The 72,089-nt window shown below is 39.0% G+C and overlaps 2 protein-coding genes across 2 annotated transcripts; one reads left to right on the plus strand and one right to left on the minus strand.

The window, feature by feature from the left end:
• Positions 1–4,626: 4,626 nt before the first annotated feature.
• Positions 4,627–46,182, plus strand: GALNT5 (polypeptide N-acetylgalactosaminyltransferase 5). The gene is made up of 10 exons (XM_036092216.2): positions 4,627–6,068; positions 19,596–19,762; positions 21,343–21,462; positions 30,335–30,470; positions 31,062–31,181; positions 33,539–33,656; positions 34,630–34,953; positions 40,011–40,091; positions 42,889–43,050; positions 45,987–46,182. Exons 1-10 carry the CDS (start codon positions 4,627–4,629, stop codon positions 46,125–46,127), a joined length of 2,811 nt encoding a protein of 936 aa, XP_035948109.1. The 3' UTR covers positions 46,128–46,182.
• A 6,794-nt stretch (positions 46,183–52,976) lies between these two features.
• On the minus strand, positions 52,977–60,691 carry ERMN (ermin). Its single transcript, XM_036092215.2, has 3 exons — positions 60,183–60,691; positions 59,434–59,526; positions 52,977–56,326 (listed from the first exon to the last, which is right to left on the minus strand). Exons 1-3 carry the CDS (start codon positions 60,421–60,423, stop codon positions 55,809–55,811), a joined length of 852 nt encoding a protein of 283 aa, XP_035948108.1. The 5' UTR covers positions 60,424–60,691; the 3' UTR covers positions 52,977–55,808.
• Positions 60,692–72,089: the final 11,398 nt, after the last annotated feature.

The raw sequence follows: 72,089 nt of genomic DNA on the forward strand, positions 1-72,089 counted from the left end.
ATTAGGACTAAGCAGTTGAGGAAAATCATAAAAGAAAATAGATATTAATTAATCAGAATATACTTATATAATCAAAAAACAGTCAAATACCCTGAGAGAGTAACTTTATTGCAAATCCAGAGAACTAGAACCAGTACTTCTAAGATTCTATATTTCCACTGAGGAAGTTCGAGGCTAGAAATAAAAACATGTTTATTAATCTCCTACAATTAACAATGAGGATGATTCAGAGGTATTTGCCATGGAAGTAGCATAAAGGTTCAGATCCCACTCTAATACACAATGCTGTGCTGTTGAACAGTCTACGATCTACTAGGTTGGCAGGCACTCAGTAAATTTTCAATAAACAGTTGTTATTAATATGATTATTTTGACAGCAACCAAGTAAAGGAGAGCCCCCCCCACTGATATACCCATTTTACAGAAGAAAAATCTAAAACTGTTTTTATTTTTTTACTACAGGGTGGAGTCAGAATGAAAATTAGAATAGCACCTCCAAAGCCTCCCAAGGATTACTTCATAATTCAAGATTTTCAGATTGATACCCACTCCAACTAACTATGTATAAATTCTTAAGAAATTGGAGCAGCTAAAGCTACCATTTGGGATGACAGCCAGAAGTATCTTAAATAGTCAGCCCACTTATATATTTATTTTTATGTTGGTAACATGGAAATTAATACAATTAAATTAAAAAACAGCACCATTTACATATATGAAAGGTCATCTGTTGGATAATGTGTGTATTGACTTTCATTAAGTGTAGAATTTCTTAATTTCTTTGTTTTCTATTTCTTTTTTTTTATCTATTTCTTTTTGTCCACACTTTGTCATTGGTATGAACATCATGTGTCCAAACAAGAGAGGAAAAAGAGGAGTTATGTATAGCTGCTGAGAGCCACGAGAAATTATTGCCGGGTTCCTGAAGATCCATAACGTTGGGTCGGTAATGTAGCTTATAACCAACTTCTGTCATTCCTACAGATTCTTATAGACTCACCAGGGGAAAAAATGGGGAAGTGGCTGGAAGAGGCCTTTAGAGGAGCTCTTTCATGTGTGATCATATCCATGATCATGTCTATTAATGGTCAAGTCAGTACTTTAGACCAAGTCTGCCAATCCACTCTTTTTGTTGCAAAGGACTAGGTCAACATTTTTTTTCTCTCTTATGTACTCTTCATGTCTTACTCTGTATTCTATATAAGCTAGAAGTCAATACTAAGCCAGAGTTTATAAGTAACTTTACCTAAGGTAGATAAGCCAAGACTCTCCTTTAATTTTCTTAACAATCTTCCCTCCTGTTGCAATTGCTTTATGTTTTGATTTGTAAGGAAAGACCAGAGAGGGAGAGAGAGAGAGAAAGAAATCATTGTTCTTAGATCAAATAAATATAAAAGACTCGGGGTATTTTTTCAAGCAGTGTTTTAAAGCTGTCAAGATTAGTAAGGATGTAATAAGGGCTGACTTTTCTAACAGGAGTTTGAGTAATTCCAGCTGCCATTTGGGGTGGAGATGTGGTTGGACAAGACTTAAATCTTGGATAGTAAAATATTTCAAAGCATCCTACTTTCATATTTGAAGCAATATTGTAATGTAAACCACATATCCATGATATGAAAAACAATCTCTTACTTTATTTTGGAACTTGGATCCTAAATAGTTTGCTATGTTTTATGTCGAAGGTATTCTATTCAGTGGAGTTTTAAAGTCATTAGGGGGCAGAAACAAAGTTACTACTTCAATGTTTTGGGCATATAGTGAGTTCATTGAGTGAGCCCAAAATAAAGGAATTAGGAACAGCAAGCCAGAAATAAAATACTCAAATATCCTTCTTGCCCTTTTGCCAAAAGAATGTTAGTCATCAGTCTTCTTATTTGATTTTCGAGAAGAGCCAGTATGCTGTCTCCCACATGCACCCCACACTCCTATCACACAAGATACCAGCAACCGTATGAGAAGCAGTGACTCTATCGTTCAGTATAACAAGAACTTTAAATTGTTTTCTCTAATCTTTACATTCACCTGCAAGGCAGAATTTATTTTCTTTTTTTAATCGCAGAGTAAACACACAACATTAACTAATGTACAAGATTGGACGGCTAGAGAAGCAGGACGTGTGGCGTGCAAGTACTACAGTGTCACCTAGTCATTTATTCCAGATCCAAATCCTCCTTTCCTACTGCCAGTTGTTTCACCTCTCTAAGCTTTGGTTCTTTGATAACAAAGTGATAGTTCTCACTGTATCTTCCCTATTGGGTTGTGTGGAGATTGAGTGAGATACTCAATGGAAAGAGTTTAGTAACCTGTTTGGGACATATCGGGTACATCCACACACACACACTCATGCCCACTAATGGCAAAGCCTGTGTTTCCAATCATGCTTGTTCTCAGACATTTGTGCTTCCCCTCATGTACTATACTTTCTCTTCACTTCTATGATTTTGCTAATTTAGCTGCCTTTCACCATCCAACTAATATTTCTTTTCTCAGACCACAATATGGGCAGAAATAATTATGTTCTCATTCACCCCTCAAGTCTAAGGATAGTTTCTTCAAAAATTATTCATGCATACCAAAACTAAGCTAGGTCCCTGTAGAATCCAGTAGATTATTCTCTCGTATTACTACATATCATGTCCTGTAAATCCGTCTACCTGTCTGTATCCACCAATAGAGTGTGAGATGTCCAAGACAAGAACTACGACCTTTTACTCCATATCCTCAACAAACACAGGACCTGAGTCATAAAACATAGCAAATATTGGAAAGGTGGATGAATCACAACAGGCAGGAAATGACTGAACTACCAAAGCTGTCGTCCATGTGGACAGTCCAAACTGGAGTAGGCAGGCACTGAATAAAAAGGAGAATTGGGGATTCAAGAAACATGTTACGATAGCTGCATTTATCAGGCTTTTCTCCGTTGGGGCAAGGTGCAGATTTAAAGGCCAAATGCTACAGAAGGTAATGCATAAGTATAGAGAATTCAGAATTTGTCCTTCTTCCCTTCCCAAGTCTTCAGGAGCCTATATTTACCAGAGAGCAGAGACGCTATGCCCCCGCCCTCCCCCACACTGGAGCAATAAGTGGCATTGCCGTCTACAGACCGCTCAAAGTTCCCAAGAGAACAGTGCTCCCCAGAAGTGCTTCTCAAACTTCATGGACAATGTTTATAATACGTGATGTTAAAATGCGGATTTTGATTCAGTTCTACTCTATCTGGGAGGGAATTTCACAAAAATTATGAGAGTGTTCAAAAACAAACAAAAAATATGGGGTACCTGAGTGGCTCAGTAGGTTAAGCGTCTGCCTTTGGCTCAGGTCATGATCCTCAGGTCCTGGGATGGAGCCCTGAGTGGGGCTCCCTGCTCAGTGGGGAGTCTGCCTCTCCCTTTCCCTCGGCCACTCCCCTTGCTGTGCTCTCTCTCCCAGTCAAATAAATAAATAAAACCTTTAAAAAAAAATGAGAGGCATTTTATTCTAGACCAGTGTTTCTCAGCTTTGGCTGTACATTATAAAGACCCGGGAAGCTTCTTAAAAGCACAACACCAGACCAACTGCTGTCGCTGTCCCCACTCCCCATCAGTCAATCAAAATTGGGGGCGGGGGGGCACTTCTTTAGAGTGATTCTAACATGAAGCCTGCGTGGGGATCACTGCTCTGCCAGTCTCCCAGTGCCACCCCAAGTCTGGTCCAACCCCCAGGACACTCTGCAAAGTGTTTGTTACTGCTCTGTGGCAAGACAAGTACCGAAACTGAGAGTTAGTGTTTAGAAGATTTTACAGCAATGTGACAAATTAAGTTTATGTCTAGTCAATCTAATAATAAAAATAGATGGAGTCGTTTTAAAAAACCATTGACTTCTAAAGAAACATTTTGACTCCCACTCAAGGAAAACTGCTGAATAATTAAACATCCACCTCTGGTATTGAGATCACGCTTGACCCCTTCTTTAAGCTGTTGCCTCTCAAAGCCAAAACATGAAGGTCAGGGATTGTTTGCTGGGCCAGATCGTTCAGAGACCTGGGCACAACAGGGTTAATGAGCAGGCATGGGGTAGGTGGGGTTACAAACCAGGAACACATGGCCTCCAAGTTTTCTTTCCTTTTAATTGCCCAGAAAACACACACACTCTCACCTAACACGGAAGGTGAGAGCTGAATGAAGTTTTCTGGGTAATGGCTTGAAATGTTTTCCTTATGAGAAGTGGTGTTGAGTTACAGCGTGCAGACGGAGCACTGGGAGGAGAGAAGTGGCAGCCCCAGCCCGGCCCCCACCTTTTCTTGGGCTTATAGGAAGGTGGACGTGGGCTGGGGGGAGACAAGTGATATGTTGAACTGTCCGGTGGCTGGAATCGACTGCTCCCGGAGTGACCTACGGGCAGTGTTTAGCACGGTTTAGCCAGGGGCCAGCTGAGCAGGCACAGAGGCTCTGCTGTGAAATGCCACGCAGGCGGAGACTGACAAGCAGTCGGAGCTGAGCTTTCCCCCTCGGACCGCTCTTGCCGCTGGGTTCAGGGGAGGGGGTGCTTCCTGGCAACCCTGCTGCTGCTACTTCAGCTCCCTCCTTCCACTCAAGGTAAGCAGGCTCGAGGGGAGGGTAGGCTGCAAGCGAAGCCTCTGCACCATGAACAAGATTCGAAAGTTTTTCCGAGGAAGCGGGCGAGTCCTGGCATTTATATTTGTAGCTTCTGTCATCTGGCTGCTCTTTGACATGGCAGCTCTCCGCCTGTCATTCAGTGAGATCAACACTCGGGTCCTCAAGGAAGACATCGTCAGGAGGGAGCGGATAGGATTCCGAGTTCAGCCAGACCAAACGAAGATCCTTTACAGCAGCATAAAAGAAATGAAGCCCCCACTGAGGGGACATGGGAAGGGCATATGGGGCAAAGAGAGCTTTAGAAAAACTGAGAAGAGTATGCTCAAGGTTGAGGATGACTTGGACCAAACCCAGAGAGAAAGAAAAATGCAGAACGCCCCGGGAAGGGGCAAGGTTGCCCCTTTGTGGCATCCTGAGTATCTACAGACCCTTCCGGTGACTTTGACCAAGCAAAACACAGAGAGGCAGGACCTCAGACCTGAAGCCCACTCTCGCCACATGGCAAAGCGAATGAGAACTCAGGGGGCTCAGAGAACCCCATTCATAGCTGCAAGAGAAACTCAATTGGCCGAAATCTCTGTACACGCGGGACCCGACCATATAAACCAGGAGGCCCCGAAGAGTCCTAGTCTTGGCAGTGATGCATCAAAACAAGCAGCCGAAAGAAATCCAAATGTGACCGTCAGTCCTGATACTGACAGATCAGAGCAGCAATCACAGGCAGTAGCAAATGAGAGGACGCACCCTGCCAGCCCACTGTTGCCAAAATCTAGGGAAGCCATAGCCTTAAATAAAACTGAGACTCAGAGCAAAGAACTAGATTCAAATAAACACGGAGCCAATGAGAGCCTTCCCTTTTCCAAGTTTATTGCCAATTCAAATCGCTCAAAGAAGCAATCTATTAACGAAGCGCCGTTGGGAGGCTTGCCAAGGGATGATGGAGCCAAAGTGGCTGGTGGGAAGAAATTCAGTTTCTCTGAAAGCCACGTTGTGATTATAACCAAGGAGGAGGAGCTAAAGACAGACACCAAACAGGCCCCCAATCCTAAAAACAAAACTGTGCTCCCTATTGTATTGGGTGAAAGCCGAGGGAAACACATTGCCAGGAATAGAAGTGAGGCATCTTTCCTTGCACAGAGAGCAACAGTCTCTCAAACCCATCAAGCCTTAGCTGAGGGGCTAGAGCCAGCAAGAATCGACTTGACTGCCAAGGCCCAACCTGCAGAACTCAACCGAAATCACGTAAAAGCCTTGGTACCTGAAGAACGTGGAATGCAACATGTGTTAAAAATTGACGTGACACTTTCTCCAAGGGACCCCAAAGCTCCAGGCCAATTTGGACGGCCCGTAGTCGTTCCCCATGGAAAGGAGAAGGAGGCAGAAAGAAGATGGAAAGAAGGAAACTTCAATGTCTACCTCAGCGATTTGATCCCAGTGGACAGAGCCATTGAAGACACAAGACCTGCTGGGTAAGATGCATTTCTCTTCTCTTTCCTCCATCTGAAGTATTTTGGCCCTTCTGTAGAGATTTATTTCTAGATAATTTTGCATGATTTTTGGTCACCTAGAGAATTAAAGCAACATTAATCATGAGACATAGTCCAAATAGTCTACCATCCACATGGAGAAAAATTCTGATATAGCATACCCACTGTGATCTCTCTCCACACTTAACTTCTCTGAGACTTTGGCTCTCACCCCTATCAGCTCATGTTCCATTCCTTTCCTCTACTGAAAACTTATTAAAACTATTAGATGAACTTAATTCCTAATAAGGCGTATATGAATGGTAGAGCTTAAAATGTAATTCCATTAAAACTGTGACAATGACATGAATTCACAATTTCAGAACTTTACATTATTAGCAAGTTTGTCAGGGATATATTTGGGAAATGAGCACAAAGAAGGTGCCTCTAGGCCTCCCTGGAATTATATCTTAACCAGTAGAATTCTGCCTAATCATGACTAATGATCACCATAATAGCAACTGAAGAAATGACTTTACTCGCTAAAATTTAATGTCCTTTGTAGGTGGGATGGTAGACATTCAGGAGTTCAGTTATAGAGGGAAAATAACATTGGGAAAAGTCGGTCAGTTAATAACATGCAACACCTGCAGGATGCATAAGAGCCTATAAACAACCACTTATAGGTTTAGAATTTCACCATTTACAAAGAGCCTGCATACACACCACATGAACTTCATAAGAGCCCCAGAAAGAGCTGGCAGATATGATGGGTTCAAATTCTTGGATGAGGGCCCTCAGAAATTATATCACTTTTCCCAAGCACTAAAGCTGCCCAGTGAGCCTTCATGAACCAGTTCTTCAATGAATTAAAGTCCTATAACTACATCACCAGGAGGTGGATCAGATCACAAGTATCTCATCTGATTCAAATGCAGTTTGGTTCCTGGTTCTTTTTGGCCCCCTCATAAGTGAGGGTACTTTGTAGCCATATGTTCACATCCATTAATTGATAATACAGTTCCACGTATGACTTGATAGTCAATTCCTGAGCCAAACAATGTTTGCCTAGAAGTTGGAATTAGGGAATGTCAAGATTCAGACTTAGCGGCTGTGGTAGGTAAGCCAACGGCCTTGTTTGGCCTCAGGGGAAAACCCTTGCTTGTGATCTAGGTGGCCGGTGTTCCTAGGAGGAAGGCAGATACAGATGTGCCTGTCGTATTTGTAAGAAGAGCCTCTTCATGGTGACGTCAGCTAAGGGAAGCCATCTTCAGCTCTCTCGGCCATTGGCAGGTGGCTGTCAGTCAAACACCAACACCTGCTTAGACTAAGCACCGTGCCACTCGTGTCCCTCACTCACCCTGGTAAAACACAGAACCTGGAGGAGAACACAAATAGGCCCAAAATAAAGATGATAAAACTGAGGCTGTGGTCATAGAGCAGTAAATGTAAAGCAATTATTAAAATCCATGCTCAAAATTATGCTGTGCTCTTTATCTCTGGCCAATTAACCCCCAAAAGGATCCTAAAAATTATGTGGGACCAGCTATGATCCAAAATCACGTATCACACATATATTTATGTACGCACACATAAATGGAACACGAAATGCCAGAGAACGAAGCAGTAGGTCAAGTAGCTTCATTTTTACACCCCTTCAGTGGCCTGGCAGACTGCTTCGGAGCCCGGGGAAGAGTCGGCCACTGCACCGAAGCTCGCGGGCTGCAGTTCCAAACCAGAGAAAGGGCAATTGCGTGAGAGCCGGCAGCAAGTAATAATGATGTTACCGGCCACGTGAGTTACTGAAGGCTCAACAGTGCCCAGCGCCTATCAGTTTCTGAAAATTGGTGTGTGGAAGATGAAGGTGGCAGAAAAGTCACAGGCAGGCTCTGTCTTCTGAAGGAGGCGGTCCCAACAGAGGAGACATTGACACGTGTGCTTGAGAGGATGAGTCAGACAGCATGTGGCCAGGCCCCCTCCCTCTTATCACACAACCCACCTTGGCTAAACATAGGCGCTCTCGGCAAGCAGCCTCCCTCATGCTCTATGCCAACAGGATGGAGGTGACTCTATAGCCACCAGGGATCCAATGTACAGGGCCCGCTGAAGTATTTCAGCCCGTGTGTGCCGCTCTTCCTTGAAAGAGGGTAAATTATTTTTCTTCTCTTTTACCCGAACACTCTGACTATAAATATGTGCAAATTATGTATTCATATGGATAAAGGTTGGGAGAAAATACAAATGAAAAACATTTGATTCATCAGGTTGGCACGATCTGAAGTCTTCTTACTTTGAGTTTATTTTTAGCCTTGCTCACAAAGTATCTGAAATGGCTTACAAGAATGCACACAATAAGATTTTTGAATATACTAAATTTTAGAAGTCAGCGTAAGGGGAAAATTGTCATAGAATATAATAAGAAAACATGTGAGAGGGAGAGACAGAGAGAGCTATAAGAACACAGGAGGACAGGAGGGCTTGCCTTAAAATTAGCCACAGCAGCAGCCCACTGAAGCCCTTAAATTTTAAGAGTTCTGGGGAATATCTCCCTCACTGCTCTTTACATTTCCCAAAAATGCACCACTATGGGATGATTAACACAGTAACTGGCATATCATAACTGCCTATTGAATATACATTGAGCCAAAAAAAGGATGAAAACCATAGATTTGCTAGTACGTTCATTTAAATTCAATTCCCCTGAGTAAAGATATTAACCAGTACCAGTTAAGTTAATATCTTCTTAAGGATGATTTAACTGATATGCCAGGATGAGGTTGGCCCTGAGAAGGAGAGGAGACAAGCAGGATGTCCAGGATAATTTCACCTGCTCTAGTTCCAAAATCAAACTCTATTTTCCAAGCTGCTCTTCCCTCCTTCTCTCCTGAGTCCCGGAGAACCATTTCTAAGCTGTTGAGATGTAGTCATGGCCTCTTCCAAAAGCACGAGGACTCCTCTCTGTCATCAGCATTATTCTGGCTCTCCTTTGCAGTGCCACCCTAGTCTCTGTCCCTTGCAGGATAACTGGAACTTTCTGCATATGACATTCTCTCTACTCTGGGCCTTCGCGTTAAGAAAGTATCTCATTACCTTTCCCTGCTTTTCACGTTCCGTATCATCCACTGATGTTCCTCTTAACTGGTGTCTTCCTACCGGCCCCACCATCCTCAACTGGTCTGACATTACTCAAAATCCAACTGCAGCTTATCTCCTCCTAGACCATGATTTGACTATGACCTCTAAAGTCCAACGACCTTTAATGTGCTCACAGTCACTGAAACACTCCCTGTCGTGTGCTCTTCCTTCACTCGAGCCTTGACAATCTGTTTTGCCTCCTCAGTGAAAGTATAAGCTTCTCCAGGAAACTCTGTCTTTTCCTTCATTTTTTGCCCCCTTGGCCCTGAGCAATATGGTTTTAAAAGATATGTTTCTCAGAAATGCTTTTTGAAAATTGATGTTACTTTAAAACAATAAATGAGAGGTAGCTATTCAAATATGGCATGCAATAAGTCTTTTTATAAATTAATAATGACTTCCTACTTTTTCACTTTGAATATACAGAGTATGTTAGTATCTGGTTTAAGGTAAATACATCCTGTTCTAACACTATAATCTATTCATTGATTCATTGTTCTTTAGTTCACAGTTTTATTGTTTGGTTTTTCATTTTAATGTTTTGACTTTCAAGGGAGGAAAAATCTCCTTATTTTATTTATAACAATGTTTGATGTCCATAAGTAAAATGCAGTTTCATTTTTGCCTAGAATTTTTGCCTATAAAATATGCTTTAAATAAAAATTTTTGATAGTCATTTTAAAGTTCCATATTTAGGGGCACCTGGGTGGCTCCGTCGTTAAGCGTCTGCCTTCGGCTCAGGTCATGATCCCGGGGTCCTGGGATCGAGCCCCGCATCGGGCTCCCTGCTCGGCCGGAAGCCTGCTTCTCCCGCTTCCTCTCCCTCTGCTTGTGTTCCCTCTCTCTTTGTCTCTCTCTCTCTCTGTCAAATAAATAAATAAAATCTTTAAAAAAATAAAAATAAAAAACAAAGTTCCATATTTAATTTTCTTCTTTATAAAAAGCTAATCCTTAACAGTTCTTGCTCTCAATTATTGAAGTTTGTTTCAGTCAGCAATAATCAAACTAAATAATCAGCTAAAACACAAACTAAATAATCAGCTAAAACACAGTCCTATCTGTGGAAAAGGCAGGGCCATTCTACGGAAAGAAGTCTGTCTTCTGGCCTGCCGCTATCTAGTTAAGATGACACTCCAAAAATGAACTTATTTTAAGAGTGCACTTCCGGAATCTGTTTTAGAGAAAAATGACTCAAAAAATTTTTTGCTGCCAGCATTTAGTTTTTAAAGTACAATAAGAATTATAGCATGCTGTTCTACCACTACTGCATCGTCATGGGGCTACTCTGTTGCTTCATTTAACACTTTGCTTTTCCTACAGAACTCTGGCCAGCCCCTCTATAAAGCAATTAAAACCGATCTTTACTCTCTTTAGCCCAGAGCTGGGACTGTCAACCAATACTTTGATTCCTTCCTACACAGCTACAGGGACTTTTCTTCCAGCACATATGAAAAGCAAAGGATAGCGCCATGCATTTGCCACAAACCAGTCTAAATTACTGAGGGGGGAGAAAAACCTTTCTGGAACCTTCATTTCCACCCTTTCCTCCCCTCTCAATCCTACTGAGGTCAAAAACTATAACTAATAAATTACTAGAGGAGGAGGAGTCAGGAGAGAAAACATAAACTGACCGCATGTCTGTCTGAAGTTCAGGCTCCTAAGAATTTATCGGGCTGGGAGAAAAGAGAAACTTGAAAGTTAAATGAAGTTCAAATTCTTTGTTTTTACACAGGATGGATATTTTAATTGATGAAATGAGACTGCTTTTGTGACTAACAGTGAAAAGGGAGTATTATCTAAAACTGACTGCAGAAGTTCCCTGGGAAACTAAACAGGAGCAGGAAAGAAACATCTGCCAAGATGATTTAAAAGGGTTATTTCTGGTGCTTCTGAATTGTGCGTGTGCATGTGTGTGTGTGTGTGTGTATACATGTACATTAGTGCACATTTGTGTGTTTGTGTGTTAGAGCACAGCGTGCTCTTTCACTGAAAAGTCATGTCGGAGAGCAGGGAATAAAGAGCAAAATTTGTTTAAACAGTACAGGCTAGACCATAGCATAACAAAGGTTAAACATAGCCAAAAGATGACACAGGGCCTTTCAATACTTTCATTTATCACACTCACCCCATCACTTGAGAGTAATAAGGAGAAAGATGATCAGAGGACATAAAACACATTTCTGCTACTAATGCGAAGAGAGGAAAACAGTGAAACTGATTAATGTAAAACTGAGAAATGTTAAAGCAGATCAGTGACTTTTTCTCCTAAATACTGCCAAAGACCTAGAAATGTCTCTGGGAGAGAGGAGTCAATAAATGTTAAGAATTTGAACCTATTTACACTTCTCTTTTGCTCATCTAATCCATGTGCCGAATTTAACCACCAGCCTAATTTTATCAAACTTGCTGCAGTGTTGCCCTGGGTACTCTTGTCTCAGAAAATAACTACGTGTTGGGCTGTTCTGGGCGACCCATTCCCAGCAGAACCTCTCAAGAATGAAACATTGTTTGCTCAAGGGTCAGAAGATTGGGGAAAAATAACAGTGTTTAGAAGCTCTTTTTTGTTGTTTGCTTTCAAAATGAAAGGAGCTTTTTAGAGTCCCCTCTATGTTTAAAAAAAGTCTACATTATTCCAAACTAAATTATCTCCTAAATTGGCTCCGCTTCTAAAATGTTGTTATGTGGACATGTGTGAGAAGGAGCAGTATGGAGAGACAGTATTTACAAGGGCCTTCCCAACTTGCTTCCTCTCATCTGATCCTGAAAACCATTCCTCAAGGCAGGGACAGTCACCGTCCCAGCTCTACCTGTGGAGAAACCGGACCCTGAAGAGACAGCTGAGGTTTCAGACGGCAGCAGATAATTCACTGGTAGCAGTCCACTTCCTTCCACACGTTATCTGCTCACCGCCTATCAGGAGCGGGGCTCCCTGTACCAGGCAGCTGGGACCGTTCATGCTTCACGCACACCATCCCACTTGATCCTGACAATAGTCGTGCCAGACTGATAAAGTGTCACATCCCCTTAACAGATGAGGAAAAAAAAAAACACAGTGAAAGGTATTCTGGCCAAAGGTCCAACAGCTCACAAGTGACAGCATTGGGACCCAAACTTTAGCCTTCCGATTCTCTCTCACTCAGTAATGATTCTACCACACTGGGCTGGCTCTCTCCCCGAACCAGCTCCTCAGAGTGACCATCACCCTCACCTCTCTTGGGCTTGCCCAGGCTGTCTGAATAAGGGGATTCTTGCTTGCTGGGCCTCACCAAAAAAGTGCTTATTTATGCTCTAGGCAACGGTGCCTTTGTGTGTGCACGTGTATGTGTAGATTTTATAAGTATGTGTGGGCGCACTTTAATTCTAACCAATCCTCACAGCAATGCTACAAAAGACGTACTATCACTCAGATGACTTACAGATGAGAAAATGAGGCCGAGGTTTGAGAAGAACAAATGATCTATCTGCTGTCCCTGCAAGCCAATAGTCGAGTTGCGACTCAAAGGAAAGTTTCCTGACATACAATCCTAGTCCTCTTTCCATGAGGATACAGCTCCTCCTTCCTTTTCCTTTGCTTCCTTATAATCATATAACTTTGACAAATTAAAACACCTCTCTTCTTCTTCCTTACACATGAGTCAGAGGTGTGCGAAAGGAATTAGTGTTGCATGTCAGCTACCTCCTCAGAGAGAAAATTGATAGGAAATTATTTTCTATACAGCACTAAGCAAAGGAGAGTCTAAAATTGCCAACAACCACAGCTCAGCGGTGAGCAAATGGCCCTGAGCTCCCACTATGTGATCTACCGTCTGAGCAAGGTCCCTGCCTCCAAGGCAAGTACAGCAGAACGTTTTGTGGAAGCACAGGGTACTCCCAGAGTAAGGAGGGGAGAGCCCGAACCTGGCTTGAGAGAGGACAGAGACCTGAAGGGGTAGGGAGTCAGAGAAGTGGGGCAAAAGGGTTACAAAAAAAATGATCCATTAAGAAACTGAAGGAAATCCGACATGCAGTGGGGGAGAGCGATGGAAATGAGACCATGGAAAGTAAGCAGAATCCAGATCCCCTTAGGACCTTGTTAAGGTTCTTCTAAGGACCAGTGAGAAAATGTGGGAAAAAAAAAAAAAAAAAACATTTAACTTACCTTTTCTCAAGGGTCTCTTGACTCAGAGGGAAGCACTTACGGGTGAACAAGGCTCAGGTTGCATAGACAACCAGAGAATGTTAGTCCTGGATGAAGCGTCAAAGTCAAATCTAATCCGGTCCCGAAGTGGGAGAAGAGAAGTGACTTGTTCAAGGTCATAGCTACCCCCAAGGTGCCCTGACCGCCACCCAGAACTATTTCTGCCACATGACACCACCTCTGCTCTTTTCCCTTTCATCCCGATTTCACTCTGACAGCTGCTTGCTCAAAATAGATGATTGTTAAAGTGGGGAATGTTGATCCTGAGTCCAGTAGCTTGGATGGTTATAGGGTGACCTCAGCAACCACAGCCTCAGCTGGCTGAGGCCTTTGGAGTAGTGGTGAGTGTGACTGAAATCTTCTAAATTAGCAGTCAGGCAATTCTGACTGAATGTCAGGGTTTTCTACCCTAGAAAGAACAAAACATAAAAGTAAACTTTTTATATAACTATACCCTGTTATCAGGGAGAAGCCAAGAAGCCCCAATATATTGAACGTCTTGTAGAAAAGAGTATAATTCTGGACGGAGCTCCTCCTCAGCATGCCCGATTCCCCTTCTGATCCTCCCGAAGATAGCAGAGCTTAGGGAGTGAAGGCCCCTGAAGGCTTACCTCCAGGCACTAGTTGAATTGCAAATCGAAGTTGAGAAATATTTTCCTCGACCTTCTGTTCAAACCTGAGGAGACTGAGACTTGACCCACATAGTACATTTTGACGGTTTTGGAATAAAATGAAAAATTCATAAAAATGAGAGAATGTTATCATTCCCCCAATCTTACGATTTGAAACCTTCTTTATTGGATAGACTACATTCAAATCAGGTTAGTGGCTGAGCATTCAGCACACACAAGCCAAAAAGGCAAAACACTTCACTCCCTGAGTCTCTTGATAACTGATGAGCGCTTGATAGATCTGAATTAAAGGTTTGCCTGAGAAAAGGTCAGTCTACCCAGTCAAAATGTGTGTGTTTGTATTGTGGACACTCACAGGTCCTCACATGGGTTTTTACTATGGGACTTACACAGTATTTTTTTATCCATTATCACGTCAAATCTTCACAGACATTTTGTGAGGAAGGTATTGTAATCTTCACCCTAAAAGTAAAGAAGCCGAGGGTATGCACAGTTACACCATTTACTGGTGGTCACGCAGCCAATAAGTGTCAGAAAGGAATCAAAACTCTGTCCCTTGTCATCTTTCCCAAGTCTAGCGGAAGTCCAGAAAGCTGTACCACCACAGTAGTGTCAACTATTTGCTGGACAGTGGACCTCATGGCGGACTCCCAGTTTGGGCTTAGTACTTGGGTGGGCCGCCATAATGTAACTCCAGGCTTCCGCCAAACAAAACAGATCGGCTTCATTTTCGCATATAGCATGGACTCTGTGGACTCCAAACACCTGGCTTGTGGAATGGATGAGCATATAGAATAAAAATATGATTTCTTAACCTCAAAAAAGATTACAAACCCAGAAATCGCTTGCATTTAAATGAGACTTGACTTGAGCTGCAACTCCTCCCCTCAATATAGCAGAAAGCAGGGTTTTCAATAGATAAATTGGAAGAAAGGAAATTTGCTTTTAGTTGGTCAGCGGAGGATAATTTGAAATTGTTTCTACAGCCGGTAGTAACCTAGATGACTGTCAGTACATAAGAAGGGCGCAAAAGTTAATGTGGAAAGCCTTTCTGGTCTGATGCACTGTGCCTTGAGACAAAGCAAGCTTGCTAGTTTTTCTAGACACCTGGAAACTTGTTTAGCCTGCTGAGTTGTGCAGGAAACCAGGTACATATAAATGTTAGGGTGGCCTGACATCTCAGCCACCCAAAGCAAGGCACACTCTGCAACTTCGTATTTCGAGCCTCTCTCACCTCCTTCTGTGCTCCCCTTCCCCATCCTTTAATGCTGCCCCTTTTTCCAGGCACCAGTGTGACCTGTACAATATAATCTCCCACAGAGTCATCTTCAATGGGTTCTTAAAATGCATCTGAAATACGTGTCTGCCAATAATTGGCACGGGTACTACTTATTTCTTGGGATCCTGGCATCTGGTGGAATCCTTCATGACCCCACCCATACGGATTTCTAATGGTAAAACTAAGACACCATGATGGGATGGGGAGAATGGAAGCTGAGATATTTGGCTAGTGGGAGGTGCCTCCCCCAAATCTCAAATGACTGAGAGCGCTTCCCATCTCCAATTTCAAACTGGCTAATGTTACAACATTTCTTGGAAGTTCCTTCTGAAAGAGACGAAAAATCTACTGATTTATTATTATATAAGAAGATTCATCTGCGTTAGCCTACATGGTTAACTCCCTGATGTATTCTCGTTTGTAACTAGATTTTCTAATGTCAACCAAATTTTAACAATAAAGCAATTCTCAGGGCTTCACAGTGAGGCTTGTTGGTTCAGATGGCTCAGGCAGAATTTGTGCAGCTGACCCTTCCTTTGTAGAATTGGTTTGTTTTTCTCAGCACCAAATGGTGTAAGGAATATTTAAGTGTAAAATGTGCATTTTCCATCCACTTACATTATAAAATTAGAGATGAGGAAGTCATAGGACCTCACTGATGTCTTCCTCAGGCTATTAAACTCCTCTTAGCTTTACTTCCTCTCTCCCAACATACAGCCCACGATGGAAACTTTACCCATTTTATAGCAGTATCCTCAAAATCCTCTATCGTTTTTCTTTCTATTTTGTTTGCTCTGATGACCCCTAGACTTGGACTAATTTACCACTCTGCTTTTATCTCCCTCTACACCCAGGCTGACAGACCCTGGTGGAGTAAATCACACCGGTATTTTGACTAAAATTTTGAGATCTCCAGAAATCCTTTTATGTGTAGTTGGCCAGTACTCCCTCCCATTATTCATAGTGTCTGTTCCAAATATTCTCCATTCTTCTCAAACCCCTACCCTATCACATTAACAAACAACCTTTCCTCCAACATGAGCTGCAAATTCTTTCAACTTCTCTATGCATAAACTCGTCTATATACATTACCACCTTTTTTCTTCCTAGCTCAAAGAAAAATGTCTCTCCTTCCCCCATTAATCTTTTGATTTAAGCTCCATTTTTTTCATCCTCCCATTTAATACATATTTATCAAATATTAATTATGTGCAACTATGCTAGAAGCTTGTGGCATTGTAGTAAGCAGGAAATTCTGGATGCAGAAGACAAGAAATAAAATCAATAAATCAATGACATGGCCTCCAGAGCTGTGAAAGAATATGTTTCTGTTGTTTTAAGCCATAAAGTTGGTTACAGCAGCCAGAGGAAACGAATATAATTTTGGTTTCAAAGAGTAGGTTGCTGCTATAACAAATACCTAAAAATGTGGAAGGATTATTCAAGTAATAGCCAAAGAATTGAATAATAGATCAAAGCTGGGAGCATTTTGAGAAGCATGACAGGCAAAGCCTGCATTGCCTTGAAGAAATTGTTGGTAGAAACACGCATGTTAAAGATGCTACAGGTGAAGGCTTAGAAGGAAGTGAGAAGTACAGAAAAGAAAGCTTCTGTTCTCTTTAAGAATACACATATTGTCTTGAACAGAATTTGGTAAAAATATGAGCATTCTAAGTGCATCTTGTGAGGGTCCAGAAGGAAATGCAAGAACACATCACTGGGAACTGGAGGCAAAATGATCCTCCCAAGATAGTGGCAGAAACCTTGGCTAAATTGTGTCAGATAGCAGTGTGGAAGCAGAAATTGCATGCCATGAACTTGGATAGTTAGCTGAAGAGAGTTCCAAGCCAAGTGTTGAAGGGTGCCTGGTATTTCTTTTCTGTTCATGGTAAAATGTGAGAAGAAAGAGATAAATTGAGGAAGAAACTGATAAGCAGATTTTTTTTTTTGGTAATTTGTTACAGCCTTTAGTGAAGTCAGGGATATCTCATGTTATTTAGAAATGCCAATTCGTGGATCTCTAGGGTAGAATCAGATTACTTTAGGTTGCTGTTAGTTAACGTTAACATTGGGTACCTAATCACTAGATCAGGATACCTGATGAAAATGTGTCATTTTGATTTTACATCACTTGAAGATTCAGGACATGCTCCTATCAGCCCTCGATTTATTTATTTGTTTATTTATTTATTTTATTTTATTTTTAAGTTTATCCACCAATGGTAAGTAAAATTAAATCCACTTTGTCTTAGAGCTCAAGTTCCCAAACTGGCCTATCAACAACTTGTGGGTTGTCTTTTTGTTTGTAGATTTTTACTTACATTAGTTTGTTTGTTTTTTAAGACACAGATTCTCAGGGCCTATTCAGAACTGCTGAATTGATTTTCTGGGGCCGGTGATTGGATATGTATGTTTTCATAATGTTTTGTAGGTTAGTATCATAACCACCCACTTTAGGGAACCATTGAAATTACAGACCAAAGCTGGATTTGCCTACCTTAAGAAATTCTTAAGTATCTGCTGTTTGTCAGATATATAGTAGGTGAGTTCTATAAAATATTTGCATTTAGTCTTACAATAAGGTGATTCTTCACCTCTGCTTGGAGGTTCTTAATCTCTGGCAAATCGAGGTTCAAAAGAGTTACACAACTTTAATCTAAGCCAGTAATCAGGGGATCAGGTATTTGCCCACATATCTATCTGATTCCAAAACCCATGATCTTAGTACAGAAAAATCAGCATAGTGCAGTGGACTGACAACTATTTGTTCACATTTCCATACATATCCTTTCTAGGTGAATCATGTTGGGTAAGTCATCTAACTTCTCCAGCTTCAGTTTGCTCTATTTAGAGACGAGGGTAAAAAATACGGATCCCAAGCAGTTGTTACAATTATCTACATAATAATACTTTATTAAGTACTACTGATAAATGGTGAATGCATGGAAATATGGTTTTACCATGGTTTTTGCTCTTATCTATTTCTTTTTTACAGACTAAGAAAAGTATAGCTATATTGTCTGGCAGAAGTGCCTGCTCCCACAAAATGTTACATCTGCTGCCAGCTTCTTTTATTCTTGAGAACTTAAGGCTTCCTGAATGGCTATTTCTGGAGCCAGACCGGACCAGAGTTTGAGTCCCAACTCTGCCATTTACTAACAGTATAATCATGAACTAGCCTCACCATGATTTCAATTATTCCTCCATAAAAAAAGGAGAAGAGATGCTGTTGGTTTAAATTGAAATAATACAGCCTGCCTATAATATTTATTTATGATCATTGTAATTTAATTATGACATTACTAATAGTAGCTGTGTTAGAAGGATGACAAATACTTTTTGTGAGGTTCCAATGAAGAGTAACAGGCAAGGGATGGAAGAATGCCAGCAGCGAGGCAGTACACATTGCAGGGTGTGGAAAAAAAACCCAAGACCAATTAAAACCCACCTGAATACCAACTCCCACTGTAGCTTTATCCTCCTCTCTGTGGCAGGAGGATTATTTCTACTGTGGTTACTCTGTAGCACAGAAAGTCTCAGCAAGTAACCCTTAAATAGATAGAGAATATGAAGAGTTTAATTATACATCTCCATATATATCCATAAATACACTCACATGCAGGGTGGGAGAAAGGGAGAATATTTCCTTTGGCACTTGGCAGGAGGCCATTTGGAAGGGCAGTCAGAAACTACTTGGTAACATTAAATAAGTAAGAGTGTTCTCCTGTGGTATATGGTCTAAGTAGGATAGCACTAGCTACCATTTGGTGAATCCCTATGCCAGGAACTGTGCTAGACATTTTACGTGCATTCTCACTAGACTGTAAAGCTCTGTTGAATAAGAACATTTACCTAATTTTAAAGATGAAGAAACGGAGACACAGAAAGATTAAGTATGGTATCAATGGATAAAGATCTGAGAAATATTGGGGGTGAGCTTCAAAATAGTGTCTAACCACCTGCGAAGCCTATGTCCTGTCCCCTACAGCAAGATGCCTCCACAGGAACTTCTCATGTCCTGCATTGCTAGTCCTTTTATAGCAACTACTGTTACTGGTTATTCTTACTCTGCTTGTTTATTTTGCTTATACCCCTCCTCAAGAAAAACAGATGATAAAATCATCACTGATACATGTAGTAGATATTGGATGGATGGATGGATAAACAGATATATAGACAAACAGATAGACACACAGACAGATAAACAGAGCATGTCAGTATATGTCCATCTACGTAAAATTGCACTCTGTGACTTTTAAAACCATCTCTTTGGTTCTAAAATGAGCCCTGCTTGTGTCCTGGCCCAGGTGTGCTGAGCAGCTAGTTCACAATAACCTCCCGACCACCAGTGTCATCATGTGCTTTGTGGATGAAGTGTGGTCCACTCTCCTGAGGTCTGTTCATAGTGTCCTTAATCGCTCTCCTCCACACCTCATCAAGGAGATTCTACTGGTAGATGACTTCAGCACCAAAGGTAAGAAAAGCACTCCTGGAAAATTAAAGTCTGATATGAGGCGATAGCAATTTGGGTGGATGGCAAAAATATCAAATCATTGTTTCATGTGGTGCTTTAGAGGCATCAAGCCAAGCATCTACGGGATATAGAAAGTGAGTTCTATCTTCAGTTAGCTGTCTCAGACTTCCCTTCAGCTGTGCCTTCTCTGCCATGTAGAAATGATTTTCTAACTATAGCTCCTTGGAGCACTTTGAAGTTCCAGAGACCAGAAGATGTTCAACCGTTTTATGAAATCTAATAAGCAAGTACCCTACAATTAATAGGATGCCTTTCCCACTGGTAATAAGAAGTCAGAGTTAGACTCTATGGAAAACAAAGAAATGGAAGGCCGATGGTTTCTTCCTCAAGGGCAAAGCACATTATGTGTTAAGTGTTGAGAAGACAAATTGCCAATAGAACCAAAGAGATGAGGCTTCAACAGAGTGCAAAGGCAGAACCCACCATGGTCTAGAAGAAGTGAAGAATCTCCCTCTCGGGGTGATCACATAATTTGTGTATTAAGTGCTCCATTTCCACTTGAGGTCCCACTGCCACCACACTACAAATTCTCACAATGCAACCCACTTCAGAAAATTTTAGAAAATAGCAAAGAGAGGATAGCCCTAATAGAACAACTTAGCTCTTTTCATGACCACAACGGCATGAACCAGTTTCCTCAGCCTCAGAACTCCTACCACAATCACCCTGAGGTCTGTTAGCAGTGAGATGCCTAAGAAAAACTGGTTGAAAACTTTGAGAAGGGGCCTTGAAAGCATAAACAGAAATAGTATCCAGTCACCAAGCAAATAATAGTCTTTTTATGAATGGCAGATCCAGGGACCTGAAGAACCCTTTGGAGAGACCTGGAGCTTATATGGTTTTCAGTGTCCTCTTTAAGAAAAAAAACCCACAAAATCAGTAGGAAAGTGAGCAGCAGAAGTACTTCTGGAAGCCTTTCCTACCTGGGATACCTGTCAATAGCTTAATTACACATCGAAGTGACTGCAAGTCATGTAAATATATCCCATAAAACCCCAACAACATTCCTTTGGATGGATACCTCTTTGGCCACCCAACAAGACAAAAGAGGTATGACTCAGAGGGTGTCAAAGTAGGGAAGTGACAGTGCCCTTAACCAATTGCAGTTGTAATATCTTTCTTTCACAAATTTTCCAATTTGCATATAATGTTTAGCCTCTTGTCTGGGTCTTGGCAGGGGCCCTTGTAAGTTTGTACAGAAACTGGAGTTTCATTTATTTCAGGGCAAATTTGCCCGTCCTGACAAATACTCAGAAAAGGTGAGCCCTCCTCTATGTCACTTGACAACACTGGAAAGAAGGATTTGGAATTTGAGAAAAAGATAGCTTGGAGTATTGGATGCAGACAAAAAGCCATCCAAGAAAATAACATCAGAAAATAAAATCATGGTCCAAGGAGTAAAATTTAGTGACTACAGTAACTATCATAGTTTCTGGAATCTGATACTGAGAAGCCACTGTTAGTATTACCCAGATCTAGTTACTCAACGTGTTTCCTTGTCTATTCTTACTGCGATACAGACTACCTAAAAGGTAATTTGGATAAATACATGTCTCAGTTTCCAAAAGTTCGGATTCTTCGCCTCAAAGAGAGACATGGCTTAATAAGAGCCAGGCTGGCAGGAGCACAGAAGGCAACAGGTAAGAAGCTGCTAATTTTTTGTTTTTGTTATATTTTTGTTTTAGTTTGTTTGCTTTCAAATATATAGCAAATTTGAAGTAATACCGCAGTGAACACCCACATAGCCATCATCATGCCACCAATTTTTAACTCTCTGCACCATGTGCTTCATCACACACATACACAGACACGTGTTTATGTATACCCACTTTTGCCCTCAACTTTTGAATTTGCAGACGTCATGACGCTACAACTCTGGGTACCTTAGTAGGCCTCTCTGCAAAATAGACATTCTCTTAGATAAGCACACTTTCCTATCTAAATATCATCTGGTTTATGCTCTTTCAGACATCCTCATTTGCTCCTCAAATGTTTTTTATAGCTACTTCTCTCTTTTGAAATTTGAGATCTTATTAAGTTCCATGCACTGCATTTGGTTGTTTAGTCTCCTTAGTTCTCAATCTAGAGAAGACAACATACTACTTACTGTTGACTTGTTTGGTTTTTTTTAAAGAGTCCAGGCCATTTGTTTTGTACATGTGACCACATTCTGAAGTTTTATCATTGTTTCCTCATGTTACACTCAGGATGAATGTTATGGAAGTGAATAGTGTATAGTATTGTACTACATAGGTGGTAGGAATTACATATTGTTTATGGCTTCAAATCAAGAGACACATGATGTCAAGTTGTCCCCCTATGGGAGATAGTAATTTTGAGCATTTGGTTAAAATGTCAACAGCCAGGTTTTCCTTTTTGGAGTAAGAAGTAATTTGTGATGTGATACTTGGATTCATATGAATACTGTTTTCCTTACATTTTACTCAATGGTTTTGCACCCGTTGGTGATCATTGCTTAAATCAGTTATTACACTGAGGGCTGTCCATCTCTCTGTCCTTCCCTCCTTCTTCTTTTTCTTCCTCCCCTCCTCTCTCTCCCTCCTTCCTCTTCCCCTCTTATGCTCCCATCAATACTAATTTATGCTTTAAAAAATTCAATGTGTATATTATTAAATCTCTTCCTTCCTTCCTTCTGTCCTTCCTTCCTTCATCCCTCCCTCCATTTGGAATGTGATACTGAGAAGCCACTGCTGGTATTATCCAGATTGTAAGTTTGTACAGAAACTGGAGTTTCATTTATTTCAGGGCAAATTTGCCCTGAAATTGATTGATTGATTGATTGATTGGTTTGTTTGTTTTGTTTGTTTATTGTACTCAGTTTGTCCCAAATTTGACCACTTGGAGCCCCTCCAAGCCTATGTATTTGTGACCTGATCCCATCAGTATTTCAGGACTGAAAACTGTTTCCTTCTCTCTTCCCTGACCTATGGGGTATGTCTGCTCTTCTGATAGCTCTCTCTGTCTTCCCAAAGAGCAATATGCCTTCTTTTCTTCACTTTTTTTTAGTGTGTGGGTTGGTGAGTGAATGGGAGGAGTCAAATCTTTTCTGCCCATGAGTACTCTAAAAATGACATCAAACATACTGGTTTATTTTTGTATCCTTCTGTGGAAGTACCCATACCCCATAATAATTGCTGAACTTATATACCAGGTTCCATTCTAAATACTTTCTACAGTAATTGATTTAATCCTCACCAGAACTCTAGGAGCTAGGTACAATAATTTTCCTCATTTTACAGATGAAGATAGGGAGGCACAGTGAGGTTATGACTTGCCCAAGTTCTCCCCGCTAGCAAGTGCTACAGCAGGATTGGAAGCCAGAAACCTTGACTCCAAATCTGCACTTATCTGCTACATTTTGCTGTCTCTCGATATCTAGCCACCACTCTCCCCTGTAGACCATAGCATTGCATATCTCCACCAGCTTGAATTTAAGCATGTTCTTTTTTTTTTTTTTTAAGATTTTATTTATTTATTTGAGAGAGAGAGAGAGCAAGAGCTGGGGGAGAGGCAGATGGAGAGAGAGAAGCAGGCTCCCCACTGAGCAGGGAGCCCCATGTGGGGCTCGATCCCAGGACCCTGGGATCATGACCTGAGCCAAAGGCAGACACTTAAAAGATTGGGCCACCCAGGCGCCCCATATTTAAGCATGTTCTAATGGTAAATTATCTCCTCACCTAAGTTACACTTCCTTGTAACTAAACCCCAAATTTTGAACTTTTCTTATCTCATTGGTTTCCTAATTTCTTTGGCCAGTAAAGGAAATTTAAAATTAACTACAAACACATCACACCAAAATTGACATTGCAGTGATAACAAAGATTCTTAATGATAGACCGCATTTGGAACATTAAGTAAAAATCCATGTTTGATTTCTTTTGGGAAGTAATTGCACACAAATTGTACAAAAATAGGATAGTGAGGAAATAGGCCAAGTAGGCAAGTTTGGGGCTAAGATCTGGATGAAGCACATTCCCAGACAAGCGGAACAAGAAGTGCAATGTCCTGGGGCGCCTGGGTGGCTCAGTTGTTAAGCGTCTGCCTTCGGCTCAGGTCGTGATCCTAGGGTCCTGGGATTGAGCCCCACATCGGGCTCCCTGCTCAGCGGGAAGCCTGCTTCTCCCTCTCCCACTCTGCCTGCTTGTATTCCCTCTCTCGCTGTTTCTCTCTCTGTCAAATAAATAAATAAATAAATAAATAAATAAATATCTTAAAAAAAAAAAAAAGGAATGCAAGGTCCTGATGCAGAAATATGTTCTGTGTATTAAAGTTAAAGAAAGTTTATTATGACTGATGGGTACTGACCATGGAGAGAGTGATAGGAGATTCATCTCGGGGGCAAGGAAAAGGTGGGCTTTTGTAAAGTTTTATGAGTCATTCAAGGAGTGTAGGCATTATTCTTGGTATCATATGAAACCAATGGAGTACATTAAAGAGGAGGATAAAATTGTTTGACTTAATTTAAAGCTCAATTTGGCTGCCTTGTAGAGACTGGGTATTAGGGAGATGAGAGAGGAAGGAGGGAGACCAATTAGGAGGTTATCATCGCGGCGCCTGGGTGGCTCAGTCTGTTGAAAGTCCAGCTCTTATTTTCGGCTCAGGCTGTGATCTCATGAGTCGTGGGATTGAGCCCCGTGGCTGGCTCTGCACTCAGCGGGGAGCCTGCTTGAAGATTCTCTCTCCCTCTGCACTCCCCCCCACTTGCTCTCTCTTGCTCTCTCTCTCAAATAAATAAATAAATCTTAAAAAAAAAAAAAAAAAAGGAGGCTATTATAGTTGTCCAAACACCAGGGAGGTACTAGGGCAGATGAAGGAAGGGATCCGAGTAAGAATATATTGTGGACATGGAGCCCATGGGCTTGTCATCAGATAAGATATGAAGAGAGTAATAATGAAAGGAGTAAAAAACAAAACAAAACAAAACAAAAAAAACCCCTAGAATTGGCATCTGAGCAACTTGGTGGGCGGTGGGGCCATAACCAGAGGAACAGATTTGGGATTGCTGTTGAGTTCCGATTTTGTCCATGTAAATTTGAGATGAAAATGAGACATCCATGTAGAGAAAGCTGACAAGTGCAGAACCAAAAATGTACTGCTTATAAAAACCTTCTCTCTGCCTGCATGGGACACAAAGCATGCTGGCGATCATCTCCAGAACAGTCTAAACTGTTAGACAACACGGAAGGCCTCCTCAGATGGGCTGCAGTGAACTCGCTCAAGGAAGTTGCCTAATCGGCCTGCTCAAGTACTTGCGGTTATACAGCCAGCAAATAATTTCTCTGAATCTAGAAAATCCAAATGTAACAATGTCAACTTGGCTCTCAGTCAGTCATTACGGCCCGTGAGTGCAATAGCTCAGTTTCCGTTTGGTAACTCTCAAACTATTTGTACCACGACCCATGCTAAGAAATAAATCTTACATCACAGCCCAGGGCATATATATGTTACACACGTAGCCACAGTAGACATTTCATGAAATAACAGCAGCAGATTCTAATATCTTCTATTTTATTTGTTTTTTAGATTCTGACCAAGCCCACTATATTGTTGTAAAGACTTGCTAAGGGGTCATAACTTTAGTTTGGAGAGGCCGGCTAGGTGCATCTGAATTGCTTGCCACTGTCTAGTGAAGAGCTGCTTCTCAAACTATCATAGAAGAACTTTTTTTTTTCTAATTTCCAAATTTTGTGGACCTGCCCCTTTGTAAATTATAATAAAGATAAACTACCTAAGAAAGAGATGGAAAAAAAGAAAGATATGTACACAATTATATATGCATTCCTCTATACTATATGTATATAGTTATATACATAAATTTATTATGTATAATATATACATGTGTATGTGTGTATATATAACATACATAAGATACAGATAACATAAATAATGACGTATATGTTATATACATACACCTATATAAAGCAGAGAATAAATTAACAAATTCCAGCAAACTGCTAGAGTTTTAAATCATCCATTCTCAATTTCCGTTCCTATCTCCGATAGCAGGGTCTATGGCCCACACTTTGAGCAGCATTAGCAGAAGGCCAATGCCTGAATTTGGAAGAAGCTGAAAAGTGTGTTCTGATGGAATTAGTAACAGCCTTGTCCAAGAATACATCCAAGGGCCCTGAAGTTCACCTGACTCCTGTAGGAAATTCAAGGGGATTCAGAAGCCTGTAGCAGCTTTAGCTGAGGAAATAATTCAGGGACTGCTCAGGGACTGGCCCTAAGTGGGGCTGGCCAGCCTGTTAGTTCTCCCAGACTTCCCTTGGGCATTCCCAGCCATCACAAGTAAAGCACAGGCAGGACACATTCTGGGCCTGATCTGTAATCAGAGATCAGCAAAGATACCAGGGCAGAAATTTTCTCTAGACTGCCTCAGGCAAACAAAGAAATGAGTGACAAGAATCTGAATTCAGAATCTGACAGGTCTTGACAGCTATTGTTTCCTAAAGATTTACCGTTCAGAATTCAGAGAAAAGGGAGGGGGAGCCACAGGCAAGGATGAGATCAAAGATCCAAGGACCTTCAGAAACTGGTCAGGTTTGGTCCCAGGGTATTATTTTGATCCCAGAGTATTATTAGACTCTCTGAAAGTACATAATACAAAATAATAAGGGCAAAGCAGTGACTCTCTGACCACTAACAATGTTCACTACATGTTCAGTTTCTGGTGCATGATAGGTTCTTCATCTGGATATGATTCAGGCAAAAAGATCGGGTCCAATAAGTTATTTCCTGAGAATGAGGAGATAGAGAGTTCAAGTAGGGTTTAAAAATCTGAAGGGCAGGCCACGGTCAATGGATCTCTAGGGAAAGTGTCCTATAGGAAGCCAACACAAGTAAAAAAAAGATGTAGTAATTGAGGTAGAAAGTGAACAAGCCGACCACTCAGATCTCGTGCGAGTATTGAACAAAAGAGCAAGTTATTGCCCTGCCAAGAAGAGTCTGCAGATGGGCAGGTTTCAATAGTATACTCTAGAGAGTCAGAGTAGAGATCAGATTCTCATTTCCTTTATAACAAGGGCATTTGGCAAAATACATGACATTGCTGTGAACATTCCAAAGAATCAGTTGGCTAACTTTAAGTATGTGGACTAAAATGACATCTGACTCCTGGACAACCTTAAGGTCTCCTGAAAAGCGATAGTCCTTCTGTAAATTTCTACAACTTGTTTCTGCTGCAGGTAAAACAGGTGGTTTCCTTAGCATCACTTATAAATTATTATATAAAATTAAATGGCCAGCCAGGTCCACATCCCTCAAGGAACCCTAAAGACAACACTCCAACAGTAATTGGTGCTGGCAACAATATTCCAAGCTGGTTGGCTAAATAGAAATGGGGGTCTGTACTCAACAAGGAGCCAAAGCTTTCTGGCACATCGAGCATCTCTGGGTTGGTCAAAAAGTAAATAAATAAATAAATTACAATCAAACCCATCTGCAAACAATCCAGCATCACTGAGACCTACTCTTAGGAAACAGAAAAGCCTGCCAGGTGGTCATCAAGATAAGATTATTTTGAGCTCTAGCTTAAACACTCATTGAAAAAACAGTAATAACACTAGCTATTTATAAGGAATTCAGGTATTAGGTAGATCTTAGAACTATCCCAAGAAAGTAGATCTCAGAGAGGTAAAATAATTTATCCAGTGTAGCTAAGGAGAACAGAGCTATGTGGCTTCGATACTATGTTCATTTCACCATGACGCTCAGGGTTAGGAAGGGTGTGTGTGAAACGTCCACAGACCATACCCTCTACAAGTAGAAGTCCTAACCAGAGTCAGCTACATAGATAGCTCCCTGGTCTAGTTCCGGAGATCTTATTTTAAATTAAAGTGTCTGAAAGTGGAGCAATGACATTCATGCATGGGAGGATTCTCTTCTCACCCAAAATAAAACAGTATAAAATTCCAGTCTGTGTTTTGGGCGGAAGCTGCTTCCTTTGGGTCCTGGCAACAAGTGAATGAAAATCTCTATGGGAATCTGGGCCAGGTGGGAAGTGAATGCAGGTTTGGGTACCCATCCTGCTGCTACCAGGGATTGAGAAAGTCGATCCAGGCCCCTTTGACTGTACCAGCTTACTCTGGGGATAGGGACAGGCAGTCTGGGAGAGACTGCTCTTTGGTTCGAACGGACCAGCAGGAGAAGTAGTGAGAAAAAGGAGGTTATCTTCTGCACATGCTATTCACTAGCCAAGTAGGAATTTAGCAGGCCATGCTTACACACCCTACGCACCTAGATAACCCCCGTGAACCTTCCCACACAGGGAGCGGGCTGTGCAAAATGACACCCTTAGTTGATAATGACCTTTCATTCTGAAATAAGCCATAATCTCTGAAAATAGGACTCCACCAGCATGATCAGGAGTTGTAACCACTGTCTCCAAGAGTCGGGGATAATGGGGGGAGGGTCTTCAGTCTAGTGCAGCCTGGTCCTGCCTAGAGACTTCTCAAGAGCATTCCTCACCAAGACCTTGGCTAAGGTCAGTTTCTTTACCCTCATGCAAAAATTCCATTGTTGATTGGTTAATACGATACTGAACCATTAATTAAGAGGTATAGCTTTTAGTGGATAATGAACTATCATCTAGGTATCTAATTTCACCTTGTTCTTTGCCTGCTGCCATCTTCCGCCTTTACTTTAAGCCTTCCCATTCTCATAGCCCTGCCTCTTTCTGACCATTTTTTCTTTCTCTTTTTAAGAACACAGGCAATGGAATAAACTATGTATTTTCAAATATCAGGCTGCCACTTAGCTGTGCAAACTTGAAAAAATTGCTTCAGTTGTTTCTCTTAAATGGGAATAAAACTTAGATCTGCATCTCGTTTCTTAAATGGAAAGAAAAATGAGATTTATACTTCAGGTTTGTTGTGTGGCTTAAACAAGACACTCGTGTAGAATGCCTAGGACAGTGTCTGGACCAAGTAAGCACTTAATAGAAGGTAAATGATGTTGTTGTAAGTTTGTCAAGAGCAGAGGGGAGCAACCAGGTGTCAGAGTGGTCGATGCAAGCAATAATCCAAAAGGAAAGCAACCCTCAAGTCTTTAATCATTTCCTCCACTGATATAAGTAAGAAGTATAAGTAAGAATTGAAACAGAAGAAAGTGCTGACTCCCTGAATGTCCCATGTTTCCCTGTAGAGAAACGGGCTGGTGGATTGGGCAGATGTGAGGATCATCTCACTGCCCACTGAGCCCAGAACAAACGGCTCCTCCTGTTTTACAGCCTGGGGCCGAGGGTGAGAAAAAGGAGAGGGCTCCGAGTAGGAAAGTGCTGAATGCTGAGTCAGATGGAGGAAAAGGTCTTGGCGACCTCCCCACCTCCCATGCGGTGAGACAGAGATCTTGGCCTGAAGGAGGCCTCCGATGGAGGAAACTGAGCTAGGAATGAAGCTGTGCTGAGAGCATGTCCACTGAGGGAGAGGGAGGGCCTGAGCTCTTGACTGCAAGTCCCTTCAGAGGCTGTGGTGCACTGGCTGCAGACCACGTCTGGTGTGAGAGGGCAGCCTCCAGCCATGAGGACCTGCCAGGGAAAGCCTTTGTGATTTGCCTATGGTTGGGCCTGAAAGGACACATATAGGATTTTGGCCATAGCCCAGATTCCTTGGGTTATTTGTTAATCTTCACACACACACACACACACACACACACACACACACACACACTCCACTTGTATAAGATCATTTGGAACAATGTAGATGCTACGGAGATTTTTATTGGGAAGAGTGTTACTTCACACAACTAATAGGAAAAAAAGAATTTTTAGTGATTATTTTTTGGCCTCCAAGTTTTTTTTTTTCTTTTTTCTTTTTTTTTTCTCCTGCAAGTCTTTGATTTTTTTATTGTGGCAAAATATGCATAACATAAAATTTACCATCTTAATTATTTCTTCAGTGCAGAGTCCAGTACTCCGAAGTATATTCACACAGTTGTGCAACCAATCTCCAGAAAGCTTTTCATCTTGCAAAACTAAAACTCTATACCCATTAAACTATTCCCTATTCTCCCTCCCCATCCCTGTAACCCTTTTTACACTACCTTCTAGCCTTGCTGATTCTTCCTTTTTTATTTGTTTTCAGCCTTGTTATGCAGAATGATTTCTCCTCTTCATCATTCCTAAGGCCCACCTTGGAATATCAAACTCTGCCTGGTCCACACACCCCCACCCCAGGTTAATGCGACCTACCCTCCTTAGAAGAGACAAAGCTTTTACTCTAAGGATTCCCTTCAAAGTCTTGGTTATCCATTTTAAGTGGCTTATCAATTTTTCACAAACAAAAATGATGCTTGTCCCATAGGCCTTCTAGAAACGAAATTTATTTTATTTCATTATAGAATGAAATTATAGGGACCAGGAATTCAGTGAGAAGACTACTGCCCTTATAATCACCTTTCTGGAGCAATCCCCAAAACCTTTGAACATAAAGTACATACATTCAGTATATCACATTTTCAAATGATTTTTTTTTTTTTTTTCTGGCTCTCTAGGTGATGTGTTGACATTCTTGGATTCTCACGTGGAATGTAACATTGGTTGGTTGGAACCTCTTCTGGAAAGGGTTTATTTAAGTAGAAAGAAAGTAGCCTGTCCAGTAATTGAAGTCATCAATGATAAGGATATGAGGTAATACTGTCATATTCCACAAGATACTTCTAAGCGAGTCTTTAACTAACAGCAGCAGAAAGTACTGGTCATATTCCTAAAATGCACATTTTTGCAAATCTAAGAAATACACAGTGCATCCATTTAAATAAATGGAAACACATAATAGATATCTTGGGATCAGAGAAGGTCAATCCAGTAATTTATTTGATCATCAAAATGTTTAACTCTTAATAGCAATAAATCCTAATACTCATTGTCCTGTTCTTTCCTCTTTCTATTCAGCTGTACCTGAACCCAGAAAATATTTATCTTCCTTAAGATTAGTTCATCTTTTAGTGGGAAATAATACATATGCTCCTAAATTGTTTTTTTCCCTCAAAAGTAGTCAGAATATTATTAAAAGTAAAGTATAAGTTAAAAACTAGCAATCAAGCCAGTTAGTCACTAATGTACTCATAAATTTGCTTGAAATGTTATTAAAAAGTTTGTAATAATCTAAAATCATTTGTGTAAGAACTTGTTTCATTCATTTGAACAAGACATGGTGTCAGGTTGCTTAAGTATATGTGTATGATCTCAGGTAGCACTTTTGTTTCTTTCCTGGATTAGTTACATGACAGTGGACAACTTTCAAAGAGGCATCTTTGTGTGGCCCATGAACTTTGGTTGGAGAACAATTCCTCCAGACGTTGTTGCAAAAAACAGAATTAAAGAAACAGATATAATAAGGTAAGTGTGTGAAATTTAAGATTAGAAAGCAATCGTGTATCTTTTTATAAAGGCATAGGAAGCAATTCCACAAAACAAGTATTTCCTGTCATTCTGTAGACCATCAAGAATTACAGCTTTAGCCAATAGATGATCAAAAGCAAAGTTTTCCTAAGATATTACTTTCCCACTACCAAACCTCATTTTTTAAATGGTTGAGTGCACCTTATTCAGCCCTGAACCCAGAGAAATTCACTAATACTATTCCTGTTCCCTGGGATAGACAACTTAAGAAATATAAACTAATTGAATATGCTGCATAAATGCTGTATGAACACATATAATGTTAAAGCCAACATGAGTAAAAATTAGAAGAGTAAATAATAGTGGTAAAAGTATTATTGTAATAATAGCTACCATTTGGATTTTCTTTTCAATTCTAATCCTACCCTTCCCATGGGAGCCAAATTCTGTGAATGAATTGAGAAATAGATACAGAAGGTGGATATGAATTAAAAGAGGGGCTTTATTGCTGGAGAAGCTGGATTTAAGATCACAGCTTAGACCTGAAGCCAAAGTGAACACTTCCCCCAGAGTCTAGACCTGCAGGACAAGCATGCAGCCAGCCTCAGGCAGAGCAACAGGGGTCCCCAAAGCCTTCCCAGTTGGAGAGAGAACTTGAGCAGACAAGTGTCAAGAAAAAGCCCCAGCCCAGACTGTGCATTGTAACATTATTTCTCAGAACTTAACCCTCAATACTGCATGCCTCATCCCTTGCTAGGTATGATGCCTTCAGAATTGATATTCCTAGCAAGTCAAATAGAAGTACTATCATTTATTAAGCACTGTGCATTTAAGCCTCTCTCTAACCCTAGGAGAGAGGTGGTAGTATTTTCATTGTGGCGATGAGGAAATTGAGCCTAAAAGAGGTAATTTTCCCAGGGATATACATCTAGTAAAAGAACAAATTGGGACTCAAACCCATATCTGCCTGCATTTAACACACTTACTCTGATCCCACATCTAAAGAACCTCTTTGCCTTTTTCAGACTCCCATTTTGAGAGTTAATGTAGTGATTGAGTTCAGATTATATTCCACATAACGTTAGGAAGAGAATGCATTCTGGATGGACTAGAAAGGACATTGAGCATTCAGACAGAATATGTACATAAATGATGGGGGAAGTGAAGTAGGTGTGGGGCAAGAATTACCTTATCCTTGACATTGCTTTGTACTCTAAACACAAGACAGGCTTTCCACACAAACCTTTCCACTGGCTCAATGGTAACCACCATGGGAAGGGATTACTGCCTTGTCTAGCTGCTGATTCAAGTGTAGTTTCTATCCCCCATAATCTATAACAGTCGCGAATGCTCTGGAGTCTGACTCTTTGGATATAAATCTCAATTCTATTACTTCCTAATGGTGTGAGCTTTAAAAAGTCACTTAACCTCTCTGAATCTCTGTGTCCTCGTTTTTTTTGTTTGTTTGTTTGTTTGTTTTGCATTAAGACTAATAGAAGGAGCTACCTCTATTATCTAAGAATTAAATCTGATTATATAACATGCTTTAAAAAGTGTTTGCCACATAATAAGCTGTCAATAAAAATCTGTCTACAGTTGAGGCAGTAGAGTGGAGTGAGAGATCATAGAGTCAAACTAGACCACCTAAACTGAACCCCCGAAGTGCATCATACTAATCTGTGACCTTGGGAAAGTTCCTAACCGTTTCTGTGCTGTGGTTTCTTAATGGTACATACTTGCAGGATTTTCATAAAGTCTGAGATAATTACATACATAATACTCACAACAGTGCCTAGTACTCCCTTAGTACTATTAAATAGGCATTGTTAAAAATAACCTATCTGAGGTATAGGTCTGTGATTCAACAGTCTTACACAATTCACAGTGCTCACCATAGCACATAGCCCAGACCTGTACCTCTAAAACAAATAATACATTATATGTTAACAAAAAAAAAGAAGAAGAAGAAGAAGAAGATAGCAGGAGGGGAAGAATAAAGGGGGGGAAATCGGAGGGGGAGACGAACCATGAGCCTGGTGATGGGTATTAAAGAGGGCATGTTCTGTGTGGAAAAAAAAAAATAACCTATCTGGAGAGTTTGTGTCAGAGAGTAAAGGGCAAATAAGAATCCTACTTCCAGGCCCCATCTTTGCTGACCCTAATCAAGCTTTGCCACCATGAACTAGGGAACTGATGACTTCGGTGCTACTTGTGACTCCATTCCAAGACCTCCCTGTGCTTGGTAGCTATTTTAAAATATCTCTTAACTCCATCACAACTGCACAGGGGACCCACTCGAAATGTTGAATTCCCATGACAAGCAAGCTTAAAAAATCAAACATTTCTTTTTGTAGGTGCCCCGTCATGGCAGGTGGATTGTTTTCTATTGATAAAAATTACTTTTTTGAACTTGGAACATATGACCCTGGGCTTGATGTCTGGGGTGGAGAAAATATGGAGCTCTCATTCAAGGTATTACCAAGTGGTCCTCAAATCCTCTCTACAATTAAGACTTTATCATTTGGTTTCATTTCACTAATATATAATCAGATATGGGACTGCCTCGGGGAGGAAATTCCACAGAAATTTAAGGGCCTCTAGATTAATGTTTTTATATCCCAGATTAAATTTGGAAGAATCAATAGCTCTCACGAAATTTATTAGAATTCCCTAGTATTTTATAATCCTGTTTCTACATGTGACTTGGGAGAAATAATGCCTGCCATTCTGTATAAATGCTGTGGGATTCATGCTTCACACAAAATATCTCTGGGAATGTTTTTCTAGTATATCGGAAGTAATGAAATCACTCAGTAATGGCTCGTGTTAGATGGCACAAGTGACAGAAGTACAAAAAGCGCCTATAGGGCAGGCCATCGACAGGCAATGGTACAGCAACTTTGGACATCTCAGACAGTTCTGGGTACTTATAGTCATTGATCAACAGCTAAAAAAGCCTTGGCAGCAGCCAGAGTAAAGAGAATCCAAAAGGCAACTGCTTTCCTGTGGAGTGGGGTGGTATATAGTAAAAGGGGTATTACTTCGAGCTCATTTTCAAGTTGTGCTCCATAAGCCATATGGGTCATCCCAAGATGAGAAGGGAAAGTTGAAATCATGGAAATATACACTCCTTTCCCTGATCCAACCAAAACAGGAATCCATATTCCATATTTTATACTTTGGGATTCAGTGAGAATTTCTTTATAAAATAAGAAGATGTACACTGATGGGTAGAGAATAAAAATATATATATTTTATGAATCCTAAAATGGTCCACAGCAATGTACAAAACTAAATAAACCTGTTGAGTTTAATTTGAAACTATTGAAAAAAAACTACTTCAGACTGGGGGGAGGAGAGAGTGGTCACCAGGTTGTTCCTTGTCATTATTAACTGCCCATGATTTGCAGACATCATTTGATAATTGATGTTTATTATCATCCAGGTGTGGATGTGTGGTGGTGAAATTGAGATCATTCCCTGTTCCCGAGTGGGCCACATATTCAGAAATGACAATCCATACTCCTTCCCCAAAGACCGGATGAAGACAGTAGAGCGGAACTTGGTGCGGGTTGCTGAGGTCTGGCTTGATGAATACAAGGACCTATTCTATGGCCATGGGGACCACCTCATAGACCAAGGGTTAGATGTTGGAAACCTCACCGAACAACAGGAACTTCGAAAGAAACTAAAATGCAAAAGTTTCAAATGGTACTTGGAGAATGTTTTTCCTGATCTGAAGGCTCCCATTGTGAGGGCTAATGGTGTGGTAAGTTCAAGCAGCAGTTACATTCTGACTCCATAAAAATAAAGTTTAAAAACTCTTGAAAATGTGTGGAAAAGAATGAAGAATTACATTATAAGTAAATACTAAGTATGAGTGCAGATGAGACAGAGCACGGTTAAGGGATAAATATAGGTGAACTTGAGGGAGGCTTTTAAGCAGCCATGTTCATTGATTACTTCAGCCAATACCTACTGGGTATCAATAAACCAGATAGCATTTCAGAACTGGATTATAGGGTGATGTGTAAAGCAGACTTGATTCCTGTTTGTGGAGCTTAAAGTTGAGTAGGGAAAACAATGTACAAGTATGTAACTTTAAATAAAAAACAGAATGGCTCTCATTTAAGGAACTGGTCACAAGTGATGACTCCTTTTAAGCTAGAGTATTCAACCCTGAAGAGATGTTGAAGCCTAGGCCTGGAAGACAAGTGTCAGCCAAGCTCTAAAGGATCGAGTCTTAGGCAGAGGAAGCCCTTGGTGCAAAAACTCTAAGATAGATGACTGTCCAGGCATTCAAGAACTGCCAAGAAGATGAATGTTGTCAAGGTGTGAAGGAGAGAAGAATGGCACCAAATGAAGGGGAGGAGGGAGGAAGAGTCAGGTTACATAGGTCCTTGTAGGCAAAGTAAGGATCCTTTCTTCCTTTCTTCTTTCCTTCCTTCTCTTCCTTCCTTCCTTTTTCTTTCTTTCTTTCTTTCTTTCTTTCTTTCTTTGCTTCTTTCTTTCTTTCTTTCTTTCTTTCTTGCCCCCCCCAAATATAAAAGGAGGTTATTGAGTAAGGTTAAGCAATGGGACAACATGATTTAATTAGATTTTTACAGATTTCAAACACAGGTTGAAAATAAAAGAAATCATCAAATGATGACAGAAAATTCCAGGGCACAATGTGATGTACCAAAAGGGAAGAAACCAAGCTAAACAGGTTGGATGGAGTACAAAGCTAAGAACTAAAGCAAGAAAGCAGAGAACCTGGACGAAAGCCATTTCAAACCCATTCTGGGGGTGGGGCTTAATTTGAAGAGGATGGCAAGACATGAGGATATTTACCATAGAATAGGTTTAGAAGTGATTAGTCAAGCCTTGACCTAGAGCTCTTCCCCAGTCATGCATATTTTTAATCTGTTTTATTGTTTTCTCATTTATTTTTTATTTATAAATATTCCTGGCATTATTTCATTTTCTTTAAGAATTTTCTTTTTCTTCATGAAAGAGGTCCTCAGAGTTGACCATCAGTAAGCCTGCTGTTCTAGGCCATGTTTGTTCAGTTCTCCCTAGGAAGTGAATTGCACAAACCAATCACTCTCCGCCTGTGAAATTTCCTGATGACAAGGACTTAGTAGAGCCATTCTCCCCAACCGTATAAGGGAGATTCTGGAAGAGTATGAAAGAAAGGAAACGTAAAAATTCAACTGACAGACTAGTATATGTCACCTGTTTGTACGTAACATAATATAGTATAAAATTGTTGTTTTTATAGGTCAAAATAGAATAGCAGCTCTTTCTGGTAGTTCTCAACCTGGTGTTTTTTTTCTAGGTAACTCTTTAGGAAGAATACCCCAGATTTATACACTGTTCAAATAATGTGTCTGTAAAATAAACTTATATATATATATATTTTAATTCTAACTCCTGATTAAGAAAAAAAAGAAATTCTCAGCATAGTAATTTTTTTTCCTAACACAGGATCTCAGCAAGAGCATTACTGAACTTTAACCACCAGAGGGAACTAAAAAACTACCTTTTGCTTCCCCTGTGAGGTTAACTTGATACGCGTTCCCATGAAATTTCTGAAGAGCTCTCCTGCAACAGCCTTCTGCTGATGCCTGAGCTATAATATATTAAAATGCAGAAAATATTTTTAAATGATTTTTTAAATTCTATTTGTTGCTTTCCTTAGACAAATTATAATCAAGGTATCATTTGCTCCCTTCTTAAATAACCAGCAGGGAGCATTATTACCAGTTTTAAAAAAAGATCTTTTTCCAGACATTTCAGACTAAGATTAACGCGACCATTATTTCGGACAGACAGTTTTGAAAAGTCCCAAGAAAATAAACTCTACAACTTTTTGTTATTTGCTCCACATTTTCCCTTCTTTCAAACCTATTAGGATTTAATTTAAATCCAATGCAAGATTTTTTTGTTTCCTTTCCTTTTTTTATGAGAACATATCATATCTTTTTGAACCAAAAATATTTAATGAGTGAAAGAACCTCACTAATAATGTGTCTTTATATTGGATTAGATGCTTAGCAAATAGCGTGTAGCCCAATGTTTAGTAACTCTGTGATGAACTGTGGGGAACTCCACCTCCTAAATTGGAAAGTGAAATAATTCAAAATGGGTAATTTAAAATGTATAGACTGCCTGATTTTTAAAAAAAGATTGAAGTGGTTTACAATAAAAGCATAAATACAATTCCTTGAAACTAAAATGAGGATTCCATTTTTAAAACCATTCATAATGAGATAAAGAAAAACAACTCCTTAGGACTTCGTAAATCATTTCTATGTGAAGAAAAGCAGTTTCTCCAGAAATTTCTGATAGGGAGGAAGGAAAACAAATCTTCAGAGAAAGCGGGGGATCGGAAAGCAAGGGAAAGAAAAATTTTCTCCTTCCATCTAATGCTTTTCCATGCTTGGCAGAAGGGACTGTACAAAATAAATACAAAAACTCGGTTAAACCAGGAGTTCCCTACACTGCTCTGGGCAATGTTAGTTGTGCTGCCAGAAATAGGATCCCAGGGCCAAATGTATTTGGCAGACACTCCTGCTTCACTCCCTCTTATAGCAGAGAGCTAAACACTAACGTACTGGAGGTTCTGCGAGGTTCTGGAGCGGTACAACCTCTTTGGCTGTATTGAAGCCAGTTTTCCAAATGCGTGGGAAGACAGAATATTTTCTGAGTAATCCACAAATACAGAAGTTTATACTTATCTCTGTTAAAATCCAGAGAGCCATTGGAGCACATTTCCTTTCTTTAATCTCCGGGATTATCCTTCTTTCGTGCATTTCTATTAAATCGTTTCTCTAAAGTTGATCCTTCTGTGCGTCCTGACTGCTCCATTTCCTAATGATGGATTGTCTCCTCCCATATTTGTCACTCTACATTGTGAATAGAGTTTTCTTTGAAGATTTCTGATGGAAATTCTGTCCTTCTAGAGTTGTTTGACATGCCAGCCACCCCAGAAGTAACCAACCTGGTACTATTTTTTTTCTAAGATTTTATTTATTTATTTATTTGAGAGAAGGCACGAGTGAGGTGGGAGTGGGGTGAGGGGGGCAGAAGGAGAGGGAGAGGGAGAAGCAGACTCCCTGCTGAGCATGAGCCCTTTGCTGTGGGGCTTGGAATTGAGCAGATGTGGGGCTGGATCCCAGGACCCTGGGATCATGACCTGAGTCAAAGGCAGGCGCTTAACCAACTGAGCCACCCAGGCGCCCTCAACCTGGTACTATTTTTATGTCTGTCAAAGTTCCTATCCAGGGGCGCCTGGGTGGCTCAGTCAGCTAAGCGGCTGCCTTCGGCTCAGGTCATGATCCCAGGGTCCTGGGATCGAGCCCCGCATCGGGCTCCCTGCTCGGCGGGAAGCCTGCTTCTCCCTCTCCCACTCCCCCTGCTTGTGTTCCCTCTCTCGCTGTCTCTCTCTATGTGTCAAATAAATAAATAAAAATCTTAAAAAAAAAATATAAAAAAAAAAATAAAAAAAAAAATAAAAAAAAAAGTTCCTATCCAATGGAAGTAGTATAAACTTGCATCTCAAACCCAAATGAAGGTCCATGTAAGGTTCAGATTCCCAAGGGAGACTCTAGTTTCCCTGTTGTCTCCCTGTGCCACGTACGGGGTAATTGTTTTTCCTGGGACACTGTTCTGCTGACGGTCTAATTCTTTAGTCGTCCATCTTTATGTGGAAGACTGCAGTTCCAACTCTCTCGCTCACTCATAGTTTTTCTCCTGTCCTCACAATCTTGGTCCCTTGCCTACCAGTATTTGCAATTTTCCCGCTTGCTAAAGGGCTTTGTTTTGTTTCATTTTCTGGTCCCTGAAGATGCCCCTGACTTTCTTGCAAGCTAAGCTATGCATGTAAAAGTGAGCACCCTGTTATGAAGGCTTACAGCTCTGAGCTACACAGCTGTATCTTACAATACCCCAGAGTTAGAGCTCTGTGTTGGGTACCACAGAGCAGGATGGGGCATAAATAGTGACCTTGCCAACAAAGACTTCACCACCTCCCAGCTCAGAAGGCTTTCCTGAGTGTAGACTTGACTCTACACAGCTCTTCTAGAAATCTAAGAAGTCTAAATTGCACTATTAACTCACCAGCTCGTTAGCCTTGCCCAAGGTGTCAAAGGGGGCAAGGGAATCAACATTTTTCTGCATTAAATGGTGACTTATAGAAAGCTGCCTCCATATTTGACCCTGCAAATCCATTAAAAACCTGGGGGCCTGCCAGATAGTGCCTTTAAGTTTGGCTCTGTATTAGCTTTCATGACTTTCCTGTAATGAATTGTAGCTTGCCTGAGTCATTAGGAAGATTCTGACAGAGAATCAGCTGGAATCTGCTGTTCTTTGAAGGACTCAATTTATCTATGATTCAGTGCCTAAGCAGTGAAATAGCTTGAAGGGGTCAGCCAGGGAACAGAGCCTGTAACTGTTGGTTTGATTAAATTGCAAGTCTATGCATTGACTTTTAATGTATGCATCAGAAAAACTTGAGACAAGAAAATAACTACTTTTCATGCTACCTTTTGCTCATTTCCTATTCAGCATTCCAGGCAAGGGTTAATTAAAAGCTTCTGTTTGTTGGCTCTGTGGCTGAATCATAGGCCTAAATTGACAGATTGAAGCTGTACTTTAGCAAGATTACATTATGTCTCTGTTAGAGATAGCAACCAATAAAATCATATAGTGCTAAGTAATGCTAAGCTATCAACTTAACTATCTTTTAACCTTATTATAGTTTTATAGTCTGTGCTTTCTGAATGTCTTGTTCTACTTTAAAATATTTTTTTCTTAATGCATATTTTATATTTTGTTCCCTAGCTTATTAATGTGGCCTTGGGCAAATGCATTTCCATTGAAAACACCATAGCCACTTTGGAAGACTGTGATGCGAGCAGCAAGGTACGCCGGGCTGGGTTTCCTCCCTCATCATAGACACGGTTGATAGATTGCGCAGGTGTACCTGATAAGTGCAGAGTATGGCACATTTACCACTCACTTGAAAACTTTATTTTTGCTGTACAAACAATAATTAATGTATAAATTTTTACATGATCATAAGGTTGGTGTTAAGACAGCCTGCCGCTAAATGTAAAGTTAGTGACCAAGGGAGTAAAACTATGAGTACTGAAGTCCACCTACCAGGGACCCAGTTCTGGCTCTGTCACTTTCAAGTGTGTTACCTTGGCAAATCCTTTAACCTTTAGGTAAATAGCAGTTATAACAGCACCTACCCCTAAATCAGGTTTGAGCATCAAATTATGTCATATAGATGAAGCATGTAGAACAATATTTAACACTCAGTGCTCCGCAGATGTTCATTGTTATAATAATAAAGACAAAAAATGTGAAAAAATAAAAAATTACATCTAAAGATAAAATAACAGAGGAAATAAAGGCAGAGCATATTTTTAAATAATCTAAGGGAGACATTTTATTCTGATTCAGTCCCCTCTCCCCCATTCTCCTACATATTGAGGGAGTAATGCAAATTACATAATCCATGATCCATGGTGGAAAACCCTTCAGCAAATCTCTGACAAACTCAGAGCACAATGGTTAGGGGAGGAAGGAGGGCCAGGGAGAACAGAGCAGGGACTCTGCAGAGCTGGAGGTGAGTTCTGAGTGATGGTACCTCCCTCTTCAGCGAATGTTCCCCACCAATTCTCATTCTGTGCAGATATTATTGGTTTCAATGACAAATAAAACTCATAAAAACATCAATCCATGAGTAAAACTCAGCGTCCTAAAGTTGTAGATCACTCTTTGGTAAAGAAATTTTGTGATGGAGAATCTAGGCTTCCCTCGGCTTACCTGTTTGCTTTGACTTAGAGATATTGCTGCTATTTCTGAGCACATCTCCTCTCTACCTCTTAATTCAAAGCTGAAAAGACATTTTTGTCCTCTGTTGCTATAATTCAGCTATGGATTGTAAACTTGAGGCTGAGGGAGCTCTTTCTTAATTAGGAAAGAAAGGAGGCAGAGGGACGAGAAAAGTGTCAAAAATCATTTGAAAGATACAACTCATATTAACAATTCAAAGAGGAAATAAAGTCATAAATTACAAAATAAAACTCCAAGTAGTCCAAATTATATGAAAGTAAAGTATTATTTCATTCAGCCCTTCAAGACTCATTCTTCTCGTGCTTTTCTGTGCCTGATTAACCAGTATTTTATCTGAAGACCCAAGTTGTGGTCTGGATAATCATTGAGTCTCTCAAGGGGATGCTGGGAGGCGAAAGTATGAATATGCAGCCCCTGCTTTCCACAAACCCCATCTCCCTTGCTGTCTTGTTACTCATTTTAAGCTTGTAGTTTGTCTGAATAATAAAAAGTAAAGGGACTTGGAGGGAGGTAACTTATTTTGGCAGAATTAGCGAAGCTTAATACCAAGGCAGTTTATAGCATTCATCCAAAAAAAGCTCAAAAGGAACAAAGCCCGAGGATTGAACCACCAAGCCTTATCCTTCACTTTACCTAAAAAGTCCCCTTAGCTATTAACCTTTCAACCAGCTGAGACGTTCCTTTTAAAGGTAATGTCTAGCTTCTCTTAGTAGCCACATAACTTCCTTATATTATGACATAAGACCATGCTTCTCAAATTTTAATGTGCACACAGATCACCTGGAAAGTTTGTTACAATACAGATTTCTGATTCAAGAGGTTCATGGTAGGCTGAGATTCAGGCTGTTCCAACGAGCTCCCAGGTGATGCTGATGTTGGTCCAGAGACTACCCTTTGAGTGGTGAGGTCTAACTCAATGACATACTTGATAATTTAAGTTAAATCTCAATTACATTACAAATTATTCACTAGGTAAAAGCATTTAGATAAATTTTACCAGCAGTCTATTTTTTTTTTTTTTTATGTTCACATTGGTGCAAAACAACAAACTTCCCACAGACCCACAGACTTAGAATAAATTGACCACGCAGGTAGGACTAGGGTGTAAATAACTGGATAAAATACTTATAAAAACCGAAAACATGGTTCCATTGCCTGATTTAGACATTGGCAACTCCCCAAAACTGGACTTCTCCAAGAGTAATTCTTACGAACTAGGGGATGCTAGTAGAGCAGAACCTGATGATTCTTTCTGCTATCAGCATAGAAAGATTTTTAACCTTTCTTACAATAGAAACGTTTTTTAGCCTTAAGAAAGATTTTTTTAACCTTTCCTACAATGCCTCTAGGAGTCTGGTAATCTAGATAGTCTTAAACAAAGAAGCATAATAATTTCCACCAAAGTAATTTAGGACTGTGATTTGGATCTCCTTATAGCCCTAATGGCTACGGATGGTTTGAATGTTCCACTACTTCAAGCATCAGGCTTGTCTGGGATTCAGAACACCTGAAATGACCTCTATTTGTAGACATATACTAACTGTACTCAGTAATTTTTATTACTGCAACTCACATTTATTGAGGGCTTGCTGTGTGCTAAACACTTAACAGTCATTACCTCAACTCTCTGAGATATACCCTATTGCTATCCAACTTAAAAATGATAAAAATGAAATTAGATATGGTAATAATATGCCCATGCTGTCAGAATTGAAAGTGGCAATACCAGGATTTGGGTACAAAACATGTGATCAAAGTGCCTATATCCTTAACCATTGCTAATGAAAGTGTTTGGCAAAGCCCCTACCTGTGTTTGCTGCCTGAAGTGACCTTCTCCTTGTTCATTTCCCGACAGCTTCAACAATTTAATTACACCTGGCTAAGACTTATTAAACATGGAGAATGGTGCTTAGCTCCCGTCCCTGATACGGGGGCTCTGAGGCTGCACCCTTGTGATAACAGAAACAAAGGGCTAAGATGGCTGCATAAATCAACATCAGTCTTTCATCCAGAACTGGTAAGCAAACTATGTGTACCTCTTCTTTATCGCAAATCCAACTTCCAATTAAATGGGACATAAAACTCTCATTGTCCGCGTCTTCAATCAGAAGCTTTCAATGTGTTTGTGGCAAAAGAGGCAGTGTTAATAGTTCATACAGAGAGATAAATGGATAGTTTTGCAAATTGTCAAGTCCTTTTTTTTCTTTCACAAAATTTATTTCAAATCTGTTATTTTAAATATAAGCCACCTGTTTCTTTGGTTATATGGCTATCAGCATCTTTGTTTCTATAAGCCATTTGCTTCAGTCAACTAACAATGCCAAAAATCATGCTTATAGGCTAGAACTTGTTCTCACTGGTTACCAGAGAAGCCCTTAGGGAGAGTATATGAGGAAACAAGAAGCAGTATGCTTCCTACAAGCTTTGCACTTTAGTATGACTCTGCTTTTCAGCATTCTGCCTCCTTTCCATAAAGGGAGACTTTTTCTCACACACACACCCCCTCGTTCCCAGAGACCTGGGCCTTAACAGGTGTTGGAGGCAGCTCCCTGCTGCTTGTAGGAGCTGACAGGGTGCTGCGTGCACCTGCTGACATCACATTCAGTGACATCACCCAGGTAGCTGGAAACCAGCCATGATGGGAGGATTTCTGCAAACCCATGCTCCTAATCCAGGGATGTTTTTCTAGAGATCCAGTTGTTAATATTTATCAGACCACACCTACTATATCCTATTTACTCTCAAAGTCCTGATAGGTTTTCCCAATTCTATTTTAACAAGATACAAAGTCGTAAGTTTTGGTGTAAGATCTTGGAGTGACAAAAATAATTTCAGGCCAACCTTTTTAAATTTTCTGTTATCTCACTAGCAAGTAATCACCAAATCCACAAAATGCATTGGGTATATGAAGACCATCATTTTGCTCAGGGTTGTCCCCAAAGTAAGCACTCCCCCCGCCCTTGAAATGCCTCCATTTCTTTTGATTTCACAACCAGTGAGTACTCCCTTCATGGCATTTTTCTTCCTACTTGGGGTCAAAATCAGGGCTTGAGCAACATAGTTCCCAATCTTCCTCTCTTTCAATCTTCTCTGTTATATTTCAATTTCTTCTGGGCATTTTTTTTTCTCTTTAGTGATAATGACTATTATTGAGTTATTAAGAAAAATTAGGAATTACTAGTGTACCAGTTACTAATTTTATGTTGCATAGTGTTGGAAAAATCCATAAACATCTATCAGATATTACCTTCTGCTTCCTTGACCTTATGCCAAAGAAAGCTGGAGGTGGGGCCAGGGGTGAGAAAGGATGAGAATGAGAACACATTTTTCATCTCCAGAAATGAATCTGTTACCAGAAAAAAAATTCACGCTATGAGAAAATATTTAGGAGTAAGCAACCCTTAAATCACATACGTCTTATTTATAAACTGCATTGGCCCCATTGAGAACTTAAGCCTTCATTAGCTGATTTTTATATAGGCTTAATTTTGGACCCTATAAATGGTAAGCCAATTTGTAAAGAGAGTAATTTAATTAAGATGGCAAAAATTCGATGTTTCCCGATCCTGTTTGTGCCTATGAATTTGTAGCATGTCACACTGCTGCCTTCTACCTTAAGTTGCCCTTTCCATGCTGCTAGATGTCATGGAGATTAATATGTTGACAATAGTATTCCTTATTTTTTCAGTATTTTGGTAATTTTCATACTAAACCTCCTGAGTCATCCAAGGCTTGTTAAGTCTTTAAAAAAGAATAGGAGAAAAAGACTGAATAACAGGAACATGCCTCTCCCTTTAGCATTAGGAATTGAGAGCTTCCTAGAAGGAAATAGGGTAACAGTGAGTTTGATCCTGAATACCAATGAGTTGTTAAAATTATACATTTCTAATCTGCATTTAAAAGATATTCTCTAGGCCAGCCCACCCCAAATGCTGTGGATTATAGATACCTAAGAGGAAATTGTTTCATAGGTAGCTCCTAGATACTGTGACATGGAATGACCCTCCACCACTGGTCCCTTCATCAAGTGTCCTTAGGTTGGGGACGAGTTATTCAACTACCTCTTTACAATCCACTGGCAGAATGTTGTAGATAATCCAGAATGATTTTGCTCAAGGCCAACTCTTTTACAAAACCTTGAGCATACTCAAACATTATATTTCCAAAGCCCTACAAGGATGACAATGGTTTTGTAGGAACATCTTTAAAATAAACTATTATGAAGTCACCCCTATTTGGTATATTTTTTTAAATATTTCAAAACAATATACATATAATTAAGATTATCTTTGTCATAGTCATGGAAAAATTGAGAGGATTAATAGGTGAAAAAAATTATAAAGCCATGAGCAAGCTATTATTTCTAGGATATTCAGTAAATATTAACCAATAATAGAACTCCTCTGAAATACCTTTGACTTTTTTCTAATTACATCTGGATTTTCTGGACATCGGGCATTATGTACTATCAGATATTATGGTGGGTAGCTTATAAATAAATATACATCATTTCTAGCACTTTGTATTCCAAGTTTGCATTCTAAGGTATGAACTTAATTAAAAAATTAACTGACTCACTTTTTGTGATGGCTGTTTTTTCATGATCACCATCAATTAGAAAGCCATCATCCATCAAATATAGTAAATGCCATATGGAATAATTTCCTCTAAACAATATAGTTATCAGACCCATCATCAGAAAATAAATTCCTCCCTGAAGAAGCTGTAAAAGTCTTAAAAGCCTTGTAGCTTTAAGAAGAGAGAAGTTAGTTTGAGATGGAGACAAATTTAATATAGTCCAAAGGCTGTGTTCACATTGTTAGTTTAGTTCAGAAGAATTCCTAAGGAATCAAAAATATAATTATCTTTTTTTTTTTTACTAGTTTTCATTTCTTTATATTTCGGTTGTCAAATTCACTCTGTGGCTCATTCTGAGATCCCCTTTCTTTCCAGGTGAATCACATTGTTTTTGGGAACTATCATCAGTTGTTATGCTTAGAAGGAAATGTTTCTCAGAAGATCCTGAAAGTCTCTGCTTGTGACCCAGAAAAGCAATACCAAAAGTGGAAATTTGAAAAATATTATGAAGACTAAAGAACAACTAATACTTTTATCTAGTAAACCCATCAAACACTGTGAAAATGACAGTGGATGTGGTGACTGTATTTCTCCATGGTAGTTTACATTTTCAAAATTAAGAGCATTTGAATAGGAGATTTAAAAACCCACAATATTTGAGAAACCAAAAGTGAGCTCAGGGAAACAACCTACCGTTGAACTGGAGTCCATCTTCAGCTCTAGGTGGCCTTTTGAATTGCATGCTTCCTGCCCTGTGCTGGATGGACCTCAGCCTGCCAACTTCCCCATGCAATCAAACAGGTAACAGGAAATACAGGAAATGAAGCCAAAAGTACTTGAGGAAGTACAATGATATTCATGATGACTGAGTTTGATAATAACCAGCTCTTTTGGCCCACAACTAGGTATAATCTATGAGAACCTATTCTTTTATTTGCTTTTTTTTTTTTTTAATTCAAAAAATTACTTGAGTTCCTATAGCAAAAAGGCCTCAGAAACACACAGCTGTCATCTTGGTGAAGTCCCTCCCAGCTACATGCCTGTTCATCTAACAGTATCGTATCATACTCCTCAATGATAAGACTTTGATCTAGATGACTACATAATGGTTTTTTGGTTTTTGTTGGTTTTTTCCCCCCCAGTCTGAGTCAGTGGAAAAAAACTTTAAGTGAGGAAGTCAAATGCTTATTCAGTTCTAGATATAGACATTGTTTCAATTCATTTTGTGCCAAAAGAAGAGTCGTGCTGGTAACTTCCTAGACTTAAGTGGATATTAAAAAAGAAAAAAAAAAGGCAAAGAAAAAGAGGCTGGGTCACAATGCACTGTAGTTACCAAAAATACACTAAAAATACACTTAATAACACTGTAATGTAAGACCAAATAAGAGGAGCTGAAACAAAGCAGCAATAGAGCACTGAAAAATATTAAAGATTTATATAAAATATGACTTTAGATTTAACAGCATTCACCGGGATGAAGTAAGCTACAAGTAAGCTCTAAAAGATTTCAAAGTAGAAGTAAAATGAAGTAAATATAATGAAAGGGGAAGAGAAAGAGGTAAGCAACCCTCTGGAAGAGAGTTAAGAAAAAAATTGACCTAGACAGGGCCAGAAAAGAAAAGGAATCTGGTACCTCTGTGAGGTGGGGGTGGGAGATAAGGCCGTGGATGTGGGCCTACTGATTACACTGATAAATTTGGGGAAAAGTCCCATAGTTCTTCAATCCATACTGAATTCCTAACCTTACGTATGTCAGTATTTAGGCATACCAGAAGAGATTCTAGAAATCCTAACAGCCTTTGTATTGATTTTTGGTAAGAAAATTGATGTCCAGAAAACATATTACCTGTCTAAGAGTCCCACACCAGTTAGTGAGAGATGAGGATTCAAATTTGGATCTCCGGAGACAGGGCTCAATGCACTGCCCCAGGCCGCTGACCTAAACAAATCTGTTTCACAATATTCTTAAGAAAGAGAGGCATAAACCTTTTTGCTGGCATTGGGTCTCTGGAGGAAAACCATGGTATATGCTTGTTAATATAAAAACAAAGCTTTGTTCAATTGAGCTGATGGTTAAACTGGGCATCTTTAGTTCTGACTTCCTATTTAAAATTTAATTTTATCTCCCAATTAATTGCACAAAAGCAGAGCTATAGCTATGACTCAGAAGGGAAACAATTCTGCCTATTTGCATCGTATTTAAGATGTTTTATTCAGATAATTGACATTGCAGATGAGATAAGAGAATGACTAGAAAATGAGATAATTCTTTTCAAAACAGAGCCATATGGGGGATAAAACACAAGTCAGTTGCCAAAGGACTAACTGAGTTGCTGACCAAACTGAATATGCTGAGTGCCTCATGCAATTCTTTGTGTAACTGCAAAAATGTTGAAAGGTTTTCTTGCCCCCAGTCTGAAGACTCTTTTTATTCGAAAACAGTTTCCACAAAACACATCAAGTCTATTCAGAAAAAGACAATTATGGTTTGGAAACACTTACCTTTGGACATATGAGTGAAAGCAATTTGAATGTTTTTCACAAAAATCTTCTACAGTCTGTTCAGTGTATGCTCTTCCTGACTTCACCTTGACATAATACAAAGCTATACTGGAATCTATATTGTCAATATAGCAAAGGATTGTTTTCATACATGACATATTTGTTCTTGGAAAGAATTTTAAAAAGAGCTTTTACCATGTATTTACTCAACTACTCTAAGATGCAAGGAACTAATCATTAATTGGAAATCTTATAGGCCTAAACTTCAGAGTATTGACTAATTGTGAAATCTACCAACACTTTGTATTTTTATTTTTTTAATTACCTCCTTTTTTATTTTTTATTTTTATTTTTTTATGTTTTTTTATTATGTTATGTTAATCACTATATATTACATCATTAGTTTTTGATGTAGTATTCCATGATTCATTGTTTGCGTATAACACCCAGTGCTCCATGCAGAACGTGCCCTTTTTAATACCCATCACCAGGCTAACCCATCCCCCCACCCCCCCAATGAAACTGGACCATTTCCTTACACCACACACAAAAATAGACTCAAAATGGTTGAAAGACCTCAATGTGAGACAGGAGTCCATCAAAATCCTGAAGGAGAACACAGGCAGCAACCTCTTCGACCTCAGCCGCAGCAACTTCTTCCTAGAAACATCGCCAAAGGCAAGGGAAGCAAGGGCAAAAATGAACTATTGGGACTTCATCAAGATTAAAAGCTTTTGCACAGCAAAAGAAACAGTCAATAAAACCAAAAGACAACTGACAGAATGGGAGAAGATATTTGCAAATGACATATCAGATAAAGGGCTAGTATCCAAAACCTATAAAGAACTTATGAAACTCAACACCCAAAGAACAAATGATCCAATCAAGAAATGGGCAGAAGACATGAACAGACATTTCTGCAAAGAAGACATCCAAATGGCCAACAGACACATGAAAAAGTGCTCAACATCGCTCGGCATCAGGGAAATCCAAATCAAAACCTCAATGAGATACCACCCCACACCAGTCAGAATGGCTAAAATTAACAAGTCAGGAAACGACAGATGTTGGTGAGGATGTGGAGAAAGGGGCACCCTCCTCCACTGTTGGTGGGAATGCCAGCTCGTGCAGCCACTATCAACACTTTCTAAAGCATTACCCCTCTATATTTTGTTTTCAGAAGACTGTAATAAATGTGTAAATGCTACTAGGCCTCTGGCACTTCTAGTGAGAAACCCCTGAGTGGGACACATTAGGGCCCTATTCAACTCTAAATTCTTCAGTAGGAGGCTATGTTATGGGGAGACTTCAGAGTTTTCCTTGGGTTGGCTTGAGTCATTGCCTTTTCTTAGAGAAGTGTCTATACATTTTGTTACTTTAAACACAAGTATAGTTTTGATATTTTACATGACTTATTTGATCAAAAACTAACTTACCAGACCATCTGAGTGCTTCTGAACCTCTTGGTTTGCACAGTTCCTTTCTCTTTTTCAACAGTTACCCAGAGCTTCTCCCTGAAGGATGACACAGCTGTTGTTGGTACAACCATGTTTTATCACCAGCATCAAATTTGCTCAATTCCGCTTGCTGACATTCAATCAGCTGTCATTCACAGGGCCAAAACCCACCATATGCCATAATCATAATGTATTGTTAGTTTTCCCCAACTAATTTGGAAAATTCTCTTAGATATGAAAACACCTTGCTCATAGTATTGCCTTAGGGATTGTAGAGGAGCAAAGATACCAGTCATAGTGTATCGGAATTCAAATTCTCCAGTCAACCTTGGATTTATGAATGGTTTAGGATGATTCTCAAGGGCTTCTCATGCAAGAGAGTGGGGCTGAGGCTGGCCAGATAGTACCATCTTTATTTGTTTTAACAACTTTAACTTCCATGTTCAAACACGGAAAAGAAATTACGCCTCACATGAGGATCCCAGTATCTTTGATACAAACAAGGAATTTACAGGGAATAAAGGGAAGACAGATGAGAACTGATTATCTTTGAGTACCGACCATGTGCTAGGCACCGACCGTACCCCATCTCACTGTTGTACACAGCTCAGTGAATTAGGTCTTACTCTCCTCATTATATGACGGCTGAGAGGTATTATCTAAGATCATCCCACTAGTAAGAGATTAAAATCTGGTTTCCATTCTATCTGGCTGGAAAAAAAGAAGAAGAGGAAGAAAAGAGTCTCTTTGACGGCAACATGTTGCTATGATTTGTTTTTTTTTCTTTAAGCAGGGCAGTCAACTTGGGTGGGCTCAATTAAAATCCCTTCATTGTGAAGTCAAACGTCTTACATCTCCCTTGGCTGTGATATAGAAGCTGCACCTTTTCTTTTAACTGAAATGTAGGCTTAAGGTTAGCTATCCCCACCTGCTTTGCAGTTGTCTATCTCCTTGACTTCATGAAGGACATATTCTTTTCCACTTCCTATAATAAATATGAGAAGGAGAAGCAGACATAGAGAAATTGCTTCCCTGTAAATAACACTGCCAACTCTTTCTTCCCCCAACCATTAATCAAAGCTGACAGATTGCCCAATTTCAACAGAGATGGGAAGTAAAACATTGAAGAGTCTTTTAATTTAAAATAAAAACTAAAGCCTGTAACTTTTACTTCATTGTGTGGATGGTCACCATAGTGCTTTTACAACTTTTGTGTAGGTTATTCAAAAATTGCTATGAGCCATGTGCCTTGAAATGAAGAAAGGAACACTAACCAAAGCTAATATACAAAATATTTATTTTTGGCAAATAGCCATTCCATGAAAAAGTTTGAGTACGCTATGTAAAGTATTAAATACTCCTGATGAGGTTTAATGGATGGTATTTCAGGTAGGTGTTGGCACCTAACAGAAAGGAAAAAAAAATCCCATCACAATAAGCAGATTCAATGCCTCTGTTTTCAACCTAATAGGTCAACTAGTAGTTACCATTCCAATAGGGTCTCTTTGCAAGTTTATGTGAATCATTGCTTTGCAAAAACATACAGGAAAGTTCTCATTTTTCAACAAATAGATCAACTTCTAATATGGAGAGTTTCTGATGATGACAGTTGCCATTAAATAAGTAACAAATAATATGTTTGAAAACAGGGGCTTTCTATTTTATTATTGATTGATTGGTATTTACCAGTTCATTTACCAGAAGACATGAACAGACATTTCTTCAAAGAAGACATCCAAATGGCCAACAGACACATGAAAAAGTGCTCAACATCGCTCGGCATCAGGGAAATCCAAATCCAAAGATTTGGATCCAAAGATCCATAAATATCTATATAAATAAAACCTTTATATTAGATATAAAAACTAATTTTTTGAGGACCTAGATTATCTTTACTTGACCAAAAACATATCGATCTTTGTAAATATATATGTATACATACATATATATCCATATAGATAAATATGTGTATATATTCATATGTGTGTGTGTGTGTATATATATATATATATATATGAGTCTCTATATTGTGCTTTGAAGTGGGAGAAAATAAGACCAAGAATTCCTGCTTATAAATATAAAGAAAACTATGAATGTTTGTGGATATTTTTAATTCTTTTAAGTGCACAACTTTGCATCTGGCCTTCTGGACAAAAGTATCTCCAGTGGACTTTCACTCTGGGTATCATTTTCCATACCTGAAGGGAGTAGCCAAATTCTAAATTATCAAGATGCTTGTCATTCATTTTGGATTATGCACATGCCTTAATTCTCCTCCTTCAAACAACTGCCCAGATGTTGCTAGTTTTACACATATTAGCTATCAGAGGTGGACAGAAAAATAAGAGAAGGCAAAGGTCAAATTAGTGAATTTTCTTATTGATTACCTAAAAACTTCTGTTAATGGGAGAATGAGATTGAAACAATGGAATATAAAGGAATTTGGAGTTAATTTGAACATTTTGAAGTGCCCAATTTTTCAGCCTCTACTAACTGAAGTTATTATAAAGAAGGAATCAAATATGTAATTTTAAGTCACTAACTAAAAATTCAGATTACTTTCCAAATTCATTTCCAAAACTCTCCCACACTGTCAGGTGATTACCAGGTACTGTCCTTTGATTTTGTAGTTTGCCTTGTATCTGTTGGGTGATTTCTGCTGTTGATTACTCCCCATGTCACTGTGTTTATGTTGACTGTATAGCTTAGTCACCTCATGTTCCTCATGAGCTGTATACACATTTTGGTATTCATATTTATTTTGTTACTGTCTGATATTTTAATATTGGCAAATGTTTGCTATAACTTCTGATATTACTTTTTATAGCCCTCTTGTTTTTATAGAGCAATGAAAGTTAAGCCTTTAAAAGTAGTTGCCTTTCTCATATGGTCAAACATATTTCTTCTTTATGATACTCTGGTGCTTCATCTTTTTCCATAATTCTCTATTATTACTTATTTTAAATGCTTTTCCTATCACTTTGAAAAATTAGATGTCCGTTCTTCATTTGAAAATGTGCCAAAAGTACTACCCCATGTAAATATGTGAAACAATTACTATAAAAGTGTCAGCATGGTTTAAATGTATTACCTTGATGGCTATAAAGATATATATATGTTTTTCAAGTTGTTGGAGTTAAAGTGTATCTAAAACAAGAGCTCAGTTCCTATAAAAATAATACAAATTTTTCATGAACATTACATACCAACCTACCAGAAATTCTTTTTGCAATTGTGTACACAATCATTTTAAGACCTTTTTGAAATAGTGCTTTTTGAATTTAAATAAGGTGTTCTCTTGATTTCTAAAGCAGCATTTCTTAATGGTCTTTAACAGCTGCTGATATGCAAGGGTTCTTCCTAAATTTTAAAGGGCAGCGAAAGAAAATAAATTCTAGACACCAAAAACCAGGACACAAACTTTTATTGAGAGCAAGTCAGACACAGCAGTTCTTTATTTAAATTGTAGACAGATGATAGATAGAGTCTGACATATTCCATGTCTTCCAGTGTGGCATTATATGAAAGGTAAATTTTATATTGACAAATAAATAGAGATTTTATTAATTCCTGTTCATCCCAAAACTAAGAAAAATTAAAAGTCATGTAACAAATAGCAACATTCTGGGGCACCTGGTGGCTCAGTCGTTAAGCGTCTGCCTTCGGCTCAGGTCATGATCCCAGGGTCCTGGGATCGAGCGCCGCATCGGGCTCCCTGCTCCGCGGGAAGCCTGCTTCTCCCTCTCCCACTCCCCCTGCTTGTGTTCCCTCTCTCGCTGTGTCTCTCTCTGTCAAATAAATAAATAAAATTAAAAAAAAAAAAGAAATAGCAACATTCTCACAAGAAATCAATTCTCCCTCCTAACAGGTACCAGAGTCCTTCTTCCATCCACCCCTGAACCTTGAATCACAAAAGCAGTAAATCTTCCAGTATAGTTACCAATTTGTGTTCTACCTTGTCTTGTAAGAGTGTCTAGTATGTTAAATATCCCTCATGAAATCAGAACCATACCCTTGCCTTTCCTAGGTTATAAAGAATCAAATAGTCACCTAACCCCATCAATGTTACTTATGATCACTTAACTCTGTGGCCTTAGTGTAAGATGGCAGCACAGGGCAATGGGCATTAATGTCAAAGAGCAGTTTCTGTGCTCTTTTGTAGCTACACTGCCTCATCCATAAGCACTAAGCATTTTCTCATTGAACATACCCTGACAAAGTCTTTGTTGACAAAATCTTTCATGTTTGTTTAATTATATGGTAAGAGCACAAAGCTAAAAAGGCCAGGGTTACTATGTGTTGGATCCCCATAAGATCCAGTTGCTTGGCCATGTCGCACCATAGACCACTCAGCTCACTCAAATTCCACAGGAATTCTACACTTCTGCTGGAACAATTAGAAATAAAGGTTCTGTTGATGGTAGGTTAACAATATGCTCCTATTCCATGATGGATAATAAAAGACCGTGCATTGAAGCTAAGTAGAAAATTGTAGGGGTCATCAGTAATCCAGGAAAGAAAATAGGTTGTCCAGGTGGAACAATTTAGAGGATCTACATAAATAGGAAATTGTCCGAGTGCACCAATCTTTTACCTAAATTTACCAATAAACACCTGATTTCCCTGACTTTCTTCTGAAAACTTGCATTATCAAGAAGGAAATCTCTAGGTTCTACAGAGGAAGAGCGACAGACTTTTACATGATCAGGTTGCAAAATATCTGTTTGAAAGGATAAAAGAAGCTCTTCAATCCTGAATTCAAAATTGAGTCTTGTAAACAGTAAATAATAGTATATGATACCATGGAACTATATTGTGTGACCAGGGAGAATTAAATAAATTTCCATTAGAATGTGTGGGATTTGTTACACATAAATAAGCAATAATCTAAGAAGGCCTAACCCGGGTATTTTCACAAAGTGAAAAAGAAATAAACAAAGGGTTGAATAGTACAATGAAGACTGTATTACATTCAGACAATAAGGAATTGTCTTTTTATTTGCAGGGCCAAAAATATCTTTATCTGTGGTGACAGAAAGTTCAGGGTGATATATATGGAAGCCTGAAATGAAAAATTAAGAAACTATCTAAGAATATAAATATAGATTCTCCCTTTTCATAAATATTCAATACATTATTTGACACACTGGCTTGAGTGAAGCTCCATAGACACAATTTTAAGCATCTTGATTTGGGCTGAGGTCCAGTAAATTACATATTCCCAGCAACTATCAGAGCTTTCTCACTAAAAATACATGCTCACACTCTACTTTGAAAATATCCTAAGATAATTATTTCCATTATCATAGTAACTAGTACAGTTATGACTAGAGTTGTCTTGGGTTTCTAAGGAAAGAAAATTATTCTGAGATACTGTTAATAAGAGAAAGTGTGGTAATAGAGAGGGGTATTTTCTTAAAATTGTGCTAAAGCTGTCATTTTCACTTTTAATGACTTTAACTGTGCGAGACAAGATTTTATTTTCAGTTACAGAAATAAACTATCTGACTCCTTAGTCTATTGCCCACCAATTTTCTAGCCCCTCCCTGTAACAGCCTCACAGTGGGTTTTATTCATCTTGAGTGCATAAAGCCAACATTTCGTCAGAATTTTCCTGACTGACAATTGCTTGGCCCCTCTAGTGAGAAAATTCAGGGAATGGTAACACCTAGGAAGAAAGCCTATGCAGACTTTTCACCCTAGAGGCTAAAGAAAACCACTTAAAATCTTATTCGAAGATAATAGAAAAGGCAAAACGTTTTGGACAGCTTATTGCCAGTGTCTATAAAAACATGTTTAAAAGAAAGAGAAGTTTAATACCAGACTTTCTAGCACCCTCAGTGTGCAGGAAGAAAGACACCAAAAGAGATACAGGTCATTTCTCATAGTCCTCTTTCATCTGATGACTGTCTTTCTCAGTGTTGCTACTTTTAAAGCCAACTCATGCCAGATTCTCCAGGGGTGCTTGCTGTTTGCTGTTTAGTGCTTATCACACAAGTCTGTATTAGTGAAATTTTAAAAAGCAAATGCCCACAAATGAATCTAAAGCTTTTTGACTTGAGGTTACCAGACTGAATTTTGTCTAGGATTATTTCCATATTATTCTACAGTGAAACAGAGATTAAGCTTTCACATCTTTAAAGAGGATGACTCAAATAAGACAGGCAAAGATGCATCTCAGGAAAATAGAATTAGCTTTTGCTTTAGTGGGCAGGAGAATTTCTCAGTTCCATTTAGTTTATAAGTGCATCATAGACTCGAATTCATCAATTCTCTGCTTGGTGTTCCCCTTCCTGATTTTCCGATAGGATATTGTATTGTATCTTGAATAAGCATTTCTAGAGATATCGCTCTTCTTCTCGAAGGTTGGCTGCTCTTCAGGTGTCACAGGTTGGGAACTGGGGCTGCTCAGTGGGGAGTCCTCGTTTGCATCAACTTCCTCTTTTAATTGAGAACCCTCTTCATTTTTTTTCTTAAATTCTATTACTCGAACTTCATCTTCATCATCATTGCAATCATCGTCATCGTTATTAATTTCTTCATCCCAAACCTCTTGCTCCTCCTCATGTTTAGAATGCAACACATCAACTTGGCTAGGTTTCCGAAATCCCAACCATTCCATTTCAGTTGCCTGGTGAGCTTTGTTCTTCCCATCCTCCTCTTCCTTCTCTTCTAGAGGTTGTTCAGCAATCCTTTCCTTTTGTCTGCTTATTTCCTGGCTACTGATGCTCAAAGGAATCTTCTCCCATTGATGTCCTGTAGCAAAATCAATTGGTAATTGAAATACCCAGCTCTTATTCTTTAAATTATGTTTCTGGATAATCATTTCCCCACACGTGCTTTATAGGATATTATTCTGTGGGTTAATAATATGTTTTACACAATAAAATGGGTTGTACTATCAGATTAGTTTGGAAAATACTGCATTAAACACAGTTAAGTAAGCTTCAGAATTTATGCGAGTCTTTAAAATGCCAATGAACATTGTGAATCTCTAAGAAGTCAACAACTCAACTTCATTTGACCATGAAACATTTTTTTGTTGTGACTGTTGTATCTAGTGAGACTGGTGTTCCTGAGACAGACTTTTAAAATCCTGTCTAGCCTGTAGTGACTGGAAATGTGAACATAGAAAATAAAATATTTGGACCTATCTCTTATACACACACATACACACACACAGATTCCCCAAGGAAAATTAGAAAAATATCTCACAGGAGAAAAAAGGCTTTCTTCCAGTAGTAAAAACAATGACTTCCCACATCTGGGCATGCTCAGAATAGCACATTCAGTATTTGCCACCATGCTTCTCAGAGTTGTGCTAAAGTTCCTGCTGTGGAAGGAGGAGCAGGGGGCCATGGATGGTCAGGAGTCATATGCTGGGCCAACAGTGACACCAAGCCCACCAAAGCACACACAATGTCATCTAAGATCTGCCATTGATTTCTAGAGAGCCAAGCTTTAAAAATCATGTTGTGGTCATCTCTATACAGTGCTAGATTAGCCTGTCATGCTAGACATATCCCTCATAGCAACTAATTAACTCAAGTTGTTTGGTACCATATAGTGACTTTTACAAGGCTTAATTCATGTCAAATTTCACTTTTCAAACAGATCACATCAGCATATCCTTAACAATATTTATTGAGCATGCTCAAAAGAATTAGAGCGGAGGTTGTTCTCTGGGCTTTCACCTCTAAAGGGACTTCTGTGAGAAGCTTCAGTCTATGCGTGACTTTAAAATACTGTCTAGATTGTGTGCTTTGTCAGGCTTCCGTTCACTCTTCCCTTTCAACACCATAAGAGTCTTTAAATAAAGTGAGAGGCAATGTTCCTCTTTGCCTTTCCCCGCCACAGCTCTCTACTTTCACTGAAAAATTTTTACAAGTCCATTACCAGTCAAGATTTTTCATGCTCTTTTCATTTTTTTGTTTTCCCAACTACAGGAATCAGATTGTAAACTTACAAAAAGAGATAGAAGTGAAGATGGATTATCATTCCTAACTGGTTGTACACAGTTCCTATCAGGTTGTTGGTGCCCAGTCAATGTTCTTTACATTATAAATAAATATACATTAGCATGTTTGCTACAATCTTAAGCTTTCTTTTATTGTCTTCTTTTCCATAAGAACCAAAGAAACTGATTTTTTGCTCACACCATGACTCAGGCATGGAGCTGTCATGCATGAAATTACTTCTTGAATTTTAATTATAGTTTTTCCTCAATATTTTTAGCATCTTGCTATTTTTCAACCCAGGAGTATTCTCTTTGGAGACTTTATAGCTGTTTGTCATTGTGAAAACTGAAGACACCAACATGTGCCTTACAGGAAAAACATATGTTCCACCAAACACAAAAGGATTCATTCAGGGAAAAATTCACCCTGACACCATCTACTTAAAAAATCCAGACTGCTTTGATTCTCTATTTGATTCTCTATAAAATGAAAGATCCTAGCAAACTGTTGTCTCCAGTGGACTTCCTGATCAGATATTTGAAAGGGTCTCGGGGCACCTGGGTGATGCAGTTTGTGAAGTGTCGGTCTCCTGGTTTCAGCTCAGGTCATGATCTTGGGGTCGTGAGATCGAGCCCCAAGTCAGGCTCCATGCTCAGCTCAGAGTCTGCTTGAGACTCTCTCCCCCTCTCCCTCTGCCCTTCTCCATTGCCTGTGTGCTCTCTCTCTCTCCCAAATAAATATATAAATTTAAAAAATTTTTTGAAAAGTTCTCTAGATGCACTGCCTGTGAGAACTTGCTACACTGGAAACAGAAAGATTAGGGCAGAGAAGTTATTTAGTTCATTTCATGGGGCTTAAAGCTTAAGTTTTATAAATTACCTGTGATAATGTAAAAGCTTAATAATGGTTGTTCTTTACTACATTTATTACAATAGTGGTTGTTCCACCACTACATAGGGACAGCAGATAGTCTGGGAGGTGTCCAAGCAAAGTGGACAAACCCAAGAAACTGCCAATTACATCCCTGTCTTCCTTGGCATCTACTATTTTATGTGATGTTCTAATATTTAAAAAATAATAATCTCTTCCATTTTTGCCTATTAAGGTCCTAACTAAGCTAAATTGCTCAAGGTCTAATGAACCGACTTCAATTTTGAGATAAGATGTTTATGGTTGCAAAAGAGGAAATGAGTGATCAATTAATATGTGTTTATCCTGCACTTGATTTAGAAATTGCTTCAATGTAGGTATCTTCTCAGAGGTAAAATCTAAAAGATTTTGTTCTTCTTAGTTTTTCTTTTGTTTTCTTTTGTTCTTCTTGAGTTTATTTGAAATATAAGTCACTTAAAAATCAATGTATTTTTTATTCTCTTATTTTCTGAAAGAACACAATTAAAATTAGCTTCATCACCTGGGAGATTTCTTTAACAAGAATTAGATAACCATTTTCTGCTTACATAGAGGCCTAGAACTTTTCTATAGATCAAATAAATTTATAATATTACTTTAAAATGTATGTCAATGGTAAGCTTTTAGGTAAAACATTCACATTTCACAAGGTGCCTGACAAAGATTTAGAGACACTAAATAAATCTTACAAAAGAATTGATTTAGTGGACTAACTTATTAAGAGACTGATAATCATTTTGTCAGGTGAGGGCATGCCAATCAGTTATACCAATTCATGCAGTCTCAGTCTTGATGCTTCTGGAATACTTTTTAAGGTGAAACCCACCGATAATCAGGACTACTCCCTTATCTGCCTATAGCAGCTTTGAGTTTTTGAAGGCATTGCCTGGATTGCTTTTTTGACATCACATTCACATTCACAAAACACCCCATGCAAAAACTCCCATCCATATTCAGTCACACAATGTCTGTGTACAAAACGGAAGTTCCTCTCACCTTCTCTGAATGTCATTTCATCAACACTTGTTTCTTGGAGAGAAAGATCTGTGATAGCCTTATGAACAAGAAAAAGATTCTCTTCTGGTTTTTCTGGGGGAAAAAACCCACAAGATTAATACTATAATATTTAAGCAGCTCAAGTTTAAATAAATTATCAACTTAGACTCTAGCTAGGTAGATCAATTTGATTTGCAATGTGATCATTAAAAGTAACTATTTCACTCTCCCAACTCATTTCTTATTGGTTCCTACTTATAAACATAAGGATAACCTCTCCTTTTCCATCTGTATGTTATAGAACCATGAATTCAGACATGTTCAGGTATATTTCAGAAAGAAAACTTGAAATGCTGAATTTCCTTTGCTTAAATAATAATGGGGCTGTCCATAATAATAATAAATAACAGTAGTTAACATTTAACCAACACTTAGTAATCCTCACAACAACACTACAAATGTCAGTACTTATATTTCTGTCTTCTGCTAACCGAGAAAGCTAAGGCTTCAGGGGGCTAGGGAAGTTGTCCAGGGTCATAAAGCTATCAAATAAATAAGCCTGGATTTGACCTGAGGCAGAGGTTTGGTCCTTAGCTATCCAGCCCCAGTAGAATAAGAGGCCACATTTGGGCAGGGACATGGGTGGGAGGATGGACAGCACATTCCCGTCATAACAGTTTATCAAAAGAATCACGAAGTGAGTTCACAAATTAAATCAAACAAATCAAAGAGAAAGGAAAATGCTTTACCTTTTAGAATCTTCTCATCAGTGGACCAGTTGACTACCATATTCCCTTGTAATTTTTCACTTTTCTCCTGATTTCCTTCTGTGGGTAAGTCTTCAAGATGGGGTTCTACCCTGTAGTATGGTGAGGTACCATCCACATCACTGGATCCCTCATTTGTTTTAGTGATTGGTTGTTGACCATTTTCAGGTGGTGTATCCCCGTTGCACTCAGCCTGACTGAGTGTCCCTGGAACATCTGTCATGATGTACAGTTGAGTCCGAGAACGCAGAGAGAGCTTTGGGGAAACTGAAGGAAAAGATCCTTGATAGATGCGTTCTCTCCCCTTCAAGTTCTATAGTTCCACCTCCTACTCTGAGAATACAAAGTATTTGCTTCAGTACACAATAACAAACTCTTTTGCTAAAGGTGTCCAGATAGAGCTTAGAACAAAAGCAATAGGATTTGTCAGATTTGCCACCAGCCCAGGAGCAAGCATCCAGCCAATCACCACCGTCTTTGTCGCTGGGCAGCCTCACTTGCTGAACTAATGGCAGCCTTTTGATTTACATAAACAAACAATCTGAGGCAATCAGGCTTTTGTGTTGGCATGTAGAGGGGGACTTTCAGCTTGTCAGTGCCCCCCTGGGAACAGAGATTTTTGTCCCTTTTCATAATGGCCCTTTGTCATTTTCCTTGTAACAGGAGCCACAATTGTTCCACAGCTTTAATCCAGAGAGAATGACCACCTTGAGGCATATTAGTTCTGTGTAACCAGCTTAACATTTCCAAACAGATTTTGTTCAAGTAAAACCTCAGCTATTTTGTAGGGATAATGGCATCGTTTCTTATTCATTAAAGAATAAAAACAGCTTATCAAAAACCTGTAAATAGGACAACTTTATTGTAAGTGGTTCTGACAGCAGATTCCATGGTGTGTTTCAGGAGCCCAGAGGAAAGACCTAAGAAATAACAAACAAAAAAATTCTACCATCTTGCTAATACCAAAAATTTTACATTTTAGAATAATTCATTTGGTCCGTAGCTTCTTATCCTCTAGTTTATTTATGTTTATTGAAGCCCGTACTATCTTTTAAACCCTTAATATAATTTCCTCCATGGAGTTTTCCCTTTCCCCATCAGATTTATTCTCAATATTCCCTATTGATATTGCATGATGCTGGTAAAATCATATAGCACCAACATAGCCTGCCCTTGGGGGAAACAGGTAATTATGGAAAACATCTGCTACTTACCAACCTTACCTTTTTATTTTTTATATTTTCATTTTTTTAATTTAAGAATTTATTTTATTGGGCGCCTGGGTGGCTCAGTCGTTAAGCATCTGCCTTCGGCTCAGGTCATGATCCCAAGGTCCTGGGATCGAGCCCCGCATCAGGCTCCCTGCTCCACAGGAAGCCTGTTTCTCCCTCTCCCACTCCCCCTGTTTGTCTTCCCTCTCTCGCTGTGTCTCTCTCTGTCAAATAAATAAAATCTTTAAAAAAAAAAAAAGAATTTATTTTATGGCACAACGAAAACTCATTAAGTTTCAATGGAAATACATTAAAAATTCACATATTATTTTCCTTGTGATATTGAAAATATGAATTCAGATACACATTCACAAAAGATGTACAAAAAAATTTTCATGGCAGTGAATAATTCACTAATTGGTTTTCTGTTAGAAACAACATGAAAACCAGCTTCTTTAAAGTTTAGGTTCTTTTCCATATGAAAATTTGACTCATGGTACTCCAATAATTTAAAAACTGGAAAAAATTCCTTCAAGACTTAAAGGAGACAGGTAGAGTACTAACATCAAATACAACTGAAAAATAAAAGTGTCAGTTTGAGAATAGATTATAATAAAAAGGTATGATTCTTTGTAAAGTAGATCAGCATTTTCTAGTGATTGGTTATCTAGATTAAATCTAGATAAATCTAGATTAAAACCGTACGAGATGTTCTGACAAACAGGAGCAGAAAAGGGGTAGTTTAATGTAGCCAAATGCTTTTAAAAATAAGAATTGCTGTATTAATTTCTTAGACTATCACAGTGATCACTGAGTTAAGAAATCAGTTTATTTTATTTAAATTCAAGTTACTTAACATATAGTGTAGTATTGGTTTCAGAAGTAGAATTTAGTGATTCATCACTTACCTATAACACCCAATGCTCATCACAAGTGCCCTCCTTAATATCATCACCCATTTAGCCCATCCCCCACCCCCGTTCCTTCCAGCAACCCTCAGTTTGTTCTATGTAGTTAAGCCTCTTATGGTTTGCCTCCCTGCTTCTATCTTATTTTATTTTTCCTTCCCTTCCACTATGTTCATCTGTTTTGTTTCTTAAATTCCACATATGAGTGAAATCATATGGTTTTGTCTTTCTCTGACTGACTTATTTCGCTTAGCATAATACACTCTAGTTCCATCCATGTTGTTGAAAATGGCAAGACTTCGTTCTTTTTGGTCACTGAGTAATATTCTGTTATTATATATTGGATTATATATTCCATAATATTCCATTATATATATATACCACATCTTCCTTATCCATTCATCAGTCTATGGACACTTGGGTTCTCTCCATAATTCGGCTATTGTTGATAATGCTGCTATAAGCATCAGGGTGGTGCATGTGCCCCTTCGAATCAGCATTTTTGCATCCTTTGGATAAATACCTAGTAGTGCAATTGCTGCATCAAAGGGTAGTTCTTTTGAGGAACCTCCATACTATTCTCCAGAGTGGTTGCACCAGTTTACATTCCCACCAACAGTGCAAAATGTTCCCCTTTCTCTGCATCCTCACCAGGGTCTGTGGTTTCCTGAGCTGTTAATTTTAGCCATTCTGACAGTTGTGAAGTGGTATCTCATTGTGGTTTTGATTCATATTTCCTTGATGATGAGTGATGCTGAGTATTTTCTCATGTGTTTATTAGCCATTTGAATGTCTTCTTTGGAGAAATGTCTGTTCATGTCTTCTTCCCATTTCTTAACTGGATTATTTTTTGGGAGTTGAGTTTGGTAAGTTCTTTATAGATTTTGGATACTAGCCCTTTATCAGATAGGTCATTTGCAAATACCTTCTCCCATTCTGTCTGTTGCCTTTTAGTTTTGTTGATTGTTTTCTTAGCTGTCCAGAAGATTTTTATCTTGATGAAGTCCCAATAGTTCATTTTTGCTTTTGTTTTCCTTGTCTCCAGAGACATGTCTAGTAAGAAGTCATTGTAGCTGAGGTCGAAGAGGTTGCTGCCTGTTTTCTCCTCTAGGATTTTGATGGTTTCTGGTCTTACATTTAGGTCTTTCATCCATTTTGAATTTATTTTTGTATTTGTATTTGTCCTTTGAATTTATTTTTGTGTGTGTTGGATTTGATTAGCTAGTATCTTGTTGAGAATATTTTGCATCCGTGTTCACCAGGGTTATTGGTCTGTAATCCTCCTTTTTAGTGGGATTTTTTATCTGGTTTGGGGATTAAGGTAATGCAGCCATCACAGAATGAGTTTGGAAGTTTTCCTTCCATTTCTATTTCTTGGAACAGTTTCAGAAAAATAGGTATTAATTCTTCTTTAGATGTTTGGTAGAATTTCCCCTGGGAGGCCATCCTGCCCTTGGACTCTTTGTTGGGAGATTTTTGAATACTGATTCAATTTCTTTCCTGGTGATGACACTGTTCAAATTTTCTATTTCTTCCTGTTTAAGTTTTGGTAGCTTATGTTTTTTGGGAATTTATCCATTTCTTCCAGATTGCCCAGTTTGTTGGCACATAATTGCTCATAATAGTCTCTTATAATCGTATTTCTGCAGTGTTGGTTGTGATCTCTCCTCATTCATTCAAGAGTTTATTTATTTGGGTCTTTTCACTTTTCTTTTTGATAAGTATGGCTAAGGGTTTATCAATTTTGTTAATTCTTTCCAAGAACAATCTCCTAGTTTCATTGATCTGTTCTACTGTTTTTTCTAAATTTCTGTATCATTTATTTCTACTCTAATCTTAATTCTCTCCCTTCTTCTGTTGATTTTAGGCTTTATTTACTGGTCTTTTTCCAGCTTCTTTAGGAGTTTAGGTTGTGTATTTGAAACTTTTTTTTGCTTCTTGAGGTAGGCCTGTGTTGCTATATACTTCCCAATTAGGATTGTCTTTGCTGCTTCCCAAAGATTATGGACCATTGTGTTTTCATTTTCATTTGCTTCTATGTATTTTTAATTTCTTCTTTAATTTCCTGGTTAACCCATTCATTTTTTAGTAAGATGTTCTTTAGCCTCCATATATTTGTAGTCTTTCCACATTTTTTCTTGTGCTTGACTTCAAGTTTCATAGCACTGTGGTCTGAAAATATGCATGGTATGATCTCCATCTTTTTGTACTGGTTAAAGGCCTGATTGGTGGCCCAGTATGTAATCTATTCTGGAGAATGTTCCATGTGCACTCAAAAAGAATGTGTATTCTGCTGCTTTAGGATGAAATGCTCTGAATGTATCTGTTAAGTCCATCTGGTCCAGTTTGTCATTCAAAGCCATTGTTTCCTTGTTGATCTTCTGCTTAGATGATCTGTCCTTTGCTGTGCATGGGGTGTTAAAGTCCCCTACTATTATTGTATTATTATCAATCAGTTTCTTTAAGTCTGTTATTAATTGATTTATATGTTTGGGTGCTCCCAAGTTGGGGGCATAAATATTTACAATTGTTACATCTTCTTGTTGGATAGACCCTTTTATTATGATATACTGCCCTTCTTCATTTCTTATTACAGTCTTTGGTTTAAAATCTAGTTTGTCTGATATAAGGATGACTACTCCAGCTTTCTTTGATATCCATTAGCATGATAGATGGTTCTCCACACCCTCACTTTCATTCTGGAGGTGTCTTTGGGTCTAAAATAAGTCTCTTGTAAGCAGCATATCGATGAGTTTTGCTGTGTGTGTGTGTGTGTGTGTGTGTGTTTACACATTCTGATACCCTATGTCTTTCTATTTGAACACTTAGTCCATTTACATTCAGAGTAATTATTGAAAGATATGAATTTAGTGCCAGAGTATTACCTGGAAAGTCACTAGTCTTATAGATTGTCTCTGTTCCTTTCTAGTCTTTGTTGCTTTTGGTCTCTCTTTCCCACTCAAAGAGTCCCCTTTAGTACTTCTTTCAGAGCTGGTTTAGTGTTCGTGAGCTCCTTTAGTTTTTGCTTGTCTTGGAAACTCTTTATCTCTCTATTCTGAATGACAGCCTTGCTGGATAAAGTATTCTTGGCTGCATATTTTTCCCATTTAGCATGTTGAGTATATCATGTCACTGCTTTCTGGTCTGTCAAGTTTTTGTGGACAGGTCTGCTTCTAACCTTATGTGTCTACCCTTGTAGGTTAAGGACCTTTTGTCGCTAGCTGTTGTCAGAATTCTCTTTATCTTTGTATTTTGCAAATTTCACTATGATATGTCTTGGTGTTAACCTGTTTTTTTTTATTATTATTATTTTGAGGGGAGTTCTCTGTGTCTCTTGAACTTAAATGTTTGTTTCCTTCCCTATATTAGGGAAATTCTCAGCTATAATTTGTTCAAATAAACCTTCTACCCCTTTTTCCCACTCTTCTTCTTCTGGGAGTCCTATGATATAGATATTATTGCACTTTGTGGAATCACTGATTCATATATATATATATATATATATATATATATTCATATTTAATAGTTTCCTTTATGTCTTCTTTTCAGCTTCATTATTTTTCATAATTCTATCTTCTATATCACCTATTCAATCCTCTGCTTCTCCCATTCTCATTGTGATTACATCCAGTCAGTTTTGCATCTCAGTTATAGCATTTTTTATTTTGGCCTGGCTAGTTTTTAGGTCTTTTATCTCTGTAGCCAGGGTTTCTCTGGTGTCTTCTATGGCTCTTTCAAGCCCAGCTAGTATTCTTATGACTGTTGTTTTAAATTATTGTTCAGATATATTGCTTATATCTGTTTTGAGCAAATCCCTGGCTGTGATTTCTTCTTGATCTTTCTTTTGGGGAGAATTCTTCCATTTTGTCATTATGTCTAGGTTTATGTCTCTTGTATGTTATGAAAGCACACTGTGTTTCCTGCTTCTGACAGTAATAGTATGTTAACAAGGGGCCCTATACTGTCCAGGGCCTGATGCTTCAGGAAGTGATTCTGGTGTATGCCGTATGCCCTCTGCTATTGTGTTTTGGCTGCTCTTTGCCACAGGTCAGTCCTCTGCAGAGTTCCTTCTTGCTTGCAAGCAGAGTTTTGGACCTTTAACCAGGTGTGCTTTGATTTTTTTTGTTAAGATAAGCCTGATTTAAAAAAAGAAAAAGAAAAAAAAAAGCCTGATCCAAGAAAAAAGGAAAAGAAACAAAAACAAAACAAACAAAAAAGCTATATGTCTGAACCCCCAAAAAAGAAAGACAGAAAAAAGAAGCCTGATCCAAAAAAATGAGAAAAAGAAACAAACCAACAAACCAACAATGAACAAAAAACTATAAGCCTGATCCCAAAGAAAATAAATAAATAAAATTAAAGTAAAAATAGAAGTAAAAAAAAATTTTTAAAAAGAAAGCATGGTCCTATTTCCACCAGAACTGAAGCTGGCACTTTGGAGCACTCTATGATCAGTAGTCTTGGTACATGTCAGGAAGCCTCTCTTCGAGGGGTGAGGAAAGCTCAGGGACCTCCTACTACTCTGCCATCTTAATTCTGAAAACTCACCAATCTTTCTTTTTTAAAGGAAGACATTAATTCTTTTTCTTTTTAGGATCTCATACAGTGCAAAATGATTCCAGAAACTTTTGCCCATGCTGCTGCCTCTGCTTGGAATGCCTTTCTCTTCCTCAAGGCCAAACCCCTTTCCTAACCAGCTCCTTTAAATTCTCAGCTCTTCAGGTGAAATATCATCTCTTCAAAGACACTGTCCTTGATCCACTAGATTCAGATGGGACTCCTGTTTCACATTACCTTTGTCCTTCAAAGTACTCTTCACAATTGTGATTAAACAAATAAGTGCACAATTATCCATCTAATGTCTCTTTCACCAACCAGAACCTAAGATTTTTCTAGTCAGAGACCCTGTTTGGCTTTTCTACATGTGTCTCTAGTTTGTGCCATCTGCTTTGAATGAGGTAAATACTCGATAAATATACATATTATTTATATTAAATATATATATTATTGAATAAATAAATAAATTTCACTCCCAAGAGAATACACTTCAGGTCATTTCTAAAAGGAAGAAGAATAGAGGTTGGCAAATAATTATAAATTTACCACCTTTAAAATTGTGTGTAAAGCTGAGCCCATTAGGGCCTATAGCAGGTATGACAGATACCTGGCATTCTGGCCTCAGCCTCTTTTCCCTTTCCTTCTTCTCTTAAAGAAGACGTCTTTAACAGACCCTAACATGCTCTCCCTTGTCATCACCAGCTCTTCTCTACCCAACACACTAATTGTTTGTGTAGGAGAGGAAAAATAATTGTCCCCCTGCCTTTCTGAGTCCTTGGCTGAGAACCCTGCAATAAAAGACAGATTAACAAGAGAAAAAGGAGGGCACCAGGGTGGTTCAGTCATTAAGCATCTGCCTTCGGCTCAGGTCATGATTCCAGGGTCCTGAGATCGAGCCCCACATTGGGCTCCCTGCTCAGCGGGGAGCCTGCTTTTCCCACTCCCACTTCCCCTGCTTGTGTTCCCTCTCTCGCTGTCTCTCTCTCTCTGTTAAATAAATAAATAAAATCTTTAAGAAAAAAAAAAACAAGAGAAAAAGGAATTGAAGTTTATTAACGTGTATCTCACGTATACAAGGGAGATAGCCATGGTAACTCAGTAACTCCCTGAAATGGCCCAAACTACCAACTTAAATACCATCTTCAGCTAAAGACAAAAGAAGAAAAGGTGTGTGTTGGGGGTGGCAGGAGAAGTTACAAAGAGTTACCGAGGTAAACAAGGGTAAGATTTGTTATGCAGATTTAAGTGCGTGCTTTTTCCATTGGTGAGATTCCACTGTGATTTAGTCATTTTTCTTTTCCTGGTACAGAGAGAAAGACATACAAATGAAAATTTTCTTTATAAACATCAGCTTCCCCTACACAAGGCTAACTTATACTCTGTTTTCAGAGCTTCTTCAGTGTCTGGTATTTCTCAAAAATAATAAGCTCAAAATAATTGTCCCTCTACCTATAAAGTGTTATATTTTGAGGTAGCATAATCTGCTACCTTCATTTATTTTAAAAAAAAATTCTTGGGGCGCCTGAGTGACTCAGTCGTTAAGCACTGGCCTTCGGCTCAGGTCATGATCCCAGGGTCCTGGGATCAAGCCCTGCATGAGGCTCCCTGCTGGGCGGGAAGCCTGCTTCTCCCTCTCCCGCTCCCCCTGCTTGTGTTCCTGCTCTTGCTATCTCTGTCAAATAAATAAATAAAATCTTTTAAAAAATTCTTTAATATTTATATAGCACTTATTATATGCCAGGCACTATTCAATTTGCTTCACAAATAGTAACACATTTGATCTTCATAACAGCACTAGAAGGTAGGTGCTATTATCATCCCCATTTTACACACTAGAAAAATGAAGCACAGAGAGATTAAGAAACTTGCTCAAGGTCACATAGCTAGTAAACTTACTGATGAGAGTTTGCAATATAGATGAAAGGTAGTGCCATCCCTGGCCTAGCTGCTGTTGTTTCCTTGGGCCGGAGGTCCCAGAGGGCTCCGTCCAGCCTGATGAATTAACCTCCTTGGCAGCAGAAGTAGTTGTAGCCAGGAGAGGGCAGCAGAGGGCGTGAGGCCATATTAGGCCCTTCCCAAGACAGACACCCCAGCTGCAGTGACCAGTACTGGGAAGACAGGGAATTTCCTCCCACCAGGAATAACAGGGGTTATCCACTTAATTCCAAGATCAGAATCTGAAACTTCAGGCTGCCTCACTAATTTAGAGTTAGAAGAGCCCTGGATCTGGAGAAAGAAGAAAATATTGGATGGAATCAGATGGGGAATGAAGAAATTAAGAGCAAAGCTAGCAACACATGAGGATATATTAGATTGTGAGACTCTTAGGGCAGGAAGTGACACAAATTCAATGAAATGCTCAACAATAAACATAGAAATGGGGAAATGCTCACATTAGCTTTAAAGTCCTAACTCCACAATCATTCACAATTCCCTCAAGACTGCCATACGCTTCAATTCAGGGATGTGGCAGAGTTTAAAGAGTTTAGTTTATCTCTCTCCTACTCCTAGATTTCTGTGACCCTATAGCAATGTGCAATTTATACCTTAGTTTTTATGGGAGTTTCATTTTTCTTTTTTGGATTATCTTTTTTCTGACTGCCTTGCTTTGACTTTTTTTTCTTTTCTGGCATTAGAATTTCAGATTTAGAACAGAGAAAAATAACCCAGAGTTCTGTCTAATAAGCATGTTCACCTCTATAAAAACCATAGTTTTTAACACTGTCCTATGGAGTAACGGAGGTCAGGTAAATGGTTTATAACATGTATTATCTTTCCTACAAGCACATGGCAACACAAGATACATTTAGCACCAAGATCTGTCTATCCAACTACCAAATAAAACATAGGATGTTTTATCCATAAAAAGTAAGTTGTCACTGATTGTTCACTGATTGTTTGTAAAGTTGGGGAGGAACAATTTTCCTCTATCTTTCAAGATTCTTTTGGTTGGCCTAAGAATTAAATTGACATGAGACAGATTAACAAGAGAAAAACAAACGAAAGTTTTATAACACATATACATCTTATATACACAAGAGAGACCCAGAAAAACTCCCTGACACAGCTGAAGCCATCACCTTAAATACCATCTTTAGCTAAAGACAGAAGATGTTAGGGATGGGGAGTCAGTTATGAAAGCTTACCAGGAAAAGCACATAAGGGTAAGTTTGTTATGCAGATTTAAGTCATTGTCTTCTCCACTGATAAGAGTTTCTAGAGATTGAGACATTCCCCTCTTCCTGGTAGAGCAGAAAGACTCCCTTACAAATGGAAATATCTTTTATAAATGTGAATATCTCTTACAAAAGGCTAATATCTACTTGTTTTTCAAAATTTATCTTTTTCTGTAGTTTCTTAAAAGCTTAAAATAATCAGTATTCCAGAATCATATATTGGGGTGGCAACATTTTTTTTCCTCAGTAACAACCTATGACTTGTATAGTATGTTAGAATTTGCACTAATGGTTCTTACTTCAAATACTATTGCATAATCTCCACTGCATGAAATATGACTTTTTTTAAGATGGTTTAGTGGGGTGTTTGTCTTTTTTTCCTGGTTATTATGCTTAATGGTAAAGGACATCATATAAATATAACCATTATCATGTCAGTAACAAATTATGATAATGATGAAAGGATCATCACCTGGGAATGTAAAGTATCAAAATAAAAGTATGCAAATATCCAGACTCCATTTGTCAAATACCAAATGATAAATGTTAAGGCTATATTAGGTCCAGAAATAAGATTTGGGGAAAAGTCATAAAATCCTGACCTTTAATAAGATGTAAAAACCCAAGCCACAAGTCAGTGTTATATCTAAGAGATGGCCAATGATCACTGAACAAAAACAAAAAATAAATTTGGAAGATCAGCTTTTGATCTTGACAGCTTGGAGCCAATTCTTATACAAACAGATTTGTATGGCTGGAAAAGGGGTATTCGAACAATCAGGGTTGAAACAGAAATGTAGAAGCACTAAGAGATCTATAGATCGATCTATTGTGATTCTCTATCTACCATGCCATGGCCTAGGAATCAGAGAAGCTGAAGGAAGATCCAGAGGAAGGTGGGGCACTTGCAGGCTCAGTGAAGCCATGCAACAGGTAAGCCAACAGGTTAATAAGAGTGTGTGAGTTACAAAATAGTTGCTGCTTCACTTCTGCCCGACAAATCTCATGCAAGAATGTCTTTTTTAGCTCACATTTCTTTTCCTGGAAACAATCAGGAAAGAGAATTTTGGGAAATGTAGTTTATACTGGCCAGGTTGACAAAGAGCATCAGCACCATGGGCTTTCAGCATCTCTCTGAGCCAGCGTGGTACCACATGCAAATTTTCTGTTCAAAATCCTACCAATAACCCTAGAATCTTCTACAGGAACTAGGTAAAATCTCAAGGGAATGTGCAGTCCTGAAGGATATTAGATAATCTGAATTGCTTCACTTAAGGGATTAACATTCCAAATTAAAGGGACAACCCAGCTAATGTGAATAGAAATATAAAATATAACATAACAAAATCTATCAATATCTATATATTTCACTTCAAAAAATAATTGCCCACCACCTAGTACAAATTAGATAAAGTTGATTATCTGATACCATCTTAGTACCTTGTGCTTATATTTATGCCTGGTATAAAACAATAGCTGCCATTCTGGCAATATAAGATCTTAAAGTATAAAGGATGTTTTGTGGTTTTTTTCCCCCAGAAAACCAATAGTGAAGTCTATGGGTAGTATGTGAGTTTTAAGAATTTAATGTAATAGAATTTGAAAATTAAAACCATATCTCACAAGAAGCATGTTTTCCAATCTTGGAGGTAAGTCGGGATTGGGGGGTGGGGGCTGTCCATCATCTCTGTAAAGATGAGAACTTTCTTATACCCCAGGAAAGGTATATCTCTTTGAGGTCCTAGAGTCTGGAGCCTGGAGTTTTAAGGAAAAGTACTGGAAGAAACAGGCTCGGCATTTGTTGAGAACGAGAGAAGAGTATACCTTGAAAGAAAGGAGCCACAGCATAAGTCCCTGTGGCCAAGATAAAGGGAGGTGGGGGATGGGGAGGAGAGCACCAACCAAGAATTAAGAAGAACCCTCAAACAAAGGACAAATGGGCATTATCATCAGTGAACCCTATAGTGGTCAAGAGGATGGACTCAGGCATCAGATGACCTGACATGAAATCCTAGCTTTGCTGTTTTTTAACGCTGG

The sequence above is a fragment of the Halichoerus grypus genome, chromosome 4 (genome assembly GCF_964656455.1).
Source record: "Halichoerus grypus chromosome 4, mHalGry1.hap1.1, whole genome shotgun sequence".
NCBI classification, from domain to species: Eukaryota; Metazoa; Chordata; class Mammalia; order Carnivora; family Phocidae; genus Halichoerus; species Halichoerus grypus.

What these genes read in the sequence shown, in the direction of transcription:
- GALNT5 (XM_036092216.2), top strand. Translation starts at nt 4,627, where the DNA reads ATGAACAAGATTCGAAAGTTTTTCCGAGGAAGCGGGCGAGTCCTGGCA. An exon ending in GAAGACACAAGACCTGCTGG is followed by an intron (nt 6,069 to 19,595) that starts GTAAGATGCATT and finishes GTCCTGGCCCAG; the next exon opens with GTGTGCTGAGCAGCTAGTTC. An exon ending in ATCAATGATAAGGATATGAG is followed by an intron (nt 30,471 to 31,061) that starts GTAATACTGTCA and finishes TTCCTGGATTAG; the next exon opens with TTACATGACAGTGGACAACT.
- ERMN (XM_036092215.2), bottom strand. Translation starts at nt 60,423, where the DNA reads ATGACAGATGTTCCAGGGACACTCAGTCAGGCTGAGTGCAACGGGGAT. An exon ending in TGATGAGAAGATTCTAAAAG is followed by an intron (nt 59,527 to 60,182) that starts GTAAAGCATTTT and finishes TTTTTCCCCCAG; the next exon opens with AAAAACCAGAAGAGAATCTT. An exon ending in TGAAATGACATTCAGAGAAG is followed by an intron (nt 56,327 to 59,433) that starts GTGAGAGGAACT and finishes ATTTTGCTACAG; the next exon opens with GACATCAATGGGAGAAGATT.